We start from the raw sequence: 72,089 nt of genomic DNA on the forward strand, positions 1-72,089 counted from the left end.
TGATTGATGACTGAACTGCAGATGGAAGCTGCGAGACAGATCAAAGGCTGCTTCTTCAAATGTTACTGAGTATTTGTATAAGATATCATATATGTAATGTGTATAGACATACACAACTGAACTGAGGTGACATGACACATTTATTAAAAACTACAGACAACACTGCATAATCAGTTTCTTTCAATGCAAATGCAAAAACGCATGCAGTAGTTAACATAAATATACATCAAGAGACCTGCAAAACTATATTTAGGACATTTACATTATTTCAAGTTCGTTGTCAGATGTTGTATAGACGGTAGTTTTCTGTATATCAACAATAACAAGCCGTTCCTATTATCATTTAAAAATATGCACTAGCCTGACAAGATATGCGAGGACCTGATCTCGTTCTGTAAACATTTCTGGAGCATAAATTAAACAGGAGCTGCCCTGATATGATATGTTTTACAGTTGAAGTGAAGCTGCTGCATTTATCTATACAAGTGGATGGATGTGTTTTCATCACAGTCAATTCATACAGAACATGACGGAAATTCAGAGGATTATAAATTTGTAGAATCAAGATGAGACATTTACAAATGAGGTGTTTATTCCCCCCCCCCCCCCAATATAGGCGTAGAATCAAATAAAAGAAAAACAGCTGCGCCTGCTCTTAAATAATTAAACTTTGTGAAAGTCATAGAAAGATTTTGAAACATCCATAAGTCGTTAGAAACATCCAAAAAACAAACTCTGATACAGTCATGTGACATTACTGGGTTACAGAATCCAACTGTGGGAATATTTAGGTGTGACAACTACCGGCTGGATGAGGGAGAGGAGGAACTGGGAGGTTAGCTCAGGCTACAAGGTGAACAGTGCTGCACGGCTGGGGTTTGTGATTATCGCCCGGCTGCATATCATGTTACAGAAGGAAGTCTGCGCTAAAATCGAGGGAGGAGGAAAACGCAGAGCCACAATCCTTCACATTGTTCCAGCCCCTCCTCCTCCTCCTCCTCCTCCTCCTCCACCCTCGCTGCCGATCCTCGAACATCTCTGTAGCTCTGACCCTGATCGCAACCTGGGGGTATGGTGTTACAGGAAGCCCGATGCTCGTGGGGAGATAGCGCTACTCCCCGGTGACAGCTCCCTCTTCACCTCCTGTTTGACTGGCTGCCTGGGGGAAGAGAGGGGCGGGGGAGGGAGGGAGGGAGGGAGGGAGGACAGGAGGGAGGGATGTGTGGGGATTGAGGGAGAAGAGAAGGTACAGGATAGTCAAGATTTCAACATATCAGTGAAAGATCATTACTTTCTCATATCTTTTAAGGCATCTAAAAAGAAACACATCTTGGAATCATTATTTGCGTATGTGATTCTGTTCTTCCTCCACATCAAAGTTCAACTGCTTTGTTAAAAGCCCTTAAAAGTGTTCACTCCAGAGTTTACGGATACGCAAACTGTTTTCGATATTAAATGTTTGGCTGCTGAACATCCTAATCGTGCCCTGGAGGTTTGATTCAGATTAGTTTCTAAGCTTCCCCACTTATCTGAGGAAAAAGATCAATCTGGTTTCCTCATCACATGTATCGCTCAGGAGCAGAGCGACGGTGCTCCGAGATCCTGCCGCACGTCCTCCACCTTCTAAACCTCCAAACCACACGGAGCTGTCATCACGTGAGCTCAGTCAGTTCTCCTTTTCTTTCCATCCTCTCTACAAGACAGGGCAGCAGCAGCAGCTCCCTCCGTGTTTGTGTCGGCTGCGTGGGTGCCCCCCCCCCCCCCCCCCCCCCCCCCCGTCAGTTACACAAACGCCTCCTCTATCTCTCCTCGGTGAAAAGGAGCGTCTCTGTCAGTCACAGCAGACGTGTTCTTCCTCGACGTGTAGATGTTTCCTCTCTGCAGCGAGACGCGGCCGAGCAACACAAATTACGCACAATGACGCTGGACAGTCGGCAGAGGCTCCATTCAAGTGCATTAAAAATGATTTTTGAGCTATTAAAGTCATATTTACTGAACTCATTACATCAGTGCTGTGGTGAATATCTGTGTACAAGGTGCAAAGCAGAAAACAGTGTGTAACACAGCGCGCTATTCAGTTGACGGATCTAATCCCGGCACGGTCGTCAGGGGCAATTTGGGGCTCAGTGTCTTGCCCAAGGACACCTCGGCATGCGGACGGGAGGAGCTGGGGATTGAACCACTGTAGTTCTCATTAGTGGACAACCCGCCACCCGTTCATGCGTAACAGGATCTTAAGTTGATGTGAGACACAATCAGACTACGCCCTGTAACACGTTAACAGGGAAATGATTTTAATATTGAATTAGAAACTCATGTAAACATTGTAATCAGACTATTGTCAACAGTCGGTACATTGCTGTCCAGGTGAATGGAGTCATTGTCTGAATGATGAAGTGGCTTATCAAGATGGCCGACTGCGTGGCTTCTCCGCAAACCAGTGTGTTTGCATGAGTTCACCAACATCTCCTGCAGTATCAAATATAACTGAAACCACTATTTTTTTTTTTTACAAATACAACTCTTTTCCACACGTCAATTTCTCGTGCAAATTAATTTTACAGGTTAAAAAAAGGCTGATTTACAGTTTCAAGTTATATCTCGACCAGGATTAGAGGCCACAGTTTGCAGCAGCCGCAGGAAAAACAAATACAGGTGCGTGTCAATAAAATCTTTGGAAGCTCAAAGGAAAAGTGGGTTTGACTTTGTTTGTCCACGTCTACTTATTGCCCTTTGAGCGGAGCAACAATTAAGTGACCTCCCGATGGATCAATAGTTGCCTGACACTTGCCAGACCTCAAGAGTACAACGCACACAGGACGAGGATGTGGTGGCTCGGAGTGACCATTAGCAACTATTACAGGCTTTCTGGTAAGAGCAGCCAGCGTAAGAGCCGGAGGTAATCGCTCATCAAATTCAATTCGGACGCATGAGAGCATCGGGAGATGTTATCACCCGACTCAGAGCCCCAGAGCAGCCGACCAGGCAGTCCTCCCTGCATTGACTCAACTTCTGTGTCTAGGACGTGAAGCTGACAGCACATAAATGTGACACACAGCCATGTTGGTCTGCCTCGTGCCTCTGTTTTGAAAAAAAAAACACCTAATGATTAGCTTTTCATCTTTTGTAAAAGAGGATTTTTTGTTAAATGCAAGCATCAAGTGATGGTTGAAGTTTCCACGTGTTTCGAATGGACTTCAGACTACAAATTAATTCTCATTCACTTTTTCTAACCTCAAATTAATATAACCACCATAAACATCTAAAGCTTAAACCTTTCCTGGGCTTCTTAGAGCCATCAGGATTCATAGACGTCTGACAAAGACCCTGCCGGCTAGACAAACGTTTCTGCTCACGCAACTTAAAAATACCCATTCCCGCATCTACACTCTGTCTCTGCTCCAGTTCTGTGACTCATCATGCAGAGAGTATCGTATTTTTTTGGGATTGTAAAGGAGAAAGTCAAAGTGATGCGGAGGACAGAAACTGAAGGGATCTGGGATCATTTATCCTCTGCCAGAACTGGAGAGGAAGCAGGACTATCAGGATATTACAGGGATGCAAAATACGTGGTGAGACACATCCGCTTCACAGTGGGAGTTTCTTAGCCTACTTGATTTTCTGCAAAAAAAACAAACAAACATGGACTTCCAAAGTTATTTTTCCAAGTGAGCGTCAGACAAACAAAGCAACTGGAGCCAATATTCACCAGCGCAGACCGCCTCACTTACTTCCACTGTGCGGTCTGCCTCCTTCCGCTGGGCTGGCGGTTCCTGGCTGGGAAAACTGAGGCGCCAGGTCTGGATGCCGCTGAACGCTGTTCAGGCCGCCCTCCGTGCTTGACCGGGGAATTTCGTGCCTGCTTATAAACCCAGTGTTAAAATTCTCACTGTTGACAGATAAGAAGAGAGGAAATAAATTAGGATTTAGGCTTTATAACTTTTACAGCACACATTTCTGCAGATCTTATTCCACAGACGGTGTCACAGCACAGAGGTCATGGATGCCCTGGGTACAACACAGCTCTCTCACAAGCTTCTTGCTTTTGACACTTGACACAATCAGTTTCTCTTGTTTCAGTCAATAGCCCCAGAGCCAGATCAGATTTGAACACACTTACAGAAATCTAACAGTACCGTAAATATACCAAAATGTTTTTCATCAAGGTCCAGAATTATTCCCGGAGAAATTGCAAAAAGGCCCATCTCGTGGTGAAGCCCATCCTTCCACCAAGTTGGTTGGTTAGTGGTAATCCATCTGTGTAATCCTTCTTAAATACAAACCAACAAGGAAACTGACATGGCTGAATACATAACCTCGAATCAAAACAGATTAACTAAGGTCCAACTTTCAAGAGTCCGATGTTTGTTCCTTTGCGATTCCCTATAAATGATATTTACTGAAGTGCGCCTGAGTGCTCTTTGTACCAGAGTTTCCCCCCCAAAAAAAGAAAAAGGTTTCCTTCCTTCAAGCTTTGAAATTCAGATAGAGCCAGAGATTTGACCTGGTTAGCTTCCAGCTTTTTAGTCAGTGAGCAACCTACAGTATGTGATAAACCTGTATTGTAACAGTAAAACATTAACAACTGTCAAATTCAACATATCTTGAGATGCATGAACAGAGACTGAGAATTGGTTATAGCCATAAAACAAAACACTTTGGTACCTGTCACTCTGAATCTGCTGAATGTGAGTGACCTTTGTGAGTGTGCACAGGCAGCCTCGTTACCACCATCGATTTTTGGATAAACAAAACTAAACTGCCATCACTAGAATGAGCACATACCGCCGCCATGGTTCATCAGGTCCCTTAAATTCAATCAAGCATTCATGAAAATGTCACAAAAATCCTTTTATTTGGTAATAGTAAAGAAAAAGAAAACAAATTCTTTCCTTTCAATACAAAGGCCAAGACTGAATAGGGTCTCTCCTGGCATATGTCCCCCTTCTCCAGAGTTTCTTGGAATTCTGTTGTGTTGTTTTTCTGCTAACAAACAAACCAATGGACGGGGGGGGGAGGAAACAAATCCTCCTCGGTGGAGGTAAATATCGCTTTGAACGACTCAATTCCATCCCATAATTTCAGCCGCCACTAGAGCAACATGGTGACAAGACTCCGGTTTCTAAATGTGACGTCTGGATGGAAACCAGCCTGGACACCCAACGTGTTACTCCTTGGAAGTGAATGTGCTAGAAAAGAACAAAATATGTTCATTAACCTCAAAACAAAAGGCCGACATAGACATCTTCCCCTTCAATCATTGCCAACTCGCTGTGTTGCCAGGATTCTATTCCCCCAAACATCAATGACGATCCTGAAATCCCTGTCGTCCCACTATACAAATCTCTGTCTCCAAACTGGGGTGAAATGAGGCGACTGGAGTCGGACTCAGCGAGGCTGTATTGTAGAGGTGTTTTACGCTCCTGGGGGAAGGGGTGGGGGGGACCACTGAAGTGGTTTCCTGGGACTCATTACTGCTGGGTGGGATTCAGTAGTCAAGTTCTCCAGGGATTATAAGGAGCGGAGAAACAGGGGTAGGTTCTGCTGAATAGGTCTCTTTGTGGGTCCTCGTTTAAACGCATGTCACAGCCTCACAGAGCAGCTTGGCAGTGCTGAGTCACGGATCGGTGTCAAACAACACTCTTGTCACTACACACACACACTAAAGCACACTAACACACACATCTCAGGGTTTTAAGGGAGCCTCGGCAGTGATAGGTTGTTTGTTTATATCTGCCCCAGTCCCTGAGCTGATGTTCGTTATGATGCTTCTCGCTCTTAATATTCCAAGTTGTGGGTGTTTGCTGAACAGTGAAGCAGGAGGCCTGAGTTTCCAACTTCTGTGATGGGAAACCATTGGACGACAGTGTCAAACTATTCTAAGACATAATCAAATGTAGCTTCTTACAGAGCACATTGAGACGGGTTTCAGCCATCTCCACACAAACAGTCTCATTATGTATGTGTGATTGGTTAACGTTTGTGTGTCACTTTACCTGGAAAAGTCTCCATTGTGTTCCTCCAGGGAGCGTCCCTTTGTGGCCGGTCCTTCGTACGGGCCGTCCAGCTCTGAATCCTGGGACAACCGGCCACACTGTGAGTCTGAGGTTTTGCGATTTTGCAAGCGAGAGGGGGGGGAATATTAGAACATCATCACACTCATTTTTGTTGATACCAAATCGGTTGAATTTCGAATTTAACTTAAGCTCAAAACAAACTTTATGCCAGGCTGACGTTTGTTTGTATGGAAAGCCATTTCGCTGAGTCCTTATCCCTTGTGCTCTCTGAGGAAGTTTCCTTCTGTTCCTCATAGAAACTTGGCATTACATCAAAATGCCAAAACAAACTAACTAAAGAGCAACAGGTGGAAGGGAAAGTAAATACGGTAGGCCGCTGATTTTAACTGCATGGTGTAGGAAGCCGGAGATATCTGACTGAAACATCTGATGAACAGCCACAACCACACTCTTAGACATGGTCACAGCTACATTATTTGGTTTATGCTCAAAACCAAATGAGGAAGGACACGAGGCCAAGGCGGAACCAGATCTACCCACCGATGCTGTGTCGTAGGGATTCAGAAGTGCTGGGGCGACTGCCGGAGCGCGTGGGAGGTCTGGAGTTGAACCTGGAGGGTACAAGGCTTCCATCCTCGCTCTTCTGTCGACTCAGAGAGTTTTCACTGTCCCTGCTGATCCCACACCACGGACTACCTGGTCGAAAGTCACTACACATGACACACAAAAACACAAACAACATGACTCAGGTCCTGTAAGATCTTTCATTTCCCCTGTGCAATAACTCGGCTCAATTTGCGCAATATCTTAGCATAATTAACTTCTGTAATTTAGGATTGTGGGGCTGTGATGCTGCGCTTTTTGTGTAAAATCTTGCGAAATCATTAAGTATGTTATAGGCGAAATCTACATGTCTGAAAACAGCTCAATGTTTTAAAAATAAAAATCAATAAAGATAAATATTGCCAGCAGGTTAAGAGACCAGTGTGGCAATAACCTGCTGTGAGTTGATGTCCTATCTACTGGGCGAGGTCAAATGTGGGACACTGATCCCTCATTGCTGTCATATCCATTACGCTAAAATAATACGATCTCTTTAAGCCAAAGCGCATTTGAACCCTTTCTTGCTGTGACCTACTGCACCAGTTCAACTTTATTATCCATGTGGCCGAACAAAAGGCAGAACGATCACGATCTATTCGTGCTGTACGATAAAGCCTCGAGAAAAAAGAGGCCACTCTCTGGTTTCTTCATGAATATAGAGTTGTGTGGTCAAATATAATTTGTACAATTAACAACTATGTTTTTGTTTGAAAGCAGAGTTTTCAAACAAACAAGATCTCCGTCCACACAGACATTTTAATTCCCTATTACATTGTAATCCCTTTCTGCGCCTGAGAATGCTATCACGTGACCACTGGGCCTGCACATGGCGATGTAAACAGTATCATTGTGAAATGCAGAAGAAAACATGGTCTGCGGCATTAGACTGGCTGCAGCCTAAGTTGAACTCTGCGTGTATTTCACTTACGCGGCGTTGACATTACGATGAGAACTTGGTGTGACTGGGCGCTGCAGTGGTTCGTCAGCACTTGGCTGCGTCATTGGGATGGATTTCCTCTTCACTTTAGCCATGTTGGTCATGATCTACACAAAACCAACACAGGGTTAGTAACGTAGCAGCAGCGTAGGTTTCACCCTGCGGTATCATGATGTGAGAAAGCACTATGTCATGGGCTGGACACAAGTAGTTTATATGTTTTATTTATGATGCCAAGGAGAAGTACTTCAATACCCACAATCCTCAGGTGTAATATAAATTCCTGCTTTTTTTTTTTTTCAGATGAGGAAAAGAAGTCTGAAAATCACCCAATTTTTTATGGGATGACAGGTTTTCTCACTGTAAAATAATTATGTACACAGTCTTGTACCTTTACCTTTTTTTTTCCAGTTTTCTGAAACTTCAATGGAGAAAATAAAATGCAAATGTACTTCCTGATGAACAACCATTCCAAAAAGGGGAGGTGCCTGTTAAGCTCCATTTAAACCCACTGGATGGAACGTCTCCAGTAGAAATTCAGAAAAAAAGTTGAAAAGTATGTCTGTGTTTCACCTCCTCAAACTGTCCTGCAGCAATAATATCAATAGATATTGAGCAGCGGGTTTGTCAGCAGACCGTCAGCCTTTAGTCAGGAACTATTACGAGTTCCTGATGTTAATTGAGGGTTCAACATTATCTGTGTGTAGCTACCATTGACATCTTTAGTTGAGTTATACATACAGTGCATATACACACATATTTGAATATATATATGATCACTTACTCCCAGGTACTCGGTGGTGAGCAGACTCTCTCCAGACAGTTCCCTGGGCTGCGGTTGGAGAACTTCCTCAATGTCGCAATAGGTCTCCAATATATCCTCCTGTCACAGGATGAAATAATGAAGCAGTGAAAATGATGGGATTGGTGGGGGACATACCGAACACGGTATGTCCCCCACCAAGATGTCTTAAAAGACATCTTAATTTGAGCAGTTTCAACTATTCAGATTTTTTTATATCTGGATTTGTTGACAGTTTAAAATCTAATACGGAAATCAGCCCAGCCAACACAATGGCCTCTGGCTTGTTTCTAAACCTATTGTTAAACACCAAAACGTTAAAGCCCCTGAGGTGCTTTGACAAACAAGGTTACTCGACATGGTTCAAATGAACTTGTTCTCAATAACATTGATATTAGGCTACAAAGCTGTTTAAACACAAAAACAATGCTTGGCACCGACTCGAAGTACCAGCAAGAGAACATTGTGGTCTATGCCACTGGGACAGCTTGAGAGCCATTTCTTTCAACTTACTACCATGTGCCTTATCTGGATAACCCACATTCTCACTTAATCTGCCAGGATCATCACCCCAAACACTGACACACAAACACACACACACACAGGTGGGTGACACCCAATATCTGTGTCACGCTGAGATTGCCATCTACAGGTCTCAAAATACGAGGTGTTCTTTTGTTGTCGCGATTCCTCTTAACATAATTGTCTCTCTTCCTCAATCTTTTGATTTGTCGGTGGAAACATATTCCTATGGTTCTGCTGAATAACATACTAGTGGACGTATGCCGTGATGGTGTAAAGCACCAGCTTATCAGTGTCTAATGGGTTGAGAGGTGGACTTACATCATTTTCGTCCTCTTCCTCTTCGTCATCTGATTCTGGCTCCTCTTCCTCAGCTGGTTGGAACAGAAACAGAGACCAGTAAGTCGAATTCCCCAAAACAGTAATTTTCATTCACTGCCTCTCATAGTAATACAATTCCAAAAGTCACATATACTGTATATTATAATACATTATATATTAATAAAATATATATTTTTTATATATAAGAATAGACTTCACTCACTTGAGTTCAGTTGTTTGATGATGTATTCAATCTGTCTGTTTAGGACTGGGTTCTCCCCTTTGCTGTAGCAGCGAAGAATCTCCTCAACACCCTGCTCACGTGAGGGAAACACATCACATAAAGATCAGGGACTGAATGTTGAGAACACACACTCCGATTACATTGAGCTGTTGGCAAACGGGATCATTGTAAACCATGCGAGTGAGTTAATTTTGAATGACCACGTGTAAAAACCCAGCAGTGTCAGGGTACGGCGACAGGATCTCATGACTGTGAACACCTGCTGTTTCCCCCCCAAACACTGGCTGTGTGATGACATGAGGGAAGACAAACTCAAACTGTGTCTGTTTCTGTGCAATCTCACCATCTCTCTGGCTGCCTGTCTCAAAGAGGGAATGGACAGGATGCTGTACAGGGCTCCGTTCACATATTGTTGAATCTGAGGAAGGCAAAGCGACATCTACCTTTATGGTCTAGAGTGGTATAGACATATTCATTCAACAATGCTACAGGGGAAACGATTCATGTCTTTTGTGTGTATTCTGTGTATCCTGTAGAAGCATTAATTCTGTTATTGTCTCAATATGTGTGTGCAAATGTGGTTTCAGGCTTGTGTATGTTGTATCCATGTTTTACACCCTCTGTGAATGTATGTGCCTGTTGTGTACATGGTGGTTGTACCACATCTATGTGCAAACAATGACAGCTGTGTGCTTCACCCTTTGGTTCTCATGTCCGAGGAGGTCAGTAAGAACCTTCAGCACATGCTCTGCGTTCTCTGCACACTTCTTTTTTCCTGTTAAAACAAAGCCATCCAACACACACACACACAGAGGATTCAATTTAATAACCCAGAAGTCTTTCCTGCTTGTCCAATAAAATCTGATTTAAGATAGGATCTCCTTTCACTCAGATTAATAATTAATGAATCCCTCCAGCCGAGCAGTGTTTTCTTTCTGAGAGTAAAAATAGTAAAACCACTCAAACATGAAATGCACTATCTCACTGTGTATTTTATAGAAAGCAGACCCCGGGGCAACAGACACAAAATAAAGGAAGTACAGAAAAATAGAGTATATCTTTGCTCACTGCATATGTGTATTAAAGCGGGCAGAATGGAATTAAGATGTAGATATGAACTTAGAGAAAACAACACAAAAATTCTGCTTTGCATTCAAGCGTAAAACGATAATGGCCTTTTCTCTGCCCGTAATAAAATCTTCCAAAAGGATAAAGTTAGATAGAGAGACTATTATTGTGCTTAGAAAGACATAACATTAATTTATATGACATAATGGCCTATTGCAGTGCCATACAAATACTGTATAAATAATAGGATGTTGGATTAAGGTTGCGCCAATTGTACACATATTTACTCTTACTGGTGATACCGCTCTCAGGCATTGTAAATATTAGGCTACAGCCAGAAGTTGATAAGCTTGGCTTACCTTAGCCTATCGAATGGAAACAAAGGGAAACAGGAGTCTGGCTCTTTCAAAGGGTTCTACATTATTTCCAACATCTCTAAATCTCGCAAATAAATCACGTAATATCAATTTTTTGTGCCCGTCAATTTCTTTGAGAGGACCAGCTACTTTTGGGATTCTCCAATGGTTGATTGAAAAATACTCAGATGAAATCAACAGTCCCCAAATAATTAACTACCCCTTTAATTGGTCTGCACTTTACCTTATGTGCATTCCCGAAATGAGATACTGTTAAAAGTAAGGGGGGGCGGACTTCTCCTTAGGGTGTGGAGTTTCGTCTTCACCTTTTGTGTGCAGACACAGGTTCATTAGCACAGCTGCACTGAACTCCAGGTTAATGTCATTCAGGCTGTCTGGGTCCTGCAGCTCATCCACCAGCCAGCCAATCAGATTGTCTGCAATCATGGCCATCTGCAGGCTCCTCCTACAAAGACATGATTATGCACGAGGGATATTCACCATCTTCTCCTATATTCGTAAAATAAATTAAGACAGTGATACATGTGTTCCTTAACAGAACAATAATTTATGTTAATTCCTTTAAATGTGTGATTTTCTGTATCATCTCATTTTGAGAGACGAAGTATTAAATGAACACATTTTGCTGTTTAAATTTAACATTACAGATTTCCAAAGCATTTGACTTCAAAAAAACACTTTAAGGTTCCTAATGGCATTAAAATTTCTTATGACACTTGTCAAAGTACAAGTTAAATAATTCGAAATTACCATTTTGACGAGGACAAGCCAAACATGCAATTCAATAAAAAGAGGATTTCAAATGACAATTTATGTCAACCTCTCAGTTAGACTTCTTCCTCAGTGGTTTAGTTTAAAATTTGACCTTAGACTGAGATGAGGGGATGACTGGTTACCATTAAGGAAACTGCAATAAAAACACTGGTCATTTAAAAATGTACCTGAGGGTGAGTTTCTCCAGGGCAATGAGCACGATCTCTCTCACTAGGGAGTCTTTCTCCTCCCGCTTGAAAATCTCAGTCAGAAGTTTCAGAAGAGTGGGGATTTGGGAAAGGTAGACCCGACCTGGAAACATTAAAATTAGATTATAATCCAAAGGAAGGACAAGGACTGGTTTATTTTAATGCTTAATTTAGTTCCAATATTAGGGAGTAAATATTTCTGATGCTGATAAACATATACAAAAACTGTTAAGAAGCCTTAAAAACCCTTTTGACAAAAACATGTAGCTGATGCTTGATATTTCTCAGTTACACTATATACTTATCATAAATAACTACAAATACAACCAGATATGTCAAATTTTGAATTAAGAAATATATGAATGCACATGTCCTGCATTATTTCTGTAAATTAAATGTTTCCATATTATACCCATGTCTGTGTAAGGCTCTTATCGGCCGATCTTTATTGCCCGACTGATAAATGGGTTGCACTCCCGGCAACACACTAGAATTATCACCTTAACGAAACCAAAAGCAGATATTTCTACCATTTCAACCTCCATTAGTTACTGAGAAGGTATATAGCTCTAAGGAGTCCAGGATTTAGCAGTGTCACATGTTTCCTGAGCAACCACTTCAACTTGTCCTTGTTGTTGACAGTAAATTATTACTGCTGGCTGTAGAAACTAAAGTTATGTCTCAGCACAAATGATACTTGTCTTGAAAACATTGCCTCTTTACAAGATTGCCTCCACAGCTACTGACATTGTGTTGCAGAGAATCATTAATGGCTTTGTGATAGAAGCCGGGTCGGCCAGGTCAGACCATGAAACTGTACATCTTCCAATGCATCCATTTCAGACACTGAATCATCTTACGAAAGAAAAAAAGATGCTTAACCAAATGTAATGGCAGCGGAACACTTACCCTCTGCAAGGGAGGCGAATGCATTGATGAGACGAGCCATGTATTGCCGGACAATCTCGTTCTTTGACCTCAATAGATGGACCACGGTTTTCTATGGAGATACAGAATGTGGGGTTGTTTAAGGTGACGTCTAAAATTTAAAGAAACAGTCACAATTAACATCTTCTGCCAAATGCCAATCTATCCTCCTTTGTATCTCAGCAGGTTTATTAAAGTCATTTCTGTTTATGTATCTGTTTTTTTTCCACATAAGGACATTATAGCAGAAAGATAGACAGATGGAGGGAGATTTGGAAAGTGGAAAATTACTAAAACAAATTCAAAGCTGTGATCACATAGAACTTTTTCTACATAAGTTGTGTGGTTAGTTGTGATTTGATTACAAGACAGTGATAGTTGAACACTGTTATTGTGTCTCTCTGCAGTGAATGATTCTAGTGTCATTCAGAGGTGGCTTGGAGCATTGTAGCAAGGACATAGGCCAAAAACCCATCTGTGAGGTGAGGATCCGTTACTCTGTGTTAAAGGGATTATCTTGAACATCAGGCCCTGGGGCTAAAGACTAGGTGAGGGGAACGTGAAGGGGAAAACACAATAAAGTGTGTAAGAAAAAGAACATGTGATTCTAAGTCTGCTTAAAACCTTTTGGGAGGGTGGAAATTAGAATATTATGTTTTGTGTTCTGGCCTTTTCTAAGTAAAATGGACAATTTGCTCAAGAACGCGACTCAATCTGTGGTTGGGAACATTTGACTTAGATATACATAGAGGTTGGTTTTTACAAGTTTTTGCCATTCTTCCTTCTTAAGTTATTTTCAATCATATGTCAAAGTTTAAAGTAATAAAATACAGTATCACTTGTACAGTATACCAGTAGGATATGGGTGCCTATCTGTAGCTATATGCAGTTCGCTCCTCACCCACACGTTGTGTCGTTTCATTGTGTGCACCAACAAAATGTGCTAATTCACCAGATCAGATCGGCATTAAATTAGAGCCATGGGATTAATTAGACAATGTGGTCAGTGGACGAGAAGTTATTTTTTTACTTTGGCTCTGATGGTTGCACCCTAACTATGGAACAGTTCAGCTATTGAGATCAGACAGGCAACATCCTTTACTTGTTTTAAATCTCTTAAGACCTTTTTTAAAAGAAGATTTTGTTTGAAATATTTAGTGTTTTTTTTCTCGTATGTAACTTCATTTTATTCCCCTCTGTTTTATGATCAGAATATCTTCCTTTTGTTTTAATTGTTGTTTCCATTATTGTTTCTGTTAAGCACTTTGTAACATGTTCAGAAAAGTGCTACATAAATACAGTTTGTAGATGTATAATAGTTATTAAATATAGTTTGGGCATGGAGATGTGAAGGAAATAGCAAGAAAACCATCATCTTAGATCCAAAGTCATTAAGGAGGAATGTGCTAAAGAAATAGTTTTGTAGTCATTAGACAAAAAAACAAAACATACACTACAATAAAGAATATTAAAAACACCATGCAATGTCATTAGAATAAAAGCTTTAGGTCCCACCTGTTTAGTGCTGTAGCATTCCAGCAGATCATTGCTGATATAGGCCTGAAGCACAGATTCTCTCTGTTCATTATTTAGCGAGCGAGTCAGCCTCTGAAAAAAACGTGAGAAACGAACACAACAATCAAGTCTGGACTCGCAAACTGACTGCCAATGTGACTCTCCTCTCCTTAACTTATTCTATTCTTCTCCTCACAACGCTCTAATGAAACTACCTTTTGGATGATACATTAAGTCTTCCCTGAGTCTCACTGGAGTCAAATTGCTTGTGTGTGTACATACTTGGCCAACCAAGCTGATTGAGATCCTGTCACCCTAATTGCAGAGGGCCCCTACCCAAACATGTTGAAAGACATTTTTTTTAAATCCACCTGGAATAACTTTGGGCTTTCAATTCAATCAAGTTGCACCCAAATTTCACACACTAAGAGATGTCAGTCCACTAAACATGGCCAATTTGTTTCCATTAAGATCCATTAATTATTATTAATTATTCCCTAGGAAACTTTGAAAATGTTAAAGCACCCTATCTCACAATGCTTTAAGAAAAAAGTGAGGAAAAAAGTTCCTGGATCCACCCCCCTGATTCAGGCCTGCACAAAGATTTAATGGGTTCTTCCCTGACACATACCCCATTCGCCCACTAGGTTGCACGGTAATTTGTAATCTGTGTTTGACCAGGAGCAGGGGTTGAAGATATTACAGATAAAAGACTGTGAATGTGTGAACCATGCAGTAAGACAAATAGGATTCTGAATCCTCACCCAGCGCAGGGCCTGAAGCAGCAGAGACTGGAGTCTGTCTGCACCTTCAACCAGGTCTTTCTTCAGCCTCTCGTAGTCAAGGGAGGGGAATATCTGCCCCTCCTTGGGTCTCCTGGACATTAATGAAAAAAACATGTCATTCATGTTTTATAAGGAAACTGGACACAAAAGAAAAAAAACCAAACAATTTGAACACTTACTGTGGAGCGATGGATGCTCGGAGCATTGAGGAGGCCTGCGAGGTAGAGGGGGAAAAGGAGAAAAAGGACAATGATGAGCAGTATGTATTGCAGTATTTCATTATTTCAAACTACATTTATCACTTTTGAACTTTAACAAAAAGGGGAAATAAAACCCATGTTATATCATGACGTCCCTTTGGTAGCTCAACTCACCCAGTCGTGTTTTCCATGTAAAACAATCAAGTTAGCTTCTGTCTAAATAAGTCATTTGTGTTTAGGTTTTTTCATGCTTTCATGCTTTTGGTACATGCTGGATCCCCAGGCATACAGTGTTGTACTGTTTGGCAACATCGCCCATGCAGTCAGTGACTAGAAGGTGATAACTCGATAGATATAAAAACTATCACAGAGGACGGGTTAGTGGAAAACAGTGATCCCTTCTTTTGTAACACCTCAGTTCACTTGTACCGCAAAGCTGTAGGTAGTTATTTCAAGAAAAAAGTAAACGCTAGCGAGTATGTTATTGTGGTGGGTGGGTAGTTTGTGTGTGTGTGCTGTGAAAGACGATTAATCACCACTGTTTTTAAGGATTAAAAGAGAAATTTTGAGACCTGAAACCCAACCTGAAGCAGTGAAAGGTCAGGGGAGCGATCTATGTCTGTTGAGGTCTCGGGTGGTCTAGACACATTTTTTCTTTGCTGTGCATCAGGTAATATGGAGGAGGAGGAGAACACTGAAACCTGGATTCTTTCCTCTACAAAAAAATGTCGCTGCCCTGAAGAATGCCTTGGGACAAGGCATGAGTTTCCCTGGAATCTCTGACAGAGCAGCATAACGGTCTACAAATTAGGTTTATCACAGATACATACTGCAGAAAGAGAATTATTCTCTTTTATCTGTGCTTTTTTAAACAAGAAAATCCCTTAGATGTACAACCTAAATCAGCTCCATTTCAGGAGGATTTTTTTAGTTTTTGGTAACACATTGATTTTTAAGGTCACATCTCAGATTTCAGCCACTGACACAAAGCAAAGGCTTGACCCTAATTCTCTGACAAAGCACAATTTACACAAGAAGACACTTTATCCCGCTTAGCTCTTAAGCACGTCTCTCACTATTTACTCCTTTATGACCATGGGGACCACGGGAGACCACCTATTGTTAGTGTAATTGTCTAAGTAGACGGCTCGGCTCCCTGCTCTCATGCCGCTTTATTCCCTTCAGCCTGATAAACTCTGGCACGAGTGCCAAAAAAAATGTGTCAAACTTCATTATAGCTAATATGATCTGATAATTATGGTCAGTTATGGTTTAATGATGTGATAAGAGGAACGGTTGCTTGTCTATTTGAGAATAAATGTGGCATTGACTCAGCTCTCAGCTACAACTGGGACACACATATATTCAGGTTACAAGAAATGTTCATTCAACATGTCCAACTGGCTCTCAGCAGTCAAGAGCTAACTAATAACAACTAATAATTTGTCTTTGCAAAAGCTCTTGTTGTTCTCATGTAACACTTTCAGGAAAGTTATCAAAATGAATATTAGTGCCCAAGAGTCTTATATCCCCACCTGGTGGCTGGTGGCCGCACTTCCTCCTCCATGTTAGTAGTCAGTAAAAAGGACCATAAATTAGTCATATACCAATTAACATTATCATATGTTGAACCCAATAGCCTGATATAAACCACCACAATTATAAAGTGTTCTTATTATATATATATTATATGTAACAGTTTCTAAGTTCTCACAAAAACTGAACCTTGAAATAAAAAGTGAGGTGAGAAAACTGAACCTGAGAACATTTGGCTTAAAAAGGACGACTGGTCACTGATAAGGTGACTTTACAATGACCTTTGGTAACAAGTGATTGTAATGACGAGGCACCCTGTTAAAGTGACGCTCTCATTCGGCTGAACTGGTGACCAGACAACAGCTGTCATTTTTACAACAAAGGCATACATCCCGTTAAACAAGGTCAACATATGTAGTAAGGACCAGAGGAAGATGGTGAGGGTTATAGACTGACTAGAGAGGCAGGCAAGGAAATGTATAAGTACGGGATGAGGGAGGCAGACAGGAAGACGAGGAGAGGAGGAGGTGGAGGAGACACTTCGAGGCACAAGCAGGACGAGAGGTGGGGACCCGAGCGATGACAGGGAGTAAAGATGAAAACATATGAAACTTACATAGCCATCATCATAGGGACTCATAGAGTAATATCCCTTTGTGGACAAAAAGCATCACACACGCACAAACACACAGAAAGATGTTGTTCAGTTCAAAACAGAGAGAATTTCAAAAGCCAGAGTTTAACAGCACGATGACGGCCACTGACAGGAAGTGTGATTGTTGAGGTTTCAGAGTGGAAACTTTTGTTTCAATTGGGGGACCGCTTTTTGTGCATCTGTGTCCTACAGCCACAGTTTTAACAGTATTGAAAAACAGCAACGGAAATATGCTTATATTTAATTAGCTATTTTACTGTTTACTTTAAAGATTTCTGCTCCACCAGTTGGTTTCCGATGCAATCGACCAAAAGGTTAATTTTCATTCTAAAATGGTTGAACTTCAAAAGACTTGTGTTTGGAATTGTTCAGATTTGCGTCTTTAAAATTTTGCAGCAGGTCCTCCAACTTAAACCAGGATCCAGTCGTCTTCTTCCAGGAATTAAACTGCAGGACTACTACGTGGAGGGATTACTACAAAGCAGCGCAATGTACAGAGGGCAAACGGAAACTTTATCACAGCGAGACACTCCTTTTTAAAACATCTTTTAAATTCCTCTTCAAACAGAACTTATGTATCTGTGACTTACGGCCCCTGGGAGCAGCTTTAACTGCTCCTGTAGGAATGTGATGATACTGTTCTACCTCGGGGGCCTAGCTGTACCCATAGACAGTAGATAGAGACGGACGACATCTCGCACCATTTGGAGTAATTCGTTTGTTCATATTTACAGTAAGATTGGTTTAAAATTTAACAGGGCGAAATGTCATGCTTGACAGCTAACGTCTGTTGGGCGACGGGTGCATTGGCAGGACCTCTACACGCTGCTCCATCCCCTGATGGCTACTGAGCAGAATCTGATGTGATCAGCAGATATAATAATAGATACTTTGGCTTGTATCTGGAGGAGAGTCTCGTCGCCCATTATTATTTACATTGTTTGGTTTCTACCAGTGAGGTGTGAGGGAGAAGGAGGGAAAAGAGAGGCTGTATGCTCTCACTCACAGTGCCGGGTCTGGTGAAGTCCGTGCTCTGCACCACGCCTTGCCTCATCTGGTTGTTGAGCAGACGAACACACACACTCTGCAAGTACTCGGGGGAGATCTGCAAACACACAGAGTGCCCCATGAGCTTTTGGGAAGAGGGATGAAGCGCAAAACTTGTTTTTTTTTATAACACATGTGTCATGTAAATAAATAATGTATGTATATGCAGGGCATATATGAGAAAAACTCTGACTAGTGTCTGTCAGGTGTTTGTGTGTGTATGCCATTCACTGGCTCATTAGTATTAGTGTTTGTGTCTCTAGTAGTGTGTGCCTCTAGCTCGTGAGTTAGAATGTGTGTTTGTTGTCCCACAGTCGAGCTGAACTACCAATTTTCCGCTGACAGTGGCCACCAGAGAGTCGACCAGCTCGGCAGTGATTCCAACCAGGTTGCGGTAGTCGGACTGCATCTTGTTGAACTTCCGCACACAGCTGGCGACGCGCCGTTCTGATTCACTGAGCTGGAGCTGTAACTGCTGCATGCTCTCTTCACAAACACACAGGGAGATAAAAGATTGCAGGAAAACAAACACGGAAACAAAATACATTCAAGTGATATGTCTTTGTGCAGCGGTCTGATTATCAACGTTTATTTTCTTTGTCGGCAACCAACTATAAAACTGACCAAATTTATCCGTCAAATCATTAACCCAAATAATTGTAAATGTGCATTATATAAATCAACTAGAGCGCCTTTTCAAACAAATAAAAACACCCAATGACCCACCCTGACATCCGGCTTTTGTCTGCAATGGAATGGATTCTATCGACATTCATTCCCAGGTCAAATGACTCTGCAGTACCCACAGATTGTATCAGCTTGGCTCTTATTAGGAGATGTACGAAAGCCATGAAATACATCTTTGTCTTTTGTGTTCTTGGTTAGCGAGAGTTCTTTTTACCTTGGAATTTTAATCTATACATTTTATGTGTGGTGTTCAGATTTCAGAGAGGTGAGCACTTTGGGTCCTCTACAGAATATAGATTAGAGAGTGAAATGAAAGGCAACAGTTACGGCTCTTCCAATAATGTTTGTTGTATTGGCAGTCTGCTTTTGGTGTCTCTCAAGTTCAACATAGTGGCAGATAAGATATAGTATTTGCAATACACTGTAAAATGAAAAATTGAGACGGATATTTACCTTTTGTGCTCTTTCCGTCCTCCTTATGGATCGTGACGTTAAAGAATATTAAAACTCTACTAAACATTGGTCAAACATTTCTAATGTGTATCTTTCCTCACCTCTCCCATCAAGAGCTACACAAACAATTTAAGTGCATGAATCAAGATTAAGATTGACCTAAGACAAAGATTGGTAATTGATAGGTCCTGTTTGAAGGGGTACACTTCGTCACCGAAAGTTGTTAACATTAGTTCACAATTACGGTAATCCTACTCAAACATTGCTTCTCCCAAGACAAACACAGCCGTCATTCAGCGTGCATGTAAACAGCCAGGTTACGACTGAGTTGATTCCTCACATGCATTTCAATCGCCCGCATGCACCCACTTCACCCACAGTTCATTTCCTGTGATGTCAAAAGTGCTGCCCGTTGAAGAGTTTGCACATTGAAAGATTATGTTAAATAACCACACTCTTTATATATGTACAAACCAGTCCAATTATTTGTTTTGGTAAGATGACAGCTCTGATTTGATTTATGCTCCAATCGTATGCCACTAAGGGAAGAGTTTAGTTTCCTGAATGTGTCAGGTTGAAGTTTGATCTGATGAGTGTCCAGTAAAAGCAACAGTTTATGCCCTTCTACTGTGAAGGGATTAGGCTGAGTTAGTGCCAGATTGGGTCATGCCATTCTCAGATACAGCCATTTACAACTGCAAATCAGGCAGGAGTTGAGTGCAGGATACTACAACCAGATCTGGGCAACAGTGAATTTAGATGAATTCTTTTGTCACCTACAGAAAGGCTGTTTATTTGGGATTTCAGTCGTGAGAAGGGATGGAAAACACTCCGTTCTTGGCCTGTGTTAAATCCCTGAGTTATTCCTCTCTAGGTTCTGTTGTGTTTATCCCCACCGGCTGATTTAGTAATTGAAAGACCTTTTTTTTGTCCTTTTGAAGAGTCGATACAACTTTGACTTAATGTTGTGCTGTTTTGTAAGCCACCTCTGTGAGGGCTGTCAGGTGTTCCGGGGAGTTACGAAACGGGCGATTTAGCGGGACACCACTGCCAAGGAACCAAATCAATGACTGTGTCAGAAGTTGAATTGAGCACCTCGTTAACTGAGCATTTTTTTTTTTTACTCACTATTAAGCTCTGGTGAAAGTTTAAGTCATTTGCAACGAAAAGAGGTTTTGAAACTGTTACATTTACGTGACTGCATTTCATATAAAGTCACTGTAAGCAGCAAAGACACTGAAGCAAAATGATGGTGTTCCTTTGTCTAGAAACATGAATACAAAGTCACCCACTCGGATGATTTTCTCAGCAGTGACTTGTCAGTGTTCCATGATAGAGGATACATATAAATCCAGCAACCTGGGGACGAAGGTCGGCTTCAGGGTCGCCGTCAGAAACTGCTCCAGCTTATTCTTCAACTGTGGTATCCAAGAATCCTAAATACAAATGCAGTTCGGATCATTCACTGAGCAGCAATGTTGCAAATGTGAAAACTAATTGTCAATAACTAACTGGATAATGATTATTAATCAACTGCTCACATGGAAAAGATATTTGAAGGAGGAGTGGACGGTGGGGTTGGGAACGTAAGGCAAGGCATAGTAAGGCAGAAACTCAGCAGACTGACTCAGCGAGGCTCCTCGAGTATCCAGGTACTTTCTGAAGAGGGCAATCCTCTTCTCGAACTCGGCTCTGTCCTGGAGACAGATTCAGGAACTCAAGTTAATGGATTTATCTTATTTTGCCCAACAAAATATGACAATAATGCTTCTCTTTGGCAACGATTATCTCAGTTTCTCTGCCACCGATTAAAAGTTAAGAAGCTGCTGACTACACAATGAAAGGCATGTCACAGTGGTACATATCAGTACTTACTAGTGCAACAACATTAAATAGAACATACAGAGAAGCATGCAGCACAGCTTAGTGGACATGGTGAAACACTGCACCTGTGGCTTCAGGGCAGTTAGATTTTGTATGCAGATAATCTAATCCAAAATTATTTAAATTTGTTATAAGATGATTTCGACATAAATATTGGATTTACATACATGTTGAAGAGGGTGCCTCCTCAGAGGGTAGATGGAGAAATGGATGTTAAGATAGAACTCCAGCCTCAGGGCCTCAGCATCTATGTCTTTTACCTCAGAGGGAATGTTCTCTGTCCATAGTTCGAAGAACACTTGTTGATCTCCATCATCAAAAGAGCAAAGAAGGTCTTTCTAGAAGAGCCACAGTCAAGAAAAGGAATCGGTTGAAGGAGAAAACAACAAAGCTGGAAAGATGTAATCCATCAGCTAGAAAACGTGCTTTGCTTTGTTATTTTATTTACAAATAACAAAAATTATAGTTGAAGACTAAAAAAATCCCAATATCTACAGATAAGACTACTACTACTACTAATTACTAAAAGACTAACTTCAGAAAAATAAGGAACTGCTGAGCTTCATAAAACTGATTAAAAACATAGTATAATATTTCAGTTTCATTTCCTGCATGTTAATAATTAGCAGTTTGGGGACAAATTTTCACCAGCTTCCTGCTCTAAGACCTCCACAAATAATCGGCAAACCAGAGGAATCAACAGGTTCTGAGAATTGAATCATTTACCTGAATGGCTCTGATCTTTGAGTCTCTTTGATTGGCTCCTTGAGGCTCGGAGATGAGCTTTCCTTTACCTTTGCAGTCCTTGTCGAAACTTTCAATAGTCTCTTCAAATTCCTCAAACTTAAGGTACTAGAAAAAGAACAAAAGACACATAACAAGCCTAAGTTGCATTAACTCAACCTTAACCAGTGCAGAATGGATCCCTGTTTCAAATCTTACAAATGAAACAATCTCTATATCCTGCGTAAAAGATCCAGTGTGTAAGATGAAGGTGAAAGGGATCTATTGGCAGAAATTGAATATAAAATAATCCTAGTGGTGTTTTCACTGGTGTGTGGTCCTCGAAATTGTACAACTTGTTGTTTTCTATACCCTCGAATGGGCCCTTTATACTTAATTACTGTATCTTTACATCAGGAGAAGGTCCTCTCTACGAAGGCCCCCCATGTTTTTTACAGAAGGACAAACTAAACACCTTTTTAATTTTTTATGACGACCGAACTGTACCACAGGTTCTCTGTCCTGTTTGGAAGGGGAGGGTGAGGTGAGGGGTATTCAGCCGCAACAGGAAACTTCTCCCCTGGAAGTCACTAATTTCTACACACTTATGTGCAAATATGTGCAACTTGTTGAATTTGATGTCTGTTGATGCTCCCTGTGGTCCATGCATTACTCCTGGTGTATTAATAATTATAGATTTTATTTACCTCCTTAATCATCCCAAGAAGATCTGTTTCAGTTTTCAAGAGGTCCCCCATCTTGGCTGCCTCCCGGGAACTCTTGTGAGAGCTCAAAACCTTCAAAACAAATACTCAAAATATGAAGTGTGTGTTACGGTCAAGAAGATGAATGCTGCAATAAGACCTTTGAGTCTCAGATTTACCTGAGTTTTAGTATGTGAAACACAAAGTTTAATGATTAGTTTAAACAAATGCCCTTTGATAGATAAATGGATAGATTGATAGATGGATATATAGATGGATAGATGGATAGATGGCTAGATGGCTAGATGGCTAGATGGATAGATGGCTAGATGTACAGGTGGACAGGTGGACAGGTGGACAGGTTGATAGATGACTAGATGGAAAAGATGGATAGATGGACTTTATTGATGCCAAATTGTGGAATTACTGTGTTACAGCAGCATTGCACACAGAGCGAAGAACTGGACTCAATACAAAAGACGAAAAAAGAGACCAGCATGCAAAACAACTGCTTCACAGTTGTTTTTGAAAAGTTACAGTTAGGAACATGACCAAAATAAATAAACATGAATATAAGCTGTGCAAAATCACAGTGAAATCACAGTTATTGCAGGAGTGATCAGGGAGTATTGGTGTGGACAGGAACTACAGGGCTCATGGTTTCGAGGGGTTCAACTGTTGACAGAGGGGAGAAGTCGTACACTCCAATTTGTAATAAAGCCCACTGTGTGCTACACTCTTTCTAACTGTGCTGTGCTGTCCTGTGCTGTCCTGTGCTGCCCTGCCCCCCCTGCAGTCTCAGCAGGACGCTCACACAAACACAGCTGTGGCTCTTTGAATGGTCACATCCTCACTAACGGTCAGTAATAACATCGACCTATGGGGACACAGCAAGCTAGTAGCTACATGCGTACAAGCTAATCACATAGTTACGTTACCTTACGTTAACATTGTATAGAAATCTCATCCTCACCTCTGTCGCTCGTCTATAACTTCTTCATAAACGCTTACATCGCGTTAATTCCTCACTGAGACACACACACACACTCCATTTTCGTCCAGGTTCACAGGTTCAGTGAAGACAAGCTCGATTCGTGGCAGCGGTAGTTCGGAGAGGCACTTCCGGTGTCACCAGAAACTGCCTCTGATACATCAAGGCAGCTGCCTTTGATGCACCACACTGTTGAAAGATGGCTGCCACTGGTGCAACAAGTGTTGGGTGTTTGAGGGAATGGTATTTATACTTTCCTTGCCACCCAGTACATATTTCATGTGCATCGCCAACAAGGTTACCAAGTACACCTGGACAGATAGACGTTCAAATGTCATATCATAGAAAGACAAACCATTCCCGTTGGAATCAGAAACTGGTTGCATCGCCCATGTTTGACAATACAAGTGGAAAAAAACAGATCACTTGTTCTTGGTGCTCAGAACAGTAACACGCTGATAAACATGCATACACTACGTATACATCTCAGGGGAATAAGTCACAAACAGCGGTAGTTGCCCCAAAACAGCTGTGACAACTGACAGCTGCCTCATATCGTGGCAACTGCCGTCACAAGTCAGTGGCAGTGTCTGTTGCCACCGGAAGTGCCTCCACGAGCTGCCACGATGTGAGCTCCGGTGAGCTCTCTGTCTCTCGGTGCTAGCCGCTAGCATAGGCTGCTAGCCTTTAGCTAGCAACCGTACACAAACAGGACACCTAGCAACCAAACGAGCGGGACAATGGCTGCCGGAACGTGGAGGCGAGTGTCGTAAATGATGACAACGCCGCCTACTCCTTAACGTTATATACAGTCTATGGGACCCACGTGTTTCTCCGATTAACCAACAAGATGGAGTTGTGATATTTGTTTGTCATTTTTTTTATATAAGTCACACGGGCCTTCAGGTAAACCGTCCCCTCATTATTTAATGGCTTAGTACAAACCTAACGATGTGTTTCCAGCGCTCAGCAATTAAATCGACATAGTGATGGAAAAAAATAACATTTACCATGTTCACTAAATTGCTTTGGTTCTGGTTCATATGACCGCAATTCTCCATATAACCAATTCAATCATAGAATCAGCAATACTCGCATGAGCGTCATGTTCACCCGGAAGCAGTTCCCTGACGTCACAGGTCGCGCTCATTGTTCCTGCGCGGCACAGCGCGGTTCACGTTGTAATGAATGAAAATCAAGTCGTGTAAGTTTTCTATAATCGCAACAACAAAGAGTGACCGACTGACTGTGACGAGTGGCTGTGTGTGAAGCGTAAAACCAGAGCTGCGTCGTTTACCAGGTAAGATGCAGGAAGTGTGGGGAACAACATGCTAAAGCTAACAGCTAGCCTGAGCTGCAGACACCTCCTTATACTAAAGTCTATGAAGAAGAAGCAGTAACTAAGTGTGGTTGGTACCGCGTGTGTTTGTTTGTGTTAACGTGTTTACGTGTTAATGCTCTTGTTGTTGGCAGATTGGAGTGAACAGCCTCTGTTTTTAAAGTAGCTTCATCTCATTCAGTTATTTGGTCTATATACAAATCTGTTCTAGTGTTAGTAAATGATCCACGTCTGGGCTATGAGATCACTGTAAACTTTCCAATTCTGGACGAATTAAATCATTAGTAGTTGTCACATTTTATGTACTGTTCATACACATGCATTTTATAGAGTTGCTTATAGATTTCCAAGGCTATGTCCATAATTCGTTTTATTTTGGTAATAATTGAATGTTATACATAGCATTATAATGAGACTATATTTATTTTGCCATTATACATGATTATAGTTTTTTCTAATGACAGACTTAATGAAACCTGTAGATTTCTTATTAATCTTTGACAAACCATAAAGTCTCCATCAAACGATGAAACAAGTCAAATGCTTCGGAGGCATTTCATGATGTTCTTGTTTGACTTTTTATTATCCGAAAAATTACGTAATTGTATATTTCTCTCTGTTTCTTTCCCAGTTCCTAGACTGCAACAGAAATGGCTGGAATTCTGTTTGAGGACATCTTTGATGTAAAAGACATCGACCCAGATGGCATGAAGTTTGACAGAGGTGTGTATGAAATGTGTGTATGCTTGAATGCTGTAATAGTCTCTGGTCTTTAGTAATGTATTTGACATTTCTGAAGATAATAAGTGATCATGCACCTTTCAACCTAAAAACAAAAAAAATGTATTGTCAGGGTAAATACAATCAGAGATAAAACGGCAGTGAATACTGACTTTATAAGGTTCTAAAGACACAATTCCGAATTAATTCAGATATTGTTTACTCCTTCATTTATGCAGCCTCAGTTTTTTACTTTTGAATCCTTCGCTGTTGATTATGCTTCTTTCTTTAGTAATGTATTTCCCGTTCATAAAGTATTCACTTTTATTTAGTTTCAGATATTATAGTGTGGTGTCCTTCAGTCTAAAATGTCATATGATGTAATCTCTGCCGTGGTACAGTGTCTCGTCTTCATTGTGAAAGTGAATCCTTCAAGATGGACCTCATCTTGGACGTGAACATTCAGATCTATCCTGTTGATCTTGGTAAGTAGGTAAACTTTGTTCTTTTGTTAAGTTGAAGTCCAGGACTTGAAGCCATTTCAAAAATAAATTTTGTTGATATAATGTAAAACTAGCCTGTTTACACTGTATCGCCACAACAAACTTTTTACAAAGTTTGCAAAGTAAAGCCGCTGGTTGGTCACATTAGTCTTTTGATAATTCTCGCTGGATCCCACAGCATTTGATTTTTGTTTGTAAACTCTGGCATTCCTTCAAGCAAGCTGTGCAATATTCCTCTTCTAACCAGAGTAAACCAATCAAACCTATAGCTATGAGAGAAACATTACATACGGGAACAAATAATAATAAATGACAACCTCACCACACAACCAAATCGCCAAGTGCACAATGATATGATAATAACCCAGTTATTTTTTTCCATTCCATTAAGGTGATAAGTTCCGACTGGTTATTGCCAGTACGTTATATGAAGATGGAACCCCAGATGATGGAGAGTATAATCCTCAGGATGACCGGCCGTCCAGGTACGACACCTGCTTCTTATATATCAGTGCCGTCACATGTTTTGTGAACACGTTATTTGACATGATCCAATAACATTTGTCCTTCTGTTCTAAGTGTATCACTCCCCTGACGTATGCAGGATTTGTTGGGTGATTTATAATTAAGCTTTCTCTTTGTCTAAATTTGCAGAGCGGACCAGTTTGATTATGTGATGTACGGGAAGGTTTACAAGATCGAAGGCGACGAGACTTCAACAGAAGCAGCAACACGCCTGTGAGTGATACTATACTGTTAAGAGACTAGCCAAAAACACCATTAGTATAATTACACATAAAAATTAGCAGTGACTGACTAATGGATTTAGCATTAATGTGATTAGGTATATCATTTTTATGTGATGTGTTACTTGCCCATATTTGATATCAAGCAGATTGGCCCCCTCTACATGGTTATGTGCATATACATAACTACAGTAACACGTTAATTGTATTACTCTAACTACACTAAAATCAGAATCAGAATTATTTTTATTGCCATGTATATTTGCACAGACAGGAAATTGCCTTGGTGTGGTTGGTGCGATGTACAAACAACAATAGAACTTATATATAGAACAACAATATATAACATTTGCCGTACATTTAAGATGCATAACTTAAAAAATTGCCTTTTCAGTCTCCATTTTCATATGGCGTTTATTTTTTTCATAAAGAAAGATATACAGGTGTTGTTTAAGCAATCATTACCCTATTTGGTGACTATCAATGGAAGGTTAAGGGCAAATCTATACACACATAAGCCCTTGGGATAAACATAATCTCTCATTTTAATCCACGGACCTGCTCCTTCTTTCAGATCGGCCTATGTGTCGTACGGCGGCCTCCTCATGAGGCTGCAGGGAGATGCCAACAACCTTCACGGCTTTGAGGTGGACGCCAGGGTTTACCTGCTCATGAAGAAACTGGCCTTCTAAACCCAGAATCTGCTCTCTCACCTAACCGCCGGTCCTCCGACGGCCACGGTCAACCGGTCAGTCTGAGCTGCAGACTGAAAACATTAATATTCGCTGACTGAACACGTGGAGGCTGTAGAGAAAATATTTCATTTTTTTATTCTCATAGATAAGAAATGTTTTTTCCAAGGAGATGGACTACAAACTAAAGACTGTGACACTTAAAAATGTCTGCAACCTCCATCTGCTGGCAACATGTAAATAAAGATTTCTTTTATACAAAGTGATTCTTACGATCAGTCTCAGGGTCTTGCTGGCTTACTGTCATGACTCACTAGGATACTTGTACTAGCTTGAACATCAAATATACAGTGTTCTGAACATAAGTGGTAAAAGGTCTCTTTTTCTTTTATATGCCACTTTTCTGCTCTTATCAGCCACTCCAAACACTTTAAAGTACAAGTTGATACAGCACTTGTATATGCTGCACTTTTTCTACCACACTGTCTGAGCAGCACAGCCGTCATGGCCAAGTTACAGTTCTGACTTTCCAAAGGACACTTTAGAATGCAAACCTGAGGAGCTTGGGATTGAAGCACTGGCTTTACCTCCTGAGCCAGAGAAAATTAATATAATATTTTTATATTTATTATAAGCACAATTCTGATGAGTACAACAGCCAGAACACCTTAATGAAGTTAGAAGATAATTATTTTATATTGTGCTACACATGCAGTAGTTTTTAGTTGGTATTCTAAGTCAGTTCCACAGACTGTATGTACAGTTTGTGGTTCACTCACTGAGGTGTTTTGAAAATGTATTTTTTTTAATTCATGTCAAAGTATTGTGGCTGGTTCAGATGAGTTTTATTCACTGCATAATGACAACAGAAAATAACAGCAAGGCAAGTAGAACAATCAAGGTTGTGGGCCGGGCTCTGTAGGAGGTCTGTGTGACAGCAAAATGTGAATACAACATAGGAAGGACCTGACAGGCTAAATTACAGATGTGTTCCAATCTGACCTCTGCCGTCCTGATACCTCTGGCTGCAGTGGGGATTCAGGGAAATTATATTTACATGTAAAAATGAAAGTAGGTCCAGAGTTTTACACGGGAATATGATATCAATTGATTCAACGCGAGCTTGATGTCATGTAGAAATGCGGGAACTTGATCTGGATGCGTAAAGAAAATCTCAAGAGAGAAATAAAAACAAAGTATTTTCTTCTACAATGGCTCAGTCGACCATACGTGCTAGGTGAAAGACCAGGAGTGCAATGCTTTGCATTCGTGAACAATCCTCAGACCAAATGGCCTCTCAGCACTGAAACAAATTGAATTTGAGATGTTGACTTGAAGCCCTGGCAAGTATTTTTGGGTAATCTAATTAAATTGCTCCCAGTTGGGACATTGTTCACCAGGATGCCAAAGTCAACTGATCTATATTTGCTTGGAGGGCAGCAAACTAAAGTGTGGACACTCAGGACATTGAAATTGAATTATGGGAGAAGAGGCCGCTTGTGTGAGTGACACAGGCTCCTCAGTGTCAGTGGTAATGGTTGTCACAGGACGGAGAGGAACACGCTGCCACTGACTCACGCAATCACCTGATGTGTACCTGAGAAGTACATTCCAATGTAGTGGTTCTGCAGAATAAGCTCTTATAAACAGTCTAAGAAAGTCTGATACCCAGTTAAACTACACATCACATCCGTTTTAACACCGCGATAAAACTGGATAGATTCAAACTACGATTGACTGGTACCGAGGCCGAAATTGGGACAATTATCAAAATTTTGAAGATTTTATTATTTTAACATCTGTATTGCATTAACATCCTAATATGTATAAGCTTCTGTTGTTCATTTTATTACTTAGAAATAGAATTAAATGCAGCTCAGGCTGCAGAGTATTGTTGTTCTTAGTATTGTGCATTGCTTCAGGGACACAATTCACCATCTTCTCATGGGTACTTCCAACATGATAATGCAGTGTGTCCCAGAGCAAAAGACAAACTGGTTTCATGAACATGACGCTGAGGTAAGTGTATTTCAGTGTGTGTCTCCCCAGATGACAGATGTGGATCCAACAGAACATGGATCAGAATCTGATTACATGTCTCACACTCAAACAAGATGGTTTGATCTCCTGTGACATGTGTCCAAAGGATTTCCAGGCATCAGGGTTGGATCTCATATGTTGAAGTTTTTCACTGTAACACCATGTGCAGGTTATGAATCGTTTGAAAATATATTTACATGTACATTTTAATCTTAATTTCTTTCCTTTGATTTGACAAAAAAAATTCAAGGAAATAACTGAGTCCTTCTTCTGATCTATTTACTAAAGAATTACTCTGCAACACTACTGGCTATTTTCCAGTCTGTCTTTCAATGATTGACATTCATGTTGCTGTGAAAATCAAATCATATATATTCAAAATGACTCATGAAAGATGCTTTTGTTTGGTGTAAATTAAGTTATTTTTTAAATTGTAACGCCTTTGAATGCATAAATTAATCTACTGCTTCAAATCCATGGAGGACTGATATGGGCTCAGTGCTGTTTTTGTTGTCATTTATATAATATAATATTTATATTCATTCTAAGATATTTCTACTTATAATATAAGAAAAAGTACTTGCAGTGAGGCAATTATTCATATCAATTACAAAATGTACTAAAATGTCAAATGAACAGTATATACTAGAACATATATACAGGTAAATTAGCATGTAGATCATAGTCTTGTAGTTTATTTAAACATGTATCTATATATTTATATAAATTAAAAGAAGGAAAAGAGAGGAATCAGATCCAGGCTCAGTGCCTGTCAGTGGGTCAGGTTGCGTTTGGACTCTACCGGAAGTGATGTAGTTGCAGTGCGCAGGATCACACCACCGGGCCGTGTGGTTGGTTGTCGGTTCCTCCGGTTCTCCCACCTTTAAACCTCTCCCTGCCGCGCGCGTCACAGACACGAACTTCCGCCGGGTTCAGTGTCAGTGCTGGAGTGCAGGAGCAGAACAACCCGGGTCCCTTAGCGGAGCATGTCCCCGGCCGCAGCAGCGCTCCTCTCCCCGGGCTCTAATTGGAGGCAGCGCACTGAGCATTACGCGCGTGTCCGGAGGATGATGACCGAGCTCAGACGCAGCTCGGACACTTGGTAGCGGCAGATGGACGAGCGACGGAAGAGGAGGCTGACGTTCTGCAGCATAGGACTGATATTCCTGCTGAGCGGTGTGGAGTATGGTAGGGTTCGATTCTCTGTTCCTCCGTCAACGTAAACACGCACGTTGTGGCTGTGGTGGCGCAGAACAACACATGACGGTGATGTTTGATTAGTGGTTCATTAATGTGCGTCTCCCTGACACACCTTGAGTCTGTGGGGAGGTTTTGTAATTTAACCGTTTGAGTCTCTGTTCGTCTGTTTTGAACACATGTTTGAAAACAGACACATGTAAGGCTGTTTAACTACCCCCCCCCCCCCTCCCAAACACACAGTCAACTTATTAGATACCTTTCTTGTGTAATATGTGTGACTGAAGGTTAGAAACACAACAAACCAGTTACATTGTCCTCACCTGAAACCGGCTCTGGTAGAACTCCTCTTAACCATGGTGGGGGTTTCCCTTTAGATATTAGCAACAATCAGGTTTGTAATATCTTATAGGTAAATAAAAAAATCCTGCTATTGATGCTGCTTATAGCACAACACATGTTATTTATTGTTGAAACTCCAACTTTACTTGTGTTTGACTGGTGTTCAGCTATATTGAGGCTTTATTTTGAAAGGAGCTTCTCCCTAACAGACTGTATGGATAAGCACATCCACAGGAGACGCCTTATGATGAAATGAAGTCCTATAGAACAGCACCACTTCCCTTTTTGCAAAGAGTTAAGTCAGCACCTAATTACATTCTATAAAGAGAAACAGTATTATTTGCAGAACTACCCGATTATATTACAGTACACAGGGGTTTCGACGTTTCTCTGCTCCCTCAGCGTAGAGGTAATGTCCTGAAACATGTGATAAAGAAGCAAGCGTGCAACTGTGGAGTTCACTCAGAAACCAAGAAAAGTTGTGCAATTATTTCCTCTCTGGAATTTTGCTTAGCAATCCCACATTGTGTGTCTTCTGACTCACAAATTTAATTTGGATTGTACTGGATAAACGCTAGTCTTTGTCTGTGTGACGCCAAGGCTGGAAGCTTCGAACGACAAAGCTACGACTGCAGTGTGTTCAGGCAGTTCTCCTGGTGTGGTGAAGATTTCTGACAGATGTCATCTAATGCCTTGTTTCCCCCTCATCTCACCTTATTTTTAAGTTTTCATTCAAGACATTCAAAAGTTTTAACAGTTTTAAAACAACTCCAAATTTCAATTTCCATCAAATCCGGTTACAAACCCTACAAAGTACAAAGGTAGGAAGAAAGGAAGAAGCGCCTGTGACCGAAACGTTGTATAAAAAGTTTGTGGGAGCCTCGACTGGTTTGCAGACAAATGGGTCATTTAATAAAAAACCTGCCTTCTCATGGATTAAGAAAATAAGTTGAGTAACAGCTCTCCTGCAGGGTTGGAACTTACTGTTAATGCATCAGGACAACACTGCATGGCAGGGAGTAGTAATGTGAATTATACGAACACTGTAATATAACCATGGCCTCTCTTTCAATAAGGGATATCTAATACACGTGACAGCTTATCTTTTTAACAGCAGATACGATGATAGTTGTTATGCTTACAGACTATAATGTTATATGTATTTAACAAAAGAAAAGTGTTTGTTTTGTCGCAAGTTTTGAGTGACTTTAGCATTTATTTGATTTCTAAGCAAAGTGTCCCTGTCTTCTGTCTCCTCAGCTGTGATCCTGCCCACAATATGGAGGTACCTGCAGACTCTAGATGCGGCGCCTTACTTCCTGGGTCTGGCCCTGTCGGCATTCAGCCTGAGTGGCCTCCTGACGGGGCCGCTGTTCGGCTACTGGTCCGACAGAACACAAGCCACCAAGAAGATCATCCTGTTCGCCAACCTCTTTGAGATAATCGGTTTGTCCTTTTTCTCCTCCACTCCTGTTCTCTTTACTTACACCTCCACCATTGTAGTTAACACTCATTCATTCTGTTGGTGTTGTCCTCAGAGTACAAAACAAAGAATGCACTTGACACATCCCATGTCAAACTCCATTTGAAGTACCTATGTGAATATTGTGCATATGAGCGTTGACCTTATTTTCCCACTTGTTTCCACTCTGCAGGTAATTTCATGTATTTCATGGGCTACTCCAAGTGGCTCTTACTGGCAAGCAGATTGGTAGCAGGTGAGTCTACTGCCAGATTCTTTGAATTTGTTAGATAGTTAGGCGGTTGTCAAGTACAATGCTATTTTCTTACCTGTTTTTATAAATTATAAATACTGAACTCTCAAATTTATTGTAGAAGCTATTGTTTGGTAAACTGGGCCTAATTGTCTGATGCTTTTGAATGAAATGATTGCTCTGTCCACTATTGAGCAGGAACAGTATACCTGGTATAGTCATGGTCCCTTATTTTATCGTTATTGTTTGAATAGAGGTATTTCTGCATTTGGATAACATTGCAGTGCCATGTTTTGGTTTCGGGATAAACACTGCTCCTGCTTGATCCTGGCTGATACACAAATCACCAGCGTGTTGCAGGGCTGACGAACAACCATTGACACATGAGGTTAATTTAGAGTCTCAAATTCAATAAGTTTCTAATTTACTCCTAACTGCATTTGGTTGGACTGTTGGAGGTAGTCAGTGTACCCGGAGAAAACCCCATGCAAACTCCTTCTAGCTGAGGCGACAGTACCAACCACTGCACCACAATGACACCCTCCATTAATCATTTACACCCGACATCATAGGTAAATAAAACCATGTTTAAAAAGGGCCTTATTATCTGGAGCCTGGAGTTAACCTTTAGCTGCTATCAAATATATAATCAGGATGTGTATTTCCCTCTCACTAGGGTGCAGGGCTGCAGTTTATAATGATTTTCTTTTCTTCAGGCATCGGCACAGGTGCTGGCTCATCTATCTTCGGCATCCTGACCAGGAGCACGGCTCCAGACGACCGGGCCACAGTGTTTGCTGCTGTGATGGCGTGTCGACAGGCCGGCCTCCTGATTGGTCAGCGCTCCTCTGCTCCCTGCTGATCATTTGAGATTGTTGTGATGTACAATGGATTGTATTTGCATTCTTAATGCATAAAATATCACAAGCATCCTAAAAGCCTCTCCATTTCTCTCTGTCGTTGACGCAGGTCCAGCATTTAACATCTTCCTGAGGCTGTGTAATTTCCAGCTGGGACCTTTTGTAGTTAATAAATATACTGCACCTGGGGTAAGGACCGAAATATAATAGTTTGACCTTCGTGGCATTTTCTTTTTCCCCAACCAAAGAAGAGCTAACACTCGCGTTCTGCCTCCCACAGCTGTTCATGTGCTTGATGTGGATCCTCCTCCAGCTGGTGGTGGTCCTCATGTACTCGGACCTGCCACCTCTGGAGAGAAAGAAAGTACAGGAAGCTTCCACAGCAATTAAGAGCGGGGACCAGGAGAACGAGTCAGGGCTCCTGGAAGATGAGGAAGAGGACAACGATGAGGTGAAGCCCTTAATGACGTCCCAGGAGCTGGTGGGGTCCTACGGCTCAGTGGTGCCTCCCAACCACAGGAGAAACAACATCCCTCCTGCCTCTAACTCCACACTGAGTCATGTCTCCCCTCCTCCCTCACCCCCGCCATCAGAGACCCGAGAGTCCTCCAGCCCCATCAAGGAATTCAGCATCTCTCGAGGTGAGTGACTGTGGGACTGTATTTGTGTGAGATTTGGATTTGGAGTGTCCTGCAAGTTTATAGAACGTAAAATTGATAAATTACACAACATTTTCCTCTGAAAGGATTAAACCAATTTGTTCACAAGCTTTAACCCCTTACTGCACACCATATCATTTACAATGTGTTTGCAATTTAACCACTTAAATACATCCACTGCAGTTTTAGGTTTCTGGGTGAACTTCCCCTCCATGCCAGATGGCCGACAGTTTCTATCCACTTATTCATATTTAGATTTATATGGTGTGTAAGTATGTGAGTCTACCAGTAGATGGAGCCCAACTGATTTGAGCCTGTCACACACATGATATTATCAGCATTTAGGTTTACCGACATACAAATTAATTCACAGAATAAAAAATGTGCATTTGTATTTGTATATCATAAAGGGAATAGATTTTTAATTCCAATTTTATACATTGGATTGTGTGGTGTTTTTTTTTTTTTTATATATTTATAATTATGTATAATAAATTTGATGTTCAACTGTAAAATATCAATTATATTTCTTTGCCATTAGACATTTTTTTCATAAAAATATAGCAGATGATTTATTGCTATTGGGAGTCTTTTACTCCCTAATACCATTATCCGCATCAGCCCTCAAAAATCCATATCGTTCAGGCTCTACAGTATAATTTACCTTGTACCCTGCACAAAACCTAATTTATCACTTGTTTAGCTCCATGTTCTCTCTCAGCTCTGACCCTGTGGTTGGTCTCTAACTCTTCTCTCAATCTCTCTCTGAATTTCTCCTCGTGTCTCTGCAGAGTTCCTGAGAGAAGAGGTGGTTGTGCTGTTGGCTGCTCAGTTCATCACCCTCTTCAATCAGACAGCGCTGGAGGTACAACAAAGACACACACACACATACACATACACACAGATAAAACTAATTTATTCCCTTTATATTTCCGTGGACAGATTTCACCTTTTTTAATCTCCTGCAGCAATGTCCCATTTTTTGAGATATTGACTCATAGAAATAAAACAGTAGAACCGGTGCTGGACCACGAGTTAGAAATTGACCGTGACATGTTCACTATTCCCTCCGCAGACGATGGTGACTCCACTGACTCAGAAGTACTTTGGCTACGGGGAGCTGGAGAACAGCGTGATGTACTGTCTGTGTGGCGTGGAGGTGATCGCTGGCTTCTTCCTTGTGCGCTGGCTGAGCCGGCGGGTTGGGGAGCGGGTGGTCCTGGCCGTGGGTTTGGCCATCTGCAACATCTCTGGCGTCTGGTGCCTCATCTTCCTGGCGACCCCACTAGGTCAGACGGCACAGAAATTGCACAATCCCAGCATATTTGTTGTGCATCCGAATCATTAGCCGCAGTAAATTATGCTGCCAGCTCCCAAATGATACCTGGCCTTTCCATTAGGCACATATACAGACTTAAATGAAAAACCTGTAAATATGGGTACATCATACACTGAGTACATCAAAATCATCCCCAGTTGAACAGGTTTTATACCTAATTCACCATTTCTTTTGTTTTTGTGTAGGGACGTATCCTTTGCCGCTGACTGAGTTCATCATCGGGGTGTTTCTGCAGGTTCTGGGTTTGCCGTTCGTAGCTGTGGCCCAGGTTTCCCTCTTCTCCAAAATCACCTGTGAGAAAACGCAAGGTGAGAAACAGCGCCATCTAGAAGAAGAAATGCAACATTGATTTTCTTTTTTTGTCCCTTTTTATTTCTAGCTCGTTCGAAGGTTTTTCAAATTTGCATGTTTAAATCTCTTACATTGTGTTCTTAGTGTGCGTGTCCTTAATGTGTGTTCAGCTTGTGAGTGTTTGTGTCTCGTGTGGTGATTGCAGGTTTCTGTCAGGGAGTGCGTCGCTCAGTGGGAGGTCTAGCCACCATCCTGGGCCCTCTGTGGGCAGGGGGCCTCACCGAGAACATTTATATCATGCTGGGGGTGATGATGGGACTTCTGGTGCTGCTGACGGTGAGTGGACGTAGATGAGATGTAGAGAGTCAGTGTGACTGTGAAGAATCATGGTTGATACTGTTTTGGGGAAATTTTCTATATTTAAACCATCTAATAGTTGAAAGGAATTAATCTCCACTCACAGTTTCGTGCTGTTTTGGCATTATATTTGTGCACAAAATTTGACCCAATCAAATACATGTTCGGTTTGATAAATTTTGCTTACTTTATGAAGGCAAAAAAATGTACTCCTAATAATAAAGTGACACAAATATTGTACATTTGTAAACGATACCCAGCTACATTAATTATTCAGAAACAGATAAACTACAGAGTTACTCATATGGTACATTTTCTGGATTATGAAATGCAGGAAAACTCTGATTATCTCCACAAATTGAACATACAAAGGATAATTAATTTGCCTAAATAATTTTCATTTAATAGGTACAAGTGATAGGACTCGCTGAGCAGATAATGATTCAACATCGACTCTTTTCATCCGACTCTTTTGTTTATGGGCTCATAAGAATAAAACTTGCAAGTTCTCATTGATTTGGCCTCATTGCCCATGTGCACTATGTCGGCCGAGCACCATAATCTGTCAAATCGTGCATCTTGTTCCTTTTCTGAACAAAAATGACTGAGACTCTAATTGGAACAAATAAGAAACAAACAAACTGCAGAAAGGGGCTTAAAGTTAGGATCAGGAGATGAAGGTTGACATTTTATAGCCAGCAGCTCCTCTCGGATTAGGGAACAAACAAGCATAACTAAAATGCTTGTAAAGCTTGTAATGAAGCGTGAGGGAGAAACCACAACCCGACAACCAAATGCTTCCACTGTCACTGAGAAACAAGAGGAGAAAAGCTGGACTGGTAAAAGAAATTCACCTCCTAGTTCCTTTCTGCTAAATTGAATCCATCAGGAACTCTGTGAACATCTATGTTCATTTCATTTTGAGGATTCACTTTACAAATTTATAGAATTATTTTACTTTTTACGTAGCTTCGCATTTGTGTATTAGATATAAAAAGAGGCTTGGACTATTGCAGCTGACTCTGTGAATGCCTGTGCAAAACTTGTTGTTTGACTATTTATTTAATTTTTCCTCAGTTTCTCCTCCTCTCTGTGTTTCTTTGTTAAAACCTCGATGTCAAAGAGGAAAATAAACCTTTGATTCAATCTGTAAAACAACTTTGGGGGAGGGGTATTAAAAACCAGCTCACTGCATTTTGCATTGTATTAATTCTGATCTAATATTTGAAACGCAGATTATGCTGGCGTTCTCCTTTGACCGTATGGTTGAACCTTCTGCTGAGGAGGAACCTGAAGGCCCGGACGGCCGTGCTTAATCGAACAGTAACAATCAACATGGAAGGTAGCTGTCTGCAAAATGATAATCGATGCAGTGCTGAAGAACTTGGTGTCACATTTGTAAAAATCTATAATATTTGTTTTTCATAAATGTAAAATATGAATTTGTACGAGACGGGTTAATACCACTAGTATTATGTCCCGTCTTCCTGCATCTTAACTTGTATTTTCTTGGCACACACCCAACAGCACTTGTCACCACCTTGGACTTTGTGTGTGGAGGCAGATGAAAGTACTGTTTTATATTTATATACATTTATATATTTCCCATGGAAATATAGCGTCACAGTAGCACCACGTGTGCAAGCCTCGGCAGTCCTTTAGGATTCTGCAGAATCACAAATTATGTTTAACTGTTAAATTAATTCACATGCTAAATGTTTCTGGATTTATTTGAACTGACCTTGTGTTGCAATATATAATCTTATAACTTTATTAATTTAATCCTTACATTATATTTTGGACAATTGAAGTAAAATAAGCTATGTTTCTAAAGTAAGTTTCTTGAGTTTCTGTAAAGATGACTGGAAAGTGAAATATTTAAAGGTTTGACTAGAATCTTTAACAGAGACAATAAAATAATTTCAACCTTGTACCTTGATGTAACATTTCAATCTGCATCCACTTCATCTACGTGTTATATGTTTAACTGTTTGAAAACACCTAAATATTTACAAAAACTCAGATTTTCTTATAAGGTTGTATTTATTAATTTCAATTATGTGTTGAATAAAGTCTCAGTAACAAGAATGATTAACACTAACAAAACATAATTCAATTAACATACTTTTTACCAGTTTAATGGTGATGAAAATTCTGTTTCAAAGCTTTAATGCACAACTTGATGTTACACTTCATATCTATTAGTAAATACTGGGACCTTCTACCATCTATATACAAGCCATATGCAGATATTCATTCAACTGAATTGAAAGTGGCTATTAAATGATAAAGGTTGTTAAATAATAAAACAAGTTTTCTGCTTTGAAAAGAGCTGAGCAGTGCAAATACAATTTGTGATTTATTTGTTGGGGGTGTAGTACATATTGTTAACACTGGTGGGCGCTCTAAGTCTTTGTTTCAATCTACTGTATGTGTTTCCCATAACTGATGAGTGAAGAAGACTCTTTAGTTTGCACTTATACCAAAAACACACTTGGGGGGGGGGGGGGGGGGGGGGGAGAGAGAATCTTTATTGGCACATTTTTTTGCGTAAAAATAGTCTTTTAGTCTTTGAAGCTAAACAGATTTGTCAATCGCTGTTCTTTTTAGCTTTTATATTCACTAAAATGTGAGTATTTATATCTTTATTTGTCACATATTTCTTAAGTTTTTTGTATGGCCACTATTCCTTGTGTCTTTACAAAAACAAACTTTCATCATATTTCACTGACTTGTGTGTTTTGTTTTTCTCTGTGGAAACTGAGTTTGTGTGCACAGTAATTTCAAGATCTTAGCAAAAAAATACTATATTTATAACGATACCTGTATATAATTGTAGTATAATAAAATCTATAATAAAAGATAAACTTTGATATAATAATGTGGGTGTTTATTGGCATCTGACATGTTTTCATTTTGAAATTTTCACACTACCTCTTCAGTTTTTTATACAGTTTTTTAGTTAAATATGCGTAAAATATTTTTTATTAAAAAGGTCAAAGGATATTTAATTAATACGGTCTGGTGTTGATTGCCCTATTCAATAAAATACTTGATATTCATTTATGTTAGGTGTTTTTGATTTTTCTAAATAAAAGCTCTAGATAGATTAAATAAAGGTTTGCCTGCTTTATATATGTTCATCCATTTAATTTTGTATTGTTTTTTTATTTATTGTGATCGATATTTGTTCATATTTGATGATTTACTTTTCAAGTAACCATGCACAACATATTTATTTGAATTTTTCATAAATAATTTCAAGGATAGTTCATAGCTTATACTGCACTTAGAATTTAGCACAATTTTATATTTTTTCAAAACAAAATGACATTTGGAAAGTCTTAGGGTCATTTCTTTTGTATTTAAATACGAAAAAAAAGTACTTAAGGAAAGTAATCAAACACTGGCCTTGTTGTTTCTTGAACCTTTTGGTCCGTCAACATGACCGGGTCCAATGGTTGTTTTGACCAGAGATGGTGTTAACTTATTTAGTTCATTATTATTTAGCTAAATTATATAAATGTAACAATTTTAAATGAAATAGTATAAAATACAATTCTTATGACAAAGTGTTTGATTGTATTTACTGTATAAATGTTTTAATAAGCAAGTTTAAATAATTCCCTAAAATATTGTCAGCTTGTAACTGAATACATTTTATTTAAATTAATGATTAAAAAAATCACTAAAAATTCTAAGTGTTTGCAACATTGTATTCCAAAAGCAGAATTTACAAAACCACTATTCTTTTTTTCATATTCACATACATTATTAAATAGGCAAAAAGTAGTTAATTCATACAAAGGTCATTCACTGTGCATATGATGTTTTTAGTTGCTGATAAAATAATTAAATTTAATAATTATGTACATATAGAAAAATAATAATGGCCAACAAGAAATGCAATAATTTTATAGTTGATATACTTACTAAAAAATAATTTAGAATAAAAAAAAAAAAAAAAAAGTGCTACTGGAGGAACAGATTTTTGAAGCTACAGGCCTCATCAAGTGGAGGTGGCACCACAGTGGGTCGCTGTGGCCACGCTGATGGAACCAGCCGAGAGAGGGTTACCGAGGTATTTCTTGGCCATGACAACACGCCATCTCACCGGTGACGTTGTGGCGAGGGGGCGGAGCCTTCCCAGTGAACTCCCGTTGAACCCGTGTTGATGTTGGTTGGGGCAGACACCCAAATGTTATGACACAGCCAGTAACAGAGATATTTTGGGGTTTCGATTTTTTTTTTTAATTCTCAACTGGATTGCCCACTCATCCCTCATCACACCCCCACCCACATACACACACACACACACACACACATCCAACGCACTTGGCCTGCAGCGGCGGTCTGACCGAACAGCGACCCTGCAGATCAGGGTCAGATTCAGAGAACACGCCGTGTGTCATATTAACAATAGTTGTCAGGGTAAGTTCGGCGAGCTCGCTCCTCCTCCTCCACTGCCAATCACGGGGATATGGTTACGAGGCACATACAGCCCCAAAAAATCTGCAACGATAACAGACGTGAACTTTCGGTGAACTGTATTTTCGTGCGACTGCAAGGGCCAGCGAGGGCAAGTGGAGTTCAGTGGGACTTTGGTTTTTGTTTTCCCTTCAATCTCCATCCTGATCACAGATTGACCCTCACACTCTGGGCTGGGATGTAGCGAAGGGATGAGTTTGGATGATGCACTGCAACAATTTGGCTTATGGGACATTTGTGGCTCAGCCTTGCATACATATTTTATAATCAGTGTGTGGACAGGGCCACACCGTAGCACCACGCACAACTTTTCCCACATTTCCTTCCCTTTTTTCTTGCCCTTTCTCGTGCACTTTACAAGACCCCTACCCTGTTCATGGGACAACTTAGCAGTTCAAGAATAATACCATCAACGTGGTCATAATAAGACTTTCATGAAGCGAGAGGAGATGGATAACAAATGGAAAGAAGTGCTCTCAAGTTAGAACTTCGGAGCTTTTGAGCTGCCAGGCGTATGAAATATTAACTCGTGCTCCAGTGTCACAAATTCTTAATGTTTGTGCAAAAAACTGTTGCGGCCACGCTCAAATCAAAATGATGGCAGCGACAGAAACCTGTGAAAGTCTGTGAGTGTCCCTGCATGGATCGCACTCGGGTCCCGCTTTAATAATACATGCGTCACTCAGAAGAGGTGCGACATCGCCAAAGCGAGGCGCTCGTGGAAGAGATGGGAGAAGCAGAGTGCTGGAGCTGTGGTATAATGGGGGAGTGAAAGTTACTCTTTACAGGCCGGCTTCTACGCAGTTGAAAAGGTCAAGTGAAATGAGTTTTGTTTGGTTCGTGGAAAACACGGAAGTCCTACGGCCAACTCAGCTCCATTTCTGTCACCCAGGGTTTTGTGAAAAGCAAAGTTTTTCTTCTTCATTGGTCCTGTCTGGAAAATAGAGTGTAATGCCTCTTCTGACTGAATGAATAATTAACTCTGCCTATAGCCGGGTGCACCCTGGGCCGTGTTGTACAAGCTAGGCAGCTGCTATTGCTCTAAGAGTTTCTGTTTGGCCAGATGGGTCACGCTTCAGCCATCTTCAGCACAGGAAGTTTTCTAATTCTTCTAATCACGTTCTCCCCCCAACCCCAGACACTTTGATCCAGCAACATCATACACTAAGTGTGGATTTGTAATTCTGATGGTCTCTTTGACCTTTTGACATCGCACTTGTTCCGTTTCAAGTCCCTGACCTGTGTGGTCCATGGGATGAGAGCGGCAGAGATCTGAAATGCTTATGTCTCTTCTTTTTTTTTTACACCTTCAAAAACTGGTTAATTAGTTTGAAACTCTGTGAAGACAATACTGAATTCTGCTTTTCATTACTGCAGCATTACTACATTCTGCCATTTCTCTGAAGAGATAGATACATAGATAAATAGATAGATAGATAGATAGATAGATAGATAGATAGATAGATAGATAGATACATAGATGGATACATACCCACACTTCCACCCCAACAGTTGGTCACATGAAAGTTGTCTGTTATTGAGGCATCTACAGTAGCACATTCTTTAAGGTGAATGTTGGTAACTGGAACCAAAAAGCCCATGTTGTGGGAGGCAGGAGCTACATTTAACAGTGAGAACTTACGAAATACATAATTGTTGTACATTATGCACAGTTGCATTTCATTGTCACTTAACTTTACAACCCTAACTTACAGTATTTCTCAAAAACTAGGGGCTTCCAGCAATTCCTGTTCAACGTCTTTCCTCTCTGTGTGCAGCCCCGCCACCAGATCTTAAACTTTCATCTCCACTTTTCATCACAAACTTTCCTTAGTCCAGTGTCTCGGTTTTAATTGCGTCCTGACCGCGACTATCCCACACGCCCTCACCCGCCCAGCTATCCACGATGTACCTCCGCCCCTCATCTGTCCCCTCTGCTCCCAGAACAGATTACTCGCCCATCTGTATCACCAGAGCCAGGCCACACTAAGCCGATGGGAGCCCTGCTCAGCAAGGCACTGCCGCAATTGTTAACCCTGATTAACTTGATGTGGCGTTCAGTAGAAGGAACAGTGTGAAAATCAAGCCAGTGCCGTGACCCAGTGCCCTGCCGCTGAACCGAGGGGGTAATTGGGCAAACTCGGGGAGGGCGGATGAGAACGGCATCCAGGAAAAAAAGAGAGAGAGAGGAATGCAAAGAGAATAAAAAAGAGAGACAGTGCACTGGTAGGGAGATTAAGGCGGCTTGAGGCTTCTGCCGTAGATTGCACAGGAGCAGTTAATATATGCACATGAATATTTTTCTCTGTTCTACTGCAGTGAATAACAGGGCGTCGGTTTGAGATACAGGCTCCCACCATCAAACACAGATTGCTCTGACTTTTAGTTGCTTCTTCAAATCTTCCGTGCACAACAGAGGACATGAAAGATTGAGGTATAACGACTATAGTACGATTATAATCACACAGAAGTCCGTGCAGATGTTTGCTGCACAGTATGAACTGGAGCAGAGCCTAAAGATGGGAATGTATAATGCAAACAATGTTCATTACGTGAGAGGATTTAATTTATGTTTACTCTCCCAAGCACAACAGACTCTGCTCTGCTTTTGCTTGAATCACAAACTTGATGAAAAATTAAAATGATGCCTGTCCCTTTAAATATTAGCATCTACATATATACACACATTTGTTCTGACACGTTCACATATAATAGCTCTGAATTATTAAATACAATTAAATTCCTCGTCAGATTACATTTGAACTTCTTATAGTAACTCGATATAACATGTTCTTTTATATCGGTACTGAGCCACAGATAATGTTCCTCCCTCACAGACAAACAGTGCTGTTTGTCGAGACGTGTCACAGCCGATGGCTTGGTTGGAAAGGTCAACTGGAGTTACAAGACAACAGTAATGCCAGCTTTGTTTTTTTGCCTGTGACATATTGTAGTTGTCGGGCAGGATTTCAGCGTCTGTGTGTTGACAATCTAGCTTACAATGTAGAAATGCCAGAAATAGAATATGGGCCACTGTGGCTTTACTTTTATAATCTATAAGCTCTGATGCGCCTGAATGAAGATATAGTTCAGTGACATTTTATATTTCATTTATACAATATAGGTGTAACGTGCCGATTTATGAAATAAAGGCCTGTGCAAATATCATTTTAATGATTAAGCAAGACATCAACTGCGTTCTTCCTATGCCACTCTAGTAACAACTAGCTCAACATGACTTTAGCCCTATGAGGCAAAGTGTGATTTGTGAATATGGACTTTAACTAGAAAATTTGACACATTGAACTTTGTAATAGAAAGAAAATGCCAAGAGATGTTTTCTCTCGGACTGACCCCTGATCATCTTTGTGGCTGTGATTCTCTGAGGTGCGAATGGCCGTGACCTGTGAAAGACTGACTACAACTCCAGCCTCTCTTATCTCTGTCTCTATCCATCGTTAGAAATATCTACAACATTTGCAGCAAGGTGGATTATCCACAGAAACTGATAATATAGTAAATTACTTTTTATTTACAAATTTAAGCACTCAATACACTGGTAAATGTGAATTTAAGCACTGGATGAACTTTAAGCATGCGATAAATTGGATTGGCTGATGAAATAATCATTACTTTGTAAGTTCATCCCTGTTTAACTCCACATTTTAATTTTGAGAAAGGTTTTCCCGTTAGAACCCTCACAGGATCAGGTGCAGAATCTTAATTGGAACCTGTGTCAACATTAATCAGATCGAGATTCAGACTTGCAATTTGTACCTGATATATTGTGTGAATGTGCTTGAGTATTTTGATGTGTACTCGTAGATTTGTCTGATTTGACTGTTTGTGTGATAGTGACTTTGATGGTGTTGTATGCAGACAATGTTTTAGTATTTGTTGTTTAACCTGCCAAAAGACTGCAGATTAATGTTTTTGTGCATTGTCCTTGTTTAATAAAATGAAATAAAAAAACAACACTGCTGCTTTCGCACAGTTTTTATAATACAGAAAGGTTTTCCTCCAAATATATTAGAATATTAATGTACAGGTTTTCAATAACATGAGCCAAGAAAGAGGACAAACAAAAGGTATCCTTCCAAAAAGACTCATTTGTTTTTACAGTGTAAAATGAAAGGTGTAGATGATTGCATTTATACCAAGTCTGTCTGTGTGGTGGGGTGGAGGAGTAGTTATGGATTAGAACGCTTTCAGAAAATAATACCTTGGTGCGTTTGCAATGACACCCCCAAACAAATGCAGGGATAATGACATGTTGAACCTCGCAACAACCCCATCTAGTCCCTCCCTCCCTTAGCTCCTGGGCCTTTCTCCTTTGACCTAATAATTAAGCTGCTTTTGGCATTATAAGTTGAGAAGCAGCTTTGCCAATCTGCGGTGACAAATCTCTCACAGCTGAACCACGACTTCGCCGGGAGGCTGCTACCATCTTCGTCCCTCGCAATGCATGGATGCTTCCCGGCTCCACCGCTTTAACTCTTTTATCATCCCACCGAGAAAGTAATCCTACATCTGTGAGAGTGGGAGTGGGAAAATATCAGTCAAGTGATGAGCGTGTTTCATAAGCCCGACCGTTTTGGATTTAACGTCATAAATGTGAGTAATTTTAACGAGGAGGGGAAAAAACCTGCAGCTTTGGAGTCCTGTTTGAGTCACGGTTGGGCTGTAATCAGAAGCCTGGATCTACTGGAAGTTATTAAGACTGGAGGAAAGTCGGAGGAAAGTAGAAAAGACGGGAAACATGTGGAGCACAGAGTGTTTAGATGCTTCGTGCTGAAGTTCAAACAGTTTCAATGTGTGAATAAATGTGTCTTCAATTGGCCTTTTTATCCCTTTTACTTCAGATCGTATGTGCTCCTCATAAAAACCAACGACCACTGACTGAAGTCTTACAGAGTTTTTCTAAGTCCACATTCGGCCCTGTACAGGCAGCCATTGCTTTGAATCCATTTCCACATGGACTATACAAATGAATAATTTTAAGAGTTGTGAAAGTTGCTTCAAGTTGCGAATTCAGTCACATTCATCATCAAGTCTGCACTGATAATAAAGTTTCTTTATAGTTACTTGGTTATGTAGTTTTAAGTGTAGATTGATTGGAGAAGTCTGAAATGTGTTATCAATAATGCAGCATGGTCTGCGTGAATGTAAAGGAAGGTCATGTGTAGTGAAAGGACTATAAGTCTTTAAAACTAAAAGCTAACGTTATGATGAGTTGACAGATTTTATTAAATGGCTGAAATACCAAAACAGCATTAAGGGGAATTATTTTGTGAAATCCTGTCAAACGTTTTCGTCCAAATTTAAATAAACTCTACTTTTGACTTAATTGAAGTTTGTTCTGTCCAGGGAGAAATTGAATCCAGGGAAGGTGAAGGCAGCTGACACGTTGTAGGAATTGTTGCTCACCCTTTTATTGCCTATTATAGAATTGAAATAATAAACAAACGAAAACCAACGGTCGTAAAACTATTCATCAATTCAACTTCTGGAGATGACATCGAGGTGTCGGAGAGTCCTTTTGACCCAAAGGCGTGATCACACCCTCTGCTCAGCAACAACCAGTCAAGGACGTCCTTCTCCAAATACAAGTGACCTGGTGAAAATACTTACTTAGTGCGGTTTATGGATATGGGGCTTTCTCAAGCCTGTCCTGGTTTCATCAGGGTGGGTGGTGAGAGAAACAGACAGGGGGGTGAGGGAGGAGGGGGGGGAAGAGGGTGTGAGGAGCCTCGCAGAGAGGAGCGTCCTGGGACACGCTGGCTTTACAAAGCAGTGACCCAGGATTAAGCGTGGCAGACAGTAGCAGTTTGATTTGATCGGGCAGTGCTGTGTTGTTAAATCGCTCATTAAATCCAATTAGGGGGAGGTGGAGGGAGACAGAGCAGGGATGGGGGGGGTGTAGGGGCAGCGGGGCTTTAGTCCTACTGCTCCTGACCAAGATTGCATGCAAAGCCGAGCAGGTGACAAACTCCAGCTCGGGACCCCTGACCCGGCCGTGAGACCGCCCCCGCTCCTCTGCTTTCTTTCACTCCTCTCACGTCTCGCCTCACGCCCACAGCTGTCACCTGCGACCTCTCCGTTTTCGTCCAGCTCCGGCGAGGTGCGAGGGCGCCGGACATCCGCGTCACGGCCGTCACGGCGCAGAGAATTCGCGATGCAAAACAGGCCAATTAAAGTCCGGTCAAATTAAAGAATGCTACGGCAGAGTGTTGCTCTCATGCGGCGCTGAGATAACACCAGTGCAATCACACCGGAGCGGTGCCAAGACAAATACCGCACAATTACACAGCATAACACCACCCCTCATAACACCTCCCCGCTGTGGCCTCTCAATAACCTCGTTCTAAACTTTCACAAAAGATACAAATTAACCACAGACAAATGCCCCTAACCCTCCTGGATTCAATAATCCAGCCACAGTTTCCCATTTCACTTCAACTTAATCGTTTTTCTCCAGTTTTCATGCTCTATAATGTTGTTGTGTCAGAAATTGACTGCAATGGTTTTGGGCACAAACAAACAAGAAGGGATTATAAGAGACTTTCACTATTTAGTCATTCTCCTCATGAAGTCTCCTTTGGTTTGGTGATCCATGACTTCATTCTTGTTTACTTCGTAGACTTGTCACAACACTGCTGCTCTAATGCTCTTTGTTTTGCCAACTCTTGTTCCACTGTATGTCCCTTATCCGTGATTCATGCATCGAGTCTTTATCCTCTGTAGTCCAAGTCCTCCAACCTCAACTTTGAAAAACAATTTCTTCTAGATCTGATTTAACAATGGATATTCAAAATAAATGAAAGTGCTTTGAACAACTGGTAATTATGTAGTCACGTGACGAGGGGATACAGCTGCACACTAAAACCTAGAAAGTACATGACATCGAATCTGTCCTCTTTAAAAAGTCACCGGGCAGCTGCATGTGGTTATTTAAATATGTTTTATAAATAGTAAAGGACGATGAACTGGACACTGTATTCATGTAGTTTACTGTATGTTTAATGTCTGGTTAAGGATGATCGTGGTCATGATTTAAACAATCTTAGATTCTGATTGTAATTTTTTAGACTGGGAAATAGCAATTTCCTCCAAATCTGATGAACCCCAAGGTGCTAGGTGGATAAAACAGTAGTGTAGCGACCACAACAGTCCCCTTATGAAGACACATTTAAATCCGTTGCACCCTCTCATAGATGACAGTCCCTTAAATGTGCCAGATGTCTTTTCATCAACATCCATAAATCCTTCCTCAGAAAATGAGAAAAAATGCTTGCTATGAAAAAATCAACCTTTGTGAGGATCTGCCCCCAAAAAATGTAACGGGTTCCTCTTTGGCCCAATCTTGCATCAAGTTTTGTGGAAATCTGTCAGAAGTTTTTGCGTTATCCTGTCGACAGGAAACCATAACTTCCTTAGCAGAGGTAGAAATTAGACAAAATAATGAAAAGAACTCAGAAACACGGAGTTCACTAAAATATTTGTTGTAAATTACCACTAACCATTTCAATAGTATTCACTGTTGAGTTTAATCTTAATATCACACAACTACCAAATAAAAACTATATCATTATATTATGCACTATATTATTGCGCTACTTCAAGTATTCTATTTTCAGATCACACCAGGCAAAGTACCGTAGTAAATAACTTATGTATCCAGGCCACGTGAAGCTTTAGCTGTTAATAAAAAGTATGATTTCAATCAGGCCAACACATTAATACACACACACACACACACACACACACACAAGAATGACAACGAATGAGAGAATTGACACGGCTGCCCTCGAGCTGCGGATCAGCAGCAGGTCAGCCACGCTCCTCGTCACACTTGTCTCCTCAACCCCTTCATCTCATCCGATCGGTTTTATTTGCTCTGTGATTAAATGTAGATTTGAGGTAATAAAAAGACAGGTCATAAGGTGATAAAATAACATAGAAAAAAGCCTAAAGGAGCATTATGAAAGACGCAACAGGAAGCCCACCATTTTGGATTTGGTGGCCATTTTGGCCATATTCCAAAAGTATATCAAAGAAAACACTCAGCCTTGCATGAAATAACATTATAGGTCAATACGGGTCATTTTTGACCCATGTTGTGCCTTAGAAGGGGTGCGCATAGGTTTTGTATCAAAGGATTAAAGGGAAGGGTTAGGGTTAACATAAAAGTAAATTCTAACCTCATAAAGAACTATAAAGTATAACAAAGAGAATAGATTTGACCTAATGAGGAAGAAGATAGTGAGACATCATTTTCTGCCTATCAACAAACTGCTAGCAACAAAAAGGAATTACTTTTGTTTAACTTAAATAGCAGCAAAAATGTCAGACAAAAAACTTTTTTCCGACACATATAAGGTTCTGAGGCAACTAGGGTCAGGGGGTTTTGGTAAAGTGTACAAGTGCTTTGCCATCGACACCAAGGAGATAGTGGCTGTGAAGGTCATTCCAAAAAAATTTGGCTGGTATGCTGAAAATGAGTTAAAGGCTCTCACCGAACTCAGGAAGCATGGCGGACATGAGAGCATAGTCAGCCTTAACAGGCATTTCGTTACAAAGGAAAGTTATATCCTGGAATTTGAAAAGCTTGACATGACTCTTGATGATTTAATCATTCAGACTGGTAGGCCACTGCATCTGAATGAGATTCAAGAAGTCATACAACAGATAGTAAAGGCTCTCAACACTCTCCGAACAATAAGAATGGCACATATGGACATCAAGCCAGACAACATAATGTTGGTTAACCATAAACGCTGGCCTTTCAAGGTGAAGCTTATTGATTTTGGTTTGGCTTTTCCTGTCGACAAACTAACCATTGGCTACAAAACACAGACCATTGATTATAGGGCCCCTGAAGTCATTCTGGGCCTCCCTCTAACTGAGGCTGTAGACATCTGGTCTCTTGGCTGTATTGTAGCCTTCATGTTCTTTGGCGAAGACTTTTATTCAGCAAGGTGCGAAATGGATCGAATAAGAGAAATGGTGCGCTTGCAGGGCCAGCCGGAGGACAAACTGCTAAAGTCTGGAATTTACAGCACAAACTTTTTTTTTCACAATGTCCATTCGGATTCATGGGAGCTACTTGACCAGTGTGACTGTCATGTCAATGGTCTTACATCAACCCACAATAAACATCCTTCTTTGATGCTCAAAAGTCTTGATGAGATAATGAAGGATCGCCCGAGTACTGCTGAAAATGAGGACATGCCAGCCTTTGTAAATCTTTTCAAGCGGATGATGGAAGTAGATCCGGAAAAAAGAATCACCGCAGAGAATGCACTTTGGCATAGTTTTTTTCAAAGAAAACATTTTCCTAGAAATTGTGACTTGACCCAACAAGGAAGACTCGATAGGGAACCCTGTTTTACCAACAATGAGGAAAACAGACTGGAGGAGCCAGCAGTGGAGCCGGCTGCTTGCACCAGTAAGGAGTGCACATTGTCAAAACCACCCTTGAAACCCAAGAGCAGGGTAACGTTTGTTGTGCAGAGTGAAGGAGCATCCTCTACTAAAGTCGCTGATGCACTTTCCGATCATAAAAAAACTGCTGCTTACATCAAACCTCGATCCAGTCTGAAGAAAGCACCAGTTAAACCTAAGGGCAATGGAAAGTCCAGAATTCATTTGAAAGAAGCAGCCAATACTAACTTGGATGACTTGCCTTCAATTCAGGAAGAAACTGCCACTTGCACCAGTAAGGAGTGCAAACTGATGAAACCACCAGTGAAACCCAAGACCCAGGCAAAGTGTACTACGCGCATTGAAGTAGCATCCACTACCAAATCCGAGGATTCACCGTCACATCATAAAGAAACTAACGGTTCCATCAATGCTGAAGGCAATCTGAAGAAAGGACAAGAGAAACCTAAGCGCAATGGAAAGTCCAGAACTCACGTGAAACAAGCAGCCAATACTAACTTGGATGACTTGCCTTTAGTTCAGGAAGAAACTGCCACTTGCACCAGTAAGGGGTGCAAACTGACGAAACCACCAGTGAAACCCAAGTCCAAGGCAAAGTGTACTAAGCACATTGAAGTAGCATCTGCTACCAAATCCGAGGATTCACCGTCACATCATAAAGAAACTAACGCTTCCATTAATGCTGAAGGCAATCTGAAGAAAGGACAAGAGAAGCCTAAGCGCAATGGACGGTCCAGAACTCATATGAAAGAAGCAGCAAATACTAACTTGGATGACTTGCCTTCAGTTCAGGAAGAAACTGCCACTTGCACCAGTAAGGGGTGCAAACTGACGAAACCACCAGTTAAACCCAAGAACAAGGCAAAGTCTACTACGCGCATTGAAGTAGCATCCGCTACCAAATCCAAGGATTCACTTTCACATCAGAAAGAAACTACTGCTTCCATCAATGCTGAAGGCAATCTGAAGAAAGGACAAGAGAAGCCTAAGCGCAATGGACGTTCCAGAACTCACATGAAAGAAGCAGCCAATACTAACTTGGATGGCTTGCCTTCAGTTCAGGAAGAAACTGCCACTTGCACCAGTAAGGAGTGCAAACTGACGAAACCACCAGTGAAACCCAAGACCAAGGCAAAGTCTACAACGCGCATTGAAGTAGCATCCTCTACGAAATCCAAGGATTCACTTCCAGATCAGAAAAAAACAACAGCTTCCATCAATGCTGAAAGCAATCTGAAGAAAGGACAAGAGAAAGCTAAGCGAAATGGAATTCAAATGAAAGACACATCCAATTCGAAATTCAATAAGTCACTTGCAGATCACAAAGACACTGCTGCGTTCATCAAAGCTGTATCCAGTCCGAAGAAAACAATAATGCAACCTAAGCACAAGGAAAAGTCCAGAATACACATGGAAGAAGCAGCCGAAATTAAATTAAATGAGTGCAGACAGACAACACCACAAAAAAAACCAAAGAGCAAGGCAAAGTTATCATCCTCTACTCCTTCCTGTATTGCAGGTGTTTTCAAGAAGATTCGACGATTTTTCAAATCCCGCTTCACTTGTTTTAAGTCGTAGCAGAGCAGATCTGATTGAAGACAAAGGAGAGCTTTCTGAAGTCAGCCTCCCAGACTCATTCACATCTTCACAGCTAGTTGTGAAACATTCCCCTGGACCCAACTTACGGCTAGTGTTGGTCACTGTGTGTTCATTATTAATAATGACTTACCAATGATGAGTTATTATTGAGATGTTAATTCATTCATATTGGCTATAGCAGTGGTTCTCAACCTTTTTTCAGTGACGTACCCCCTTTGAAGAAAAAATTCTGCCGAGTACACCCTGACCAGCGCAAAGCATTTTTGGTTGAAAGAAAGATGTAATGTGATTTATTAATCCTTGTAACTAGACACATTAAAATTTAAAACTCCATCAATTTCCATGACATTGCTCATTTGTAGTGGTCTCTCTTGAACTATTTGGAAATAAAAAGATGTAAAATAACTAAAGACTTTTATTATTATCTCAATATAAATAACGATTTGTGCACATCAAAAATAATTATCAACTTAAAGTGACCTCTTTTGGGATCATAATAAAGATATGTTCTCAAACTGAACTCATGAACTTAATTATAGCTAAACACTTCTTCCCAAAAAATTAATCATTAACTTAGTTTTAAATAAAAGATTAGCTCAAAAAATTGTTTTTTTATATTTATCATCTTAAAATATCTTCTTTAAGGATCGAAAAGATTACTGACAGGTAGCTTGTTTCCGCTTGCTTCTGGGATGACCTGAATTCAGAAAGTTTCCTCTTAAAAAACTCAGGTGGCTTAGCAACATGACTTTCATGTTTTGTCTGGAGATACCGCTGAAGATGTGGTGGTTTAATGCCATTGTTGGCTAATCTCTCCCCACAGAAAAAACTAAAAGTGTAAATAACCCAATCTATGTTAATGTTAATATTGGTGAAGTGTCTTTCTGTTATTTTATTGTGAAATATTTGTTCGCCTTAAGTTCATACAATTTCATTTCCGCTTTTGTATTACAGGCTTTTATTTTGAAAGGGTACAGGTAGAGACGCGAACTTCTTGTTATGAATCATTAACTTCACAACGGAAAACTTTTACGTATTAGCGCCCCTTCGAAAAGGCACAAGCTCTCACGGTGTTGTTTAGGGAAGGCTCTCTGTCTGGTTTCGACTTCTTTTGTACTTGTCCCTCCGTGTTTCAGCAGTATTGCTGCTGCACTTCAACTCGACTCCATTGTTGAAGTTTTCAAGGCAGGTGATGACAGGTGATGACAGGTGGCGTGTGCTAGGTTGGGTCAAACCATCGGTATGGGGGAGAATCTGTTTTTTTAGGATAATTAAATTGAAAAGCCTACTGAATATAAAATTTAGTTCATAAACTTACACTTATATTATATTGAATATTTGTTAAGTAACAATTTTTCAAGGGTTTTTGAATGGATGCTAATTTTAAATATAAAAAAAAATAATCCCAAGTACCCCCTGGAGTACCTTCAAGTAACCCCAGGGGTACGCGTACCCCCATTTGAGAATCACTGGGCTATAGGATAAAAGAGATATGTGGTCAGGATTGTGCTACAAATGTATATTCCCATCTATTGTTCACCAATACTATGTCCCAACACTGCTAAAACATTCCAAAAGGCAGCCCCCAGAGAGCCTACCTTATGGCTTCAGCATATGAATCCACGGCACAGTCTTGCCAGATGCACAACAACGGAAGCCACGAACCAGGAAGATCGCCTAACTGGACTTCGCGAAGAGCTCCAAACTGACACACCTCTCTCTGTTCCCATGGACTGTTAGCAAATCTGTACTAGTTAGTTAAAATAAAGAAAAACTGTTATTTAATTATTGTGATTCTTATAAGTTTGATTGATGGTTTTTGATATTTTGGTAATAAAAGTGTTGCTGACAGAGGTGTCAAAAGTATTCACATTCATTGCTCAAGTAGAAAGATACTAGGGTTTAAAAAGACTTCTGTAGAAGTTGAAGTATCAACTCAAGCTTTTTACTTAAGTAAAAGTGTAAAAGTAATGGTTTCAAAACTACTACTAAGTATAAAAGTAAAAGTAATGTAAGGGGAATTTTTTTTCCATTTTTTTTCTAATAATGATTATTATGTTATATTAAAAAGGTTATGTTGAAAAATGTGGGATGCACTAGGCCAGTGGTCCCAAACCCCCAAGCCGTGGGTAATGTGGTACCGGGCCGCACAGAATGAATAAACAATTTACATTATTTCCGTTTTATTTATTATCTGATTCTGAACTGCGTTTTATTTTGAATAATGACCGGATCCTCTGTGTTATGACTCGGAGAGTTGCGAGTTACGCATGTCAAGACGCTTGTCTCAGTCACGTGATTTTTTCGCTCAACACAAACCCACACGGTATTTGTCGGACCCATTTCTCAACAAACCAGGTGAATCCAGAGAGAGACCAGTCTGTGTGTAACTGGTCTCTCTCTGGTGGTGATTTTCTCTGCGTTGTGTCTAAAAATGGATGACCAGGACTTGTTATTTTCTTGACACAGGACTTTTATTTTTGTTCAGAGGTTCAGCAAAAGAACAGAAAACATTCATCATTTGGTCACATGCCGATCTCAGCCAGATCTAGAACATTCTGGTGTCTAATAAAAACAAAAAGACCTATATAAAAAATAATAAGTTCCAAAATACTCAAAGTATTCTTAAAAATAAATAACAAAACTATAATTTACAATTGCCTTTGAATGTCTCACATTCAATCAAACACATCATTAAAATAATCAAATCTTATATTTCCAAAATCAACAAGAGTATTATGCAACAAAACATACCTGTTCAGAGGTTCAGCAAAAGAACAGAAAACATTCATCATCTGGTCACATGCCTGACAAGAAAAATACACAGTTCAGAAGGCATTCTTCAGGACACAAAATGACGGACACCTACGCACTTACACAAGCAAGCTAGCAAACTTAATACATGTTTGCTAGCGTAACACTCTGAACTAACTCAAAAATGAAAATAAACCATAAAAGAATGAAGCAACTCGACTAATATGATTGTATGAAACACATGACACAATTTAAACAAATTACAGATTACTTAATTTACAAACTTTACACATTAGTGTCGCGCTGTAAAAGATATGTACCGATCTCAGCCAGATCTAGAACATTCTGGTCAAAACCGGGAGGATAAATATAATAGCCACTCGCGACCAACAGAGGGCGCCAAACACATGTGAAACACACAGTACAAAATCATAAATTAACAAAAACAGAAGGATTTCTGGCGGAATTAAATAATACTTTTAATACATGCTACATGTGCAAAAGGAAGATCAGTTGCTGGAGATCGCATATGATGGCGGCCTTAAAAGTATGTTTCGGGAAAACAACCCTGCCGGTGTTCTGGATTAAAGTCACGGTCGAATACCCTGAGATCGCCACAACAGCACATAAAAACTCTGTTGCCATTTCTGACATCAAATCTGTGTGAAGCAGGGTTTTCTGCTGTGACGGCAACCAATACGAAATTACGTAGTAGACTGAACATCAGCAAAACACTTCGGGTGTCACCCATTAGCCCGGGATGGGACCGCCTTGTTGCAGAGAAACAGGCTGATGGCTCCCACTGATTCAGCGTTGTAGTAAGCTTTTTGTTTTCATGCACTTTAAATATTTTTTTTATCTGTGATTCATTCATTGTTACTCACTGTTGTGTTGTTGGTGCCATGTTACGAGGTCGCTGCTAATAAAGTTGCATAAGAATACACATCAGTTTCACATTTATTATTATTATATTTAGAAAATACCCCAGTTTTTATGCTAGCCGTATATCATTTTGTTTTGTCGTATTTATCTGCCACATCCACCTCTAGTGACATCGTGGAATTTTTTTAATTAACGAATACATTTTTAATATCAAAAAAACTCTCCAAAGCGCATAGAAGCACAGCGTGTGCGTAATGGAGCTATGATTTCCGTCCGTCTCCGTCTTGCTGGTAACTTACCACGCAATAATTAATTTGAGGCCACGTATTAAAAATTCGTTGATTTCGTTAAATTGAAAAATAATCTTCCGATGTCACCAGAGGCGGTACCAGTGGGCCTCCGTAGTGAGGGTCCGTAGCCACACCTTAAAGGCTGGTCCGTGAAAATATTTTTCTGACATCCATCTGGTCCGTAGCGCAAAAAAAGTTTGGGACCTGACATAGAGGAACCACAAGCAAGCAGCGTGAGTTGTTTATTTCCAGAGTTTTAGGGTTAAGAGACATGCCAGATACCCAAATGAACGTATAGAAGCTATGTCCCCTTTAAGTAAGGCAACAAAGTATTTGTACTTTGTAACTTGACACCTCTGGTTACTGAAAGTGTTACAACAAGAATGCTTGATATACAATTTGTCTGCTTACATACTCTACCATTACTGAACCTCAATTAATTTGTCATTGCTGCTCTCTCTAGCTCTATCAGCCATTTTTCTTATACAAACTATTTCTTCTAATCAATCTTGTAAATATGTGATAGATAGTTAAAAAGAAGTATTTCCATCTAAATTAGTTAAACTCCACTTGATAAGTATAGCCTGAGTGAGAGATGACATCTGCTGATCGATAAGTAATACCCGCAGATGCTGGATATTGGAGCTCTGGTTATATATATAATTTACATATACATTTTCCTACTTAAATGTGTGTATTTGTCTTAGTATCGATCATTTACAATCTTTAACAGATTTATAAATCAGCTACATCACATGAAGTGTTGAGTGTTACACATGATAACTGGTATAAAGTATTAACAAACTAGAACTTTGTAAAATAGAAGTGCAAAGAGCCTGGAGTAGAGCCCTGAGGAACCCCCACTCTTTGTTATTTAAATTACATTTGAAATAATCCTGATCCACTCAGGGCCATTTCTGTCTGAGAGTATCTCATGTAGCACTTGAGCATTTTATTACAATATTAATGTCTGATTTTCAAATCAACTAAATGAAGAGGAACCAGGGAGAAACACAAACTAAAGCTGAACTCAAGGCAGAAATCACTGATAAATAAATGTTGCCATGAAGCAAGCACAGTAATTACAGTAAACATGTAACAATTATTCCTTAGCATTTATGTTCGAGCTAAAGCATAAGTTATAAATATCATGACCATTGACTATAACTATCAAGCAACATGTGTTATTTACTTTATATCTTGATCATGTTTATTTTATGCATTTACCTTAATTAATAATGATATTTTTCTCACTCAGACACAGATCAGTTTTGACACAAATAAGGTCTCACATGATAAATGAATAAATTAAGCCACATAATATAAACTTTGAGGGTCGACCTTGTTGAGTCTGGTTTTCATTAAACAAACTCATTTGCTTTCATGTGCTGTGCTTAATTTCTCAGAATCTGCATTCCAATCTTAGCCTTTATAATGCCTCAGCTTTACATGTGTTTCTCCAAGTGCGTTTATCACTGACTGTAAAACAATCACTCTTGGTTTTGCCCCAAGTTCTCATTTATCTTCTCGTCCTTACTTTTTTTTTATCTAGACATTTACTGATTTGCTTCTGGGTCTGTATACAGATTATAGGGGCTCTTATATCTTTAAGACCCTCGTTTGAAATTACTTTTAATGGCCGTAGGAGCCACATTTGTTCTGTTCCTCAGGTCAGAGTGAGTTCCTCCTCATAGAAATGACAGTGAAAGATGTTATTAAATTAAATATTTACTTATCAAAAATATACCTATTGTTCACATGCTGCTGATAAGAACGAGTGTAATAAAACAATATTTATATTTTATATTTGTAATTTTATGTATAATACATTTCTTCTTTACATGATTGTGAATTTGTCAGTTGAAATCAATGGAAATAAAACAATAATTGAAGACTTTTATTGTTATATGCAGCTTATTTCACACACAAATTTGGATAAAAGAGTGATTCACAGGAAATTTTATTCACTTCAGAAACAATAAATGAACAGCTAAAATTTAAATGAACCCATCCATTCCTATGTTTCAGGACAGGTTACAGGGGACAGTGCGATATCCCTGAAGTTAGAGTAGTTATTTTTCATCTCTAGATTTAAAGAATTGATTCTGAATCAGAACCTCCGACTTTATTACACAGAAACAAAGACAGGTCATTATTTGTAAGTTGGAAGAGCAATTGAAAATAAAATAATAACTATTACTTATCAACAAGTATTGAGTTTATACAATAGTGGCTTTTGGCAATACATATTACATATACATGTCATATTATTATGATTATATGTTTATGATGTAAATGTTTGTTTATTTGTATTCAACATAAATAATTTGGAGTAAATTTAAGCTGCTGTATATTTTGTTCTGTTCTGTCCTTTTGTTTTACTCAGTACATATTACTGTGGATGTGGAAAGTTCATAATGAGAAAAACTTAAATTTTATAAAATGTATGAATTACAAACACACAATTTACAGAGATAAACATCCATGTGTCTTACACAACTCTTACTAGTTATTAATATTAAAAAGATATGGTACAATATACTACTATAAAATAATACAATTTTGGAGAGGGCTCAGAGAGCAGCTCCAGGTGAACCAGGGCACAGCGGAGACACACGTGGGACAGAGACACACAAAAAAAAACAAGTGCCTATAAATAACGAATATATTACAACTTGTCAGATTTGTAAATCAGTTGTCATTTCTGTATTATCTTTCGGGACCTAAGTAATAATGAATAAATAAACATAAACTTAAATAAAACAATAACTTAATAAAGTTAGAAGTAGATTTAATAAATAAATAAATTAAAATAAATTTGAATATATTTTAATCCAACACAAAGTATCATGTCTCACAGTAGCTGAGGGTCATTGACTTAATATCTGTGGCAAAAGTGATTTGTACCATAATGCATTTTATTTAAAGTCTTATTTACTTGCTTAACATAAATCCAGTTAACAGCTGTTACACAACAATTTTCCATTGTTTCCTACACACTGTAAATACACTTGTTTTTGGTTTTTATACTTACTCAGCCTTATAAAGTTCAATATCCCTATGTAATATATAAGAACTTAGTAAGTAATATTACCAGTCTTTTCTACCATGACAAACTAATTTATTTTAATGATGTGTCATTATTTTCACAGTATATGAAACTTTCAGATCCATTCATCAGCACAGTAATCCGTGTTATCGCAATGAATACATACTGACTGTAATGTAACGCGATGCTTCTGCTGAGACGATATGTAGCGTCTGACCATTTAACTGTGAAGTTGTGAAAACGGAGTCTTGCAGAGTCAAGTGTTCCCAGGCTCCCTGAGTCTAACGACGCGGAACAGAAGCGTCACAAGTCTAAAGTGTCTGGGCGTTGGATAAATGTTAAGTACGGTTGAGACACATCTGAATATGAATCTTTAATATCTCTCACTGTAGCTTCCCCCTTTTCGTACAAAATAAAAAGCTTCGGTTTAGTGTATATAGGGTTTCTTCTTCTCTGCTCTCTTTCGGCACATGGTGTCCCTTCAGTTAACTTTTTGCGTACTTTTCGGCACCAGTGCTGCCGAGCATCAAGAATTGAACACTTAAGGCCTCTGTATGCTTCTCCGAGTCCGTTGCGGAGTGACGGACAGACGGAGCGGACGGACACTTTTTGATTTATAGTTCTACAAGCCTTTTTGTTCCGAACAAAAGTCACCGCCAGAACAGTAGTTGGCGCAACTGAAGTCGAGCTTAGAGAAGCCTACCTCATGAGGTATAGAAGAAGTCCACGCTGGTTTATTTACGTCCCCCCGGCTCCTCACAAACAGTGAACGATGACAACTAACAGAAAAGAGCTGTTGATGACGCGACAGTTTTTGCTGAAATAAAGTGACAACCAGCGGGTCAAAATGCTTATGTTATCGTGTTTTAGCGCTGCGATACCCCGGTCTTGTTTCCAAACTGCGTTGCTAATTCAACCGTACACACATGCTGAAGTGCTCTAACCAGCCACCGTCAGCCGGACAACGCCGCTGGCTTAACACACTTGTCACATTAATCATAGAGTCGTAGTTGTGATCTAGGTTTATTGTGATTTAGGGAATGAAACAGGAAGTTTGAGGTCCGGAAATGATGTCGTCCCGAAATGCTGGCGTTAGCGGACCAATCACAGCCAAGGGCTATCCGTGGGTCTCCGCCTTGCCGACGTGTAGTCCGATGAGCCCCGGAGAGGGCGTTCCACGTTGGAGAAGGCTGTCCTATCTGTCCGTGTCCGTCAAAATGGAGAAGCATACATTGGCCTTAAGGGAGAAGAGGTGGCGCCCACAAATGAACTCTTCACTGCGTGTTCTTGCCATTAGGTTGTTGTTCTGTAAATGGCGGCCAACATTGAGAACAGGGATTGTGGCGGACTACGGTGGTCGGAGATCAGTTGGTAGCAGGGTGACGGTGGTAGTCGTCTAGTATAGAGTACCTATATGAGCAGACACAGGTCTTGCCGTACATATAATGGATGACTCCGTGCCCTAGTTACATCTTTCATGCCCTCACAGAGGAAGTGCTCCAGGCCTTTGGAGTCAAAATATAAGTCAGCGGAGCAGCCCTAACCTTTTCCCGACCTTTGCCATTCTGTACCGTGTTTACTGGGCTCTTGATCTCCAGCCCTCTTGTCCCTGACTCTCTCCAGCCCAGGAAACAGACAGACATAACAACTGACAACTTCCTCTCTATGAGTAACATCACAAACGACCCGGAGAGCCGGCGCGATGCGTTTTCACAGCATATTCAGAGCACAGAGTCTTGTCCTCTTTTCCTGCATCAGGGTGTCTGAGGGGGACGGTTATGACAAATGTCTGTGTCAATCCCTCAAGAAGACCAGAGTGATCTCTCCTAACAGGCTTTTGGTCCCCGAGTAGATGACAACGTTGACGGTGATGTATCATGTCTCGGGAGTCGAGACGCAGAGGTCGGCCTCGCCGGGCTCGATGCCGCGCAGGCAGCGAGCCAACGGAGGTGCACGAGGTACATCGGTGGGGGGGCTTATTTAGAAACAATCCTATCTGTGGATCCGCTGTGGGCTAAACAAAAGACTGGGTCTCATTAAGATAAGAGTGTCCACGAAAGCAGACCAGTTGTTATGTGAACATGCTTTCAGGGAGGCCACTCAGAGGCTGTGGCCCATTTTCTTTCTCTCTCTCTCTCTCTCTTTCTCTCTCTCTCTCTCTCTCTCTCTCTCTCTCTCGTGCATCACATTTACGCTCCCACTGAGCATGCTCATCAGTGTGTTCCCTCCATCCCCCTCCATCACAGCCATGTTGCTGCTGCTCGTGTTTATATGTGGAAGAGATCGACTAACAGGCCGGGCTGTTTTGCTCAGGGCCACACAGAAGAATTAATGGCCGGAGGTCGGGTACGGCAGACTGCAAAAATAAAAAGATAAAACAATAAAAACAATTGAAACAATTAAACAACTGATCTGTAAAATTCAAACCTAAAACTTATTTTCCAGGTCAGCTCACTTATGTCAACAGTGTTAGAAAAAAAAGATCTGGATTACAATGTGACATTAACTATTACAAATTAGTTTGCTTTCTATTTGACTGTTTTCATTGTTTAAACTATAATTATATGTAGATTTCTGCTTTTACAAATAATAGCTAAAGATTGAAGAGTAATTTTTTGTAATTTTTTTATTCAGGAAATAGTTTGAGGTCACTAGATGACAAAGCATTAGAAACCCTATGAATTAAGACACATTTTAATATAATTTATGATTACAAAAGTTACTTTTTCATTTGTGCATTTTAATCCCTTAATGAATTGTGAATGTATTAAAATCGAATGAAGTAGCATTTTTCTACACCTTTAGGCATTACTGAGGGCAAAAACCTAAAGCAAAGATATTCTGGGTATAGGGAAGGTGACCTAAATTTGAAATCTCTTAAACACAACCTTGTCTTATAGAGCACATTTAATTACAATGGGATTGAATGTTTGCACATCATACATTCTTTCATTTAAAAAATAATTAAAATTTAATTGAATTCAAATAGCAATAGAAAAAAGCTGCTATACCAGGTTATTTATGGATGTATAAGTATAAATAAGGTAAATTTTTTTGTGTTTTCTACATACGACAAAAAAAGTAGTGCATGTGTACAACTTTTATAGCTTTTATGTAGGAAATGTGTCATCTGAAAAAATGAATTTTGAGATATACTTTTCATAAGCGTGTGTTCAGTCTTCTTTTACGGTACGTTGTAAGCTGACAGCTAGATTTACCAAATCTTCTGCACAGAAATATGCTTCTTATATAACCACCAGTATTAATATTCAGACCTGCTATACTGGTCCTTCTCCCTTTTTTTTCTTTTGTTGCTAAAACACCTAAAATGACCCAGGCAAATTAGATGTAATACTTTTCAGAATCAAGTAGCTGAGAGGCTTAATTTTCTTACCTTAACAATGATAGCTGCTAAAGAAGATTACCATCGTAAAATGTAAATAAAATTTGTCATTATTTACATTATTAGTATTACTAATAAATAAAACTGTTCATATTTAAGAAAAAAAAATAGATCTCATCAAAAACATGACTGTTTATGCTCATGAATAAATCAGAAAATCCGATGTGCTGAAAAACAGATAAAAAAAATGAACAAGAAGAAATATTCTTAATATACAGAACATGTTTTTCTATTCTCTGAGAGTATTGTGCATGTTTTCCATAAAGTGAGGGGACCCTCAGTCGCAGCTCACACTGGGAGCCTTGAAAACGCCACAGACATGAATAGGATGCTCAGAACAAACAAAAGCTTTCCACTGCTATGGTGTATCAGACATGTGTCTAAGCTTTATTATTAGAAAATAAAAAGAAGCTTAGCTGTTAACTCAGACACCGTGAACTTTGAATGACACCGGGTTCACGCCGAGGTTAGTGGTGCAAATTAGCTGAGAGATCTGGGCACCACACAGGTTATTTGTTATGTGACAGATACGCTCCATTAGGGGGCAGTGTATTACCTTGTCTCGGTCTATGCTGCTGTTTAGGGGCAAAGTAAATGAATGAATAGAGAGAGAGAGAGAGAGGGGGAGAGATATGACCCTCTGATGAACCGCAAATCTGCTCAGCGGGGCATTGCTGACTGGTTGAATGCCAACACTCCACCTGCGAGAGCCGAGCGGTGACAATGATGCATCTGTATTCGTGCGGGCGGCTGTGACTTCCCGGTACATGTGTTTGTGTTTGCGTCTGTCTGTCAGTGCCTTCAGGAACACTGGGTGAGTTCCTGGGTGTGGTTAATCAAGCTAACATGTGGCCGGCAGCACAACGGACACAACGTCTTATTAAACGTCCCACAGTTTCAGGTTGGTCGACTTTTACTCATTCGTACAGACGTAACCCCGGCTAACGTTTCCCATGCAGATTAAATTAAGATTATTTGAGGCTTTTTGCTGCCAGATCACTTCTCTAAACAATGCCGTGGCCCCTCTTTTCTCACTTAACTCCCTGGACTTTTTTTCTACCTCCTCTTTTTTGGCTCTGTCCCTGTCTTTTCTCCAACTCTGTCGATCGTTTCCCAACAAAAGCCAGTACCGGGAGGCACATGATTAGGCCGCCGCTAATTGGTATCAGATTCTCAGGCTTGGACCAGCACAGCGCCGGCCGGCCGGGGCCAAAGTCTTGCTCACATCTGCAGGGAGTGGGTTGCTGAGAACCTGAGTGTGTCGAGCTGTTTGGCCCACCGTCAGTTCCCCCCTAACCCCACCCCACCACCCCCAACACAGAATCAAGGGCCCTGACATCACGCGCAGTGCCCCGGGGGCCAGACGAGCTCGGAGCGCACGCATGTTTGACAGCTTTCATGTGCACGCCAAGCTCTGATCAGAGGACCTCCGTATTGACACCTTTCATGGTTTGTTAGCACCTTGACAGTGAGGAAGCGGGACAGCTGGGACGTCTGCAGTGTGACGGGAAGAGCAGACCCGGCGCGGGGGAGAAAACTGAGGTTAGGGGAGGTGGGGCGGGGCGGACATGCGGATTAGGAGTCTGCCTGCCGTATTTTTTGTATCCACTTCGCCCGCAGACTCAGGAACCCACATACGCCGACTCACAGGAAAAAATATAAACATAAAATGCAGACACACACTTGCGTTGTCACAGCTGATGAGCTCTGTCAGTTAGTTCTACGTTTCCCATGTTTCTCGGTCATCAAATGAGGAATTTTACGTTCGGCCTCGCCACTGAACTTGTTTTGGCTAAAAAAAAAACAGTTTATTTCGACTTTAATCTCAGTGACATGAGCTGGCAGACTATGGGGGGAGAGGGTGGTGGTATACTGTATTGCCCAGAAGACATGATGGAGGTTATAAAGCAAAGAGAATTGGGAAAAAAGGAACAAGGAGAGGAACACATGCTCTTATAATGTGACCTCCATCCCCAGGGGACATCTGTGACCCAGCAAACAAGCACCTGTTTGGCTAAAGAGCGGTCCGTGCCCATTAGAGGAGCGATAGCTCTCCCACCACAGTACACAGACTTTACCAGCAGCAAACACTTGGGAGGCAGCCATTGGATACGAGACCACGGCCACAAAATGGGGTTTCCTGCCAATAGTCTAACAGCGCCCTGACGTCAAAGGCTTGGCAGGTTCAGCATCCCCCCCCCCCCTTTTATCTTTTAGTTATTTAAACCATGACAAATTCAAAGAAACATGTTTGTTTACCACAAGGGAAACTGGCTTCTCGTACCTGTGAGGCTCACTGTGCTTTATGTTCTAATCACACCTAGTGCCTTTATGAAAATATTTTAACCGATTAGAACCTCAACGTCACTTATGGTTTTTTGATTTGCCGTTTTGAAGCCCTCTAGATTTGCATTTTGGCCACGCCATCTTTATTTTTATCTTTTTTGGAGGAACAGGGGGGATAAGTCTGAGCTCGAGGACACTCCCTCACCTCCTGCACCTGTGACTTACACCTTTATCATCTATTTGACTCTACATGGGAAAATATCATATCAAATCATGCTTCATTGAGGAAGACTTGATACTAGCGATTGAGATATAAATCAAGTGAGAGGTCGAGTCATTGTCTGATGGGCTTCAGTAGAAGTGGACCTCTTTTGTAGAGTCGCCCTCTGCAGGTGATTTAAGAAAGTAAAGAGTTCAGGTACTTCAGAGGCTTCACTTCCTACACCCGGAGTCTACGTCCATTTTTAAAATACCGTTTATGCCGACTGTGTCAGGTTTGTGACAATTGTAAAAAGACTCACATTTATAATAACACAGTAATTACAGTAAATTTATGAAAGATACAACATTGATCTATTATATGATTCAATTCAAATGTTTTGGCCTCTGCAGGTCTATTAAGTTGTTGCCGTAAAAAAAAACAAATTATCAAAAATAATCGAACTATTACTTAATGGCAACAGTCAGCCATTGATGAAGTTCATGACAGATTCCACAAAGTTGCAGTTCACGATGGCCGACAATGGTCATAAATAAGTTAATATTCCTTCATGAGAGCAGACGACATCACTAATTCATTCTGCAGATCTTTTGAGTCGGCTGGTTGAGTATAAATGACAACTTTGCAGCTACAAAGACACCGTCTCGATCTCATCTAACATTTCTTTTGTTACACCCCCTGCTGGTGCCCTTCTGGAAGCTTCCCGCCAGTCTGAGGACCTCTCACTGCGCCTCTCCCACATCCCTGCTGTATCCTACGGGTATTGTCTGTGTCGCCCTCATGCTGCTTCTCACCCAACCTCCTGACACGATTTTTTTCCCCCGCCAGCTCCCAGTCGCACCTATTTACCCTTTGTTCCTCCGTCAGCAAGTGATGGCAGCCTCCACCTTGGGGAGCAGAAGTTGGGAAGTTGTATGGAAAGGAAGAAGAGTTGAGTTTAGGACATTTACAGTTCTGAAAATGATTGAAGTATGCTTATAGAGATATTTAAAATCTGGTGAGTGGAAAACATTTTGTAAGAACTTCAGAGGCTTGAGGCCCCCTAGAAATTCAGCAAAACCTCAGAGGCCCACACCCAGATTGTACATTAACAGGAATGTAGCACAACACTGAACTGAAGGCATCGCAGTTTTATTTACGTATGAGTTTGCCAATTTGGCCATAATTGTGCAGCCCGACTTTCTGTTCACAAATAAATGATTCCCAAATATCCTAAGTAAGAATATTACAATTTATATTTAATTAGATATATTTAACCGTCTCTTATCCCAGAAAAATACTAATTTGCTAAATGAAAATCCCAGTTTGAGACCCACCAGTAATACCTCCAAGGACCCTCAGTGGGCCACGTCCTGCACTTTGAGAAAACACCACAATGGAAAAATCCTCTAGCTGAAAATAAGCATCTTAATTGGTTTTCATAACTCGTTTCCATCCTCATATTTTGGCAGGCGAACCGCCTCAAACGGCCACAGCGAGTACAGATATGAAGCATTTGGTTACTTCCAGCACAGACTCACCGCAGACGGGTATTGGGCAGCTATTTGTAGACAGCCCTCCGTTCCAGCCCTCCATCAGATAACGGAACAATACAAATTGGGGGAACATTGATTGGATGGGACAATTTCCCTGCTGCACTTTTCATGTGACACTGCAGCCCATGGGAGAGGGGTGGGGGGGTGGTGACGTTTAAAAAGTATCGCGCTCACTCGTTTTTTTGACTGACGTTCATCTTGCGTGTTCTTTAATTAAACCAAAGTGAGGTCAGAGAGATTGCAGTGCCACCCTTTTAAAAGCTTTTCGTGGAAACACAATCCTGTGACCATTTCGACTAGGCAGGAGTCACCTTATCCCCCCACTGCGCTCCGTGGCAGACCTCTCACACTCTGAACCTCTTCCAAACACAACAACCAGGGCCTGTACACAGCAGGAGGTGAAAACGAGTCACTCCGTTACTCCCATCGTGAGTCCCGGCCTCACCCCTGCCAGCACATCCAATCAAATTAAAACTGGAATGGAAAGGAGGGGAACTGGTGCTATGGGGCCGTGTGTCTCTAAATTGATTGGGGAGAGAGAGAGACCGGAGACAGGAGTTTATGGCCGCCCCTTCATCCTCCTGACTTCTCGTAATCCCGGGTAGAAACCGAAGAGAGGAAGAAAGGGCAGCGGCTGGTGCCCGGAGACGTTACAATAACAGAACGAAAACCGACCAGCCTGAAATGACAAAACCCCCTTCCATAATCTAGGCCTTTTGGAGCAAGTGACAAGACTGGTGTGTGTGTGTGTGCGTCCGTGTGCGTGGACGGCCCACCACTTCCACTCATGGGTAACAGATGGCGCCTTATCATTGGCCAGGATCGGCCGCGCAGCTCACATTCCTAGACATGGCGGTAATGCCGTTTTTTGTGATGTTCAGTTAATGCTAACTTCACGTAGAATCACACATCAGGTTACCGTCAGAGCGTGCGCAGTACCCTGTGCACTAGAAGTGTAATCAGACGGAGCACACTGGGGGGCATTTGAACAGCTAATTATCGTCTAATGATTGAACAAGCTGTTGCTCCTTCCTCTGCGAGCGCACTTTTTTAATTACACAGCCACACATCCGTGCCCGTGCATCCATTTGCGACCCGCAAACCAGTGCCCATCATACGAATCACCTGTTCGCCCCGAAAAGCTGCTCCTTTAGCACAACGCCCCACCCCCCCCACCCCCCACCACCCTTTTAATAATGCTCTTTTATTCTCGAACACATTATTAAACACTGTCACTCAGGCTAAATACCAGGAATAGTTGGATAAGAGCCTAAACAAGGGAGGGTGGGGGGCACAAAGGAGGGCAAGGGTACACAGAGCACTCTGAGTGATGGATCTGCTGGAGTCCATAAATGCTGGTGTTGTGAATAGAGAGAGAAACGTAAAAGCTGGGATGCTGAAGGAAGGCTGGACGGAGGCCAAGTGTATAATGGTCGGGGGTGAGGAGTTCACGCCGAAGTGCAGCGGGGGGGCCCGGTGTTCGCTCCGGCTGCGCTCTGTGACGGCCGGTCAGCGAGGAAGATGACTGACACCTGGTGTAACTGACTGGATGATTGACACGCGCAGTGGGCATGTGAAGAGTCTGCAGGAGGAACGACGCCGATGATGACGTGTGAATGCAAGAATATATAGCTTAACAGATGTGTGTGTGCGTGTGTGTGTGTGTGTGTGTGTGTGAGAGCTTCCTGTGGTATGAGCATATGTCTGTAACCACATCTATTTGTCTGGATACATTTATGAATTTGTATCGTCAGCTTGTCCTGAGCACATCTGGACTTTCTTTTTTAAGAAAGAAGTTTGAGGTAATGCAACACATCCTCAAGCAGCCATACTGGAGTTCTGTTCAGCATCACACTAACTCGGATATTTGATTTCTGTCTCAACACACCAAAAAAATTTTAAAAGCCTAAAATAGTGTCTTATTGTCTTTACAATTGACAATTACTTGTTAATTTTATTAGTTTTTATTTCATAAGTTTGTTGAAAAGGGACACATTTACAAAATAGTGTTTTTTCATGGATATATTTATTTTTTAAGTTGAACTTTATTCATCAAATCACTCAAGTTTTGATTTGATTTTGATTTGATTTATTTAGTCTATTCATGATAGAAACATTTAGTTAAATGAATTCAATAAAGTGACTTGAAATGGAATTTGTAATTGAAATAGATAAAGTCATAATTATTTTTGGAGTTCAAACATTTTGGAAGGTTGATTGAGAAAATAGATCCCACTGTCCACACAGGTAGACTGCAAATCTATTTATTACCTTCGCCAAGAAGGTTATGTTTTCGTCTGTGTTTGATTTTTAGCAGGATTACACGATAACAACGTTGCACAACGAAGAACTCTTTAAATTTTGGAGCCGAATTGAATAAATGGGGAAATGGGGATTTTTTTTATCACAGACTAACTCAAATCTGTGGGGATGTAACAAAGGTCTCCTTCATTTGCAGAAGATTCTGAGTGATAGGTACACAGACTTTAGAATGACAGCCAAATTCAGAGGAGGTGATTAAATATGTCCGACTTATCTAGGGTAATAAACCAGGAATGTGAACTTTTGTAGATGATATTACTTTTGTAGATGATATTACTTTGTAGATAATACATTGACATGAATAATGAGGCTGCTGCTTACAGTTGTTGTTGTTGTTGTTAACGTATCATTTTGTTGATATTTTGTTAAATTAATTAATTAAGTTAATTGAGCAAATATTCAACTAAACGGCAAAAACTGCTAGTTTTGTAAATTAGAAATTTAGACAGTATTCTAAATGTTGGAATGAGGCAGCTACGTGTAGGAAGAGATATTAACTGCTAAGCCTCCGGACAGCAACACTACACTAGTTTTACACTACAGCTTGACACATTGACTGATGGCTGTACCAAAGTGGACTTGTTTTGATATTTAATAGCCCGAGTACCCCCCTGTGAGAGACACATGATGAGGCTTAACCAGAGCTGTGACAGGCTTAGCCTACTGGTTATTGCGTGGAGTGACAGGCTGATGGGAAAATGAGTTTCTAAACCATTGTGAGAGTAGCCACAGTTTGCTGATGTCACCAGTGCATGGCCCGGCACAAAGACACACACACACAGACACACAAAAGACACACAAGGATCACCTGACTGGAGACAGGGTGGATTATGGGGAATTAGGGGGCACTGTAGGACTTGGCACTCAAACTGGGGGTCCTGTTGTTGTCGGTCCAGGATCTGATCTTCTGCCAAAACACACGGGCCCATACCGACACATGCATGAGGTAAAGGGACGTGCTTGTGTCCACGTGCTTGTGCTGAGACATGTGTACTGTGCACACCGTACAATGCGCTTGCACACACACACCAGCACACACACACATGCAATCACACACACACCCTCCCAGCGGTGGGAGTGTGTCCCCTCTCCTACAGTAGCAACTGTAACAATGACAAGGCTTAGCAGTGCAATAGTAGCCCCCCTGCAGATTGACATACGAGACCGCTGTTCGTACAGTGCAGCCATTCACAGGCGCAGAGCTTGATAAATCAGTTTTAGCCGACACCAACCTGCAGCTGTGCACGGCTTTAATTAACAGCGAGGCCTTTACATGAAATGTCAATCTTAATTCAGGCTTTTAGCGACAAGCATTGCCAGCTAATATCAACTTTAATGCGGCACAGTGGATGGTGGATTACACAGATTCCACAAACCAGAGTCAACCCGAGGTGCACTTACGTTCTTTTCCAAGAATTTTAAACAAATGTTTAGGTTTTAATTAGCTGACAGTGTGACCCAGTTATTACAGAGTTATTATTACAAATGTGAATGATAGCTAAGTGGCAAAGTATCATGGTAAATTTAGAATTTAGGTCACGTGGTAACAGAAAGTCACACATTGTTTTCTTTGTGTGTGTGTGTGTGTGTGTGTGTGTGTGTGTTTCAGGGTGTGTTTTCTGTGTGTCAGTATGGCTGTAAAAGTTCCAGTTCTTTGACTGTCAAACCACTCTTCCCAAGGTCAAAATCAAATTATACTCACACCAAATTTACAAATACTATAATACAATAAATGTCATGTCAATAACTTCTCCAAGTACTGTAGATAAGAATTTAAAAAAGTATTATATTATATTAGATCGATTAAATTATCTTCTTGACTTCTAAGTCTTCCAAAAGATAAAAACAGATTTGACTTAACGTTCTTCTAAACGAGCAGAATGACCACTTGTCTCTTCACGGCTGTAAAACACACATGGTTTTCACAAGAGGGGAATCCTGCGAGAAAAAAAAGTACGACTGTACAAACAAGTTAAGAGAGCACACACTGCTGCTGGAAGTTAAACACACACGTATATATCGTCTCATTAACAGTACAAATACACCAACAGTGTTTCAAATACACACACAGCGCACACATACACAGTGTTGGAGTAGGTATATGTAGAGAGCGACACTTGTGTGAACATAGACACACACACACATACCCACACACTTACAGTACACCCAGTTATGCATATCTCTCACACTTGCTGCCAGTTGTCAGTCACTGCCTTTGAGCACAAGGCCTGAGGGACTAGATTAAATCCTTCTGGAGACAGGATGACGGGGTACAGAGGCCTGTACTGAACACACACACACACACACACACACACACACACAGTGAATGACGGCATGTCCTCTGCTAACTATCGCTACATGATGAAACTCAGCGCTCTTTGTTGAGATCTTCTGGCAGATTTGCAAGAAGACACGACTTTTCCCTCAGAAAGTGAATTACCGAGCATTCCAGTTCCTCCACTCCCTGATCAGGAATACGTTCAACCATTTCCCACGCCTGATTAGCTTCCTTGATCGGCAAACAAGAATCAAACCATCCAGAATCTTTAAACTTCTGGTCGACCGTTACTGAAACCGCATCGGAAATTAAAAAGCCACCAGTAAATATTTAGCTGTGAGCCTGTGACTGACTCACAAATAACGAGAGACAAACTAATGTGCGCTTGTAAACATTTTATTGCTTCTGCCTCCAGACCTAATATAACCAAATGGCTGATTTAAAATGTATCCATTTAATATGGCAAATCGCAAATTAGAGGCTCGGTGTTGCGTCTCCATGCTTGAAAGACCCCTTCTATTTCCCAGTCCATGATATATTGACTAACAGAGAAATCAATTCCTCTCTATATATCTTCCCAACCTATTAAACTGCATAAATTATGCCTACATCGGGGGAGCTATTCCACAGCGTGATAGTGATGAGTGAAAGTGGTAGTGGTAGCGTCAGGTGATTTTCGCAGCCGAATTCTTGAAATCGCCCAGTTGCTGCGCTGTTTGATTTGTGCAGCATTCCTCCGCTGCCTGTTGACAAAGTGCCGGCAGCTGCACATGAGTTAC

The 72,089-nt window shown here is 40.7% G+C and overlaps 3 protein-coding genes across 5 annotated transcripts; 2 read left to right on the top strand and 1 right to left on the bottom strand.

Annotated features, from left to right (window-relative positions):
* Positions 1–570: 570 nt before the first annotated feature.
* LOC133960997 (lisH domain-containing protein ARMC9) lies at positions 571–24,090 on the bottom strand. Of its 3 annotated transcripts, XM_062395908.1 has the most exons (26): positions 23,943–24,090; positions 22,973–23,062; positions 22,269–22,394; positions 21,710–21,880; positions 21,200–21,355; positions 21,002–21,094; positions 19,659–19,680; positions 18,847–19,004; positions 18,478–18,576; positions 17,433–17,468; positions 15,260–15,294; positions 15,060–15,171; positions 14,296–14,388; positions 12,763–12,853; positions 11,833–11,956; positions 11,197–11,336; positions 10,145–10,221; positions 9,790–9,864; positions 9,426–9,516; positions 9,203–9,255; positions 8,342–8,440; positions 7,549–7,664; positions 6,558–6,727; positions 5,997–6,102; positions 3,732–3,889; positions 571–1,159 (listed from the first exon to the last, which is right to left on the bottom strand). In XM_062395908.1, exons 2-26 carry the CDS (start codon positions 23,021–23,023, stop codon positions 1,137–1,139), a joined length of 2,475 nt encoding a protein of 824 aa, XP_062251892.1. In that variant the 5' UTR covers positions 23,024–23,062; positions 23,943–24,090; the 3' UTR covers positions 571–1,136. The 3 variants fall into 3 exon arrangements, with proteins under 3 accessions (XP_062251892.1, XP_062251893.1, XP_062251894.1); XM_062395909.1 differs by lacking the exon at positions 17,433–17,468; XM_062395910.1 differs by lacking the exons at positions 571–1,159; positions 3,732–3,889 and adding an exon at positions 3,899–5,189.
* Positions 24,091–24,931: 841 nt separating this feature from the next.
* On the top strand, positions 24,932–28,232 carry polr2h (RNA polymerase II, I and III subunit H). Its single transcript, XM_062396435.1, has 6 exons — positions 24,932–25,260; positions 25,931–26,022; positions 26,421–26,504; positions 26,914–27,007; positions 27,177–27,260; positions 27,843–28,232. The coding sequence occupies exons 2-6, from the start codon at positions 25,950–25,952 to the stop codon at positions 27,958–27,960; spliced, it is 453 nt and encodes a 150-aa protein (XP_062252419.1). The 5' UTR covers positions 24,932–25,260; positions 25,931–25,949; the 3' UTR covers positions 27,961–28,232.
* A 2,604-nt stretch (positions 28,233–30,836) lies between these two features.
* On the top strand, positions 30,837–38,693 carry mfsd8l1 (major facilitator superfamily domain containing 8-like 1). The gene is made up of 11 exons (XM_062396361.1): positions 30,837–31,188; positions 32,800–32,985; positions 33,195–33,257; positions 33,971–34,090; positions 34,224–34,303; positions 34,395–34,755; positions 35,565–35,638; positions 35,849–36,062; positions 36,298–36,420; positions 36,609–36,739; positions 37,996–38,693. The coding sequence occupies exons 1-11, from the start codon at positions 31,113–31,115 to the stop codon at positions 38,074–38,076; spliced, it is 1,509 nt and encodes a 502-aa protein (XP_062252345.1). The 5' UTR covers positions 30,837–31,112; the 3' UTR covers positions 38,077–38,693.
* The last annotated feature ends 33,396 nt before the right edge of the window (positions 38,694–72,089 follow it).

Source organism: Platichthys flesus, chromosome 9 (genome assembly GCF_949316205.1).
Source record: "Platichthys flesus chromosome 9, fPlaFle2.1, whole genome shotgun sequence".
NCBI classification, from domain to species: domain Eukaryota; kingdom Metazoa; phylum Chordata; class Actinopteri; order Pleuronectiformes; family Pleuronectidae; genus Platichthys; species Platichthys flesus.

What these genes read in the sequence shown, in the direction of transcription:
- mfsd8l1 (XM_062396361.1), top strand. Translation starts at nt 31,113, where the DNA reads ATGGACGAGCGACGGAAGAGGAGGCTGACGTTCTGCAGCATAGGACTG. An exon ending in GGAATTCAGCATCTCTCGAG is followed by an intron (nt 34,756 to 35,564) that starts GTGAGTGACTGT and finishes GTGTCTCTGCAG; the next exon opens with AGTTCCTGAGAGAAGAGGTG. An exon ending in CACCTGTGAGAAAACGCAAG is followed by an intron (nt 36,421 to 36,608) that starts GTGAGAAACAGC and finishes TGGTGATTGCAG; the next exon opens with GTTTCTGTCAGGGAGTGCGT.
- LOC133960997 (XM_062395908.1), bottom strand. Translation starts at nt 23,023, where the DNA reads ATGGGGGACCTCTTGAAAACTGAAACAGATCTTCTTGGGATGATTAAG. An exon ending in CCTGTGTCTGCACACAAAAG is followed by an intron (nt 10,222 to 11,196) that starts GTGAAGACGAAA and finishes TTGTTTTAACAG; the next exon opens with GAAAAAAGAAGTGTGCAGAG. An exon ending in CACAATGGAGACTTTTCCAG is followed by an intron (nt 3,890 to 5,996) that starts GTAAAGTGACAC and finishes ATCTGTCAACAG; the next exon opens with TGAGAATTTTAACACTGGGT.
- polr2h (XM_062396435.1), top strand. Translation starts at nt 25,950, where the DNA reads ATGGCTGGAATTCTGTTTGAGGACATCTTTGATGTAAAAGACATCGAC. An exon ending in TGGCATGAAGTTTGACAGAG is followed by an intron (nt 26,023 to 26,420) that starts GTGTGTATGAAA and finishes GCCGTGGTACAG; the next exon opens with TGTCTCGTCTTCATTGTGAA. An exon ending in ACAGAAGCAGCAACACGCCT is followed by an intron (nt 27,261 to 27,842) that starts GTGAGTGATACT and finishes TCCTTCTTTCAG; the next exon opens with ATCGGCCTATGTGTCGTACG.